Below are 72089 nucleotides of genomic sequence, written 5' to 3'. Positions count from 1 at the left end.
GAAGGTATTTGGTTTTTTCTCCAATAGTTCGACTGTAACATTAAAGGTATTTGGTTTCATCTCCAATGGTTCGACTGTGACATCCGTCAATGGATCTGTTCCAAACAAATTTGTCTTGCACTTTATATCTGAAAGAAAGAAAACATATTATTTATATAATCAAACACACTGACTTTAAATCTACTACAATTTGAAGAACTAAACGTTAATACTATAAACATTTTTTTATTATCGAATGCAGATATATGCAAGTTATTTAATTTACTGAAAGTCCATTCTCAGATTTTGAATTAAAAATTAACTGCAAAGCGTTTCGAAAAAAATAATAGAGTATGTTAGTGGTTCCTGTTACATATAATATACTTGCAACTTAGATGTACCATAAATTAATACCTTTGTGATCTTTTGTGTTTTCTCGTTTGTCAGACGAATCTTCATTCTCTATAAAACTCTCAAGTCCACTATCGGGAGTAATGTGCGTTTCGTTAAAAGAAATCTGAAATGTCTCGTTTTCGTTATCACCACGTGATGAATCCACAGCTAATGTGCATGCTTTATTTCCGGTTTTGCATTTGGCACTTGATACTGATTTTGTTTGTCTCATGGCTTCCCGACATGATGGTAATCTTCGCTTTTTATCACATGAAGAACCCAACAAACTGTCATTCAATTCTTTCTCACTTTTCTCTTGTTTAATTCTTCTTCTTGAATTTGCAAACCAGTTAGAAATTTGAGTCATTGTCATGTTAGTTGAATAAGCCAACATAACTTTGTCTGTCTTTGTCGGGTATGGGTTGTTTCTGTTTTGTTTCAGCCAATCTTTTAAAATTTTTGTATTTCCTTTGGTAGTTGATACTTCAGATATTTGTTTTTCTAGTCCAAATTTTCTGTAATATATCAAAGTAATGTTATTCATGAAATACATTCTTTTCTTTTTTTAAATGAAATTTGAATAAATGATAGAAATAGTGAAATTTAATAAACAAAAGTTGAATCAAATGAGTATAGTTTGTCCACAAATTATAGAAATAAGGGAAAATTATTTCAAATTGAGGCCAACACGGTTTACATGTAAATAATTGAAAGAAAAATATCGTTGACCTTTGCATAACTTTTCTCGTTTTATAATGCCTTTCGTATACCTAACAACTCTTTAAAAAAAATTCTTAAGTATAACTGAAAATCTTAACTTACATGTAATCTTGAACTTGCGTTCGTAATACCGATTCAAGAGAAGGAACATCACGACTTGAATTCGGAGTAATATAGGAGCTTTCTTGTGGTTTTGGCATCGGATAATACTAAAAATGATATGGATAAAATAAATTATTTAACTATTCAAATATACAATGGATAACCAAAATACTATGAATAAGTGTAGCATTAGACAAACTGAAACCATGTTATTATCCCCCTCCCCCTAAAAAAAAATAATAATGAAAATATATGATGGGTGATTGCTTTACGCTGCATCAGCACAAACAGGCTATATCGCGACGAGTAAAAATGTAATGTATAAATATCCTCAAAAAGGTATGTGGGACTTCAACTTCTTTATGTGTTAGATCTTTATATAATTTAAAACATAAAAAAAATCGTGCATTTTTTTTTTAAATGATTCAGAAACATATGATTTATTCTTAGTTAATGTTCTTAACTTAATTTAATGCGACCAATATTAAGTTATTTTTCATTATTAATCACATGTTTAACCACTGCTGTTAGTCACACAAAAACTACCATGATGCAGTTTACAACGAATATGATTTGTCCTTAAAAAAACAACAACAAAAGCTACCGACCATTCCGGCTCCATGTGCTGGATACGTATTATATGGGTAATACGGAGATGCCGTATTATTCTGAATCGGTGCTAGTTGTATTGTCTGTGACGATGGTTGGTAGCAGTCTCTTCTGATATTATAGTTCCGCTGATACATCTGAAATAGATAATGTAAATGTTAACAAAGGTATAAAAATAAAGCAAGGTAGTTTCATGATTTTACCACTGAAATTTGGATTGATTTGAATTGTTGTAACATTTTTTTCGGACTTATTTAAATCAATTCATAGTTGTTATATGAACATACAAAGATATGGGGTATACGTCAATGAACCTCACTGAGGTTGTGAGTTCGAACAACTCACGTGGCAGGTGCATTCGACTTCAATCTTACTTGACTAGGATTGCAAGTTTTCCCCGCCTGCTTCCTCCAACAATTAAGCCTGGACGCCACGACGTAACAGTGCTGAAAGTCAGTGGCATTAAACATAAGCAATGTGGCAATCAATCAATCAATCAACAAGAAACTGTGAATCAATGTTTTCTAAAACGAAATGAATTTTGGCTTGTTGAATGACCACATAACACGTATTGTCTGTATGTATGTAGGTGTGCAGGTTAGCAAACGTTTTTGTGCTTAATGTGATACCAAATATTTTCATTAAAATTAATTTTCAATCTCACCTGAAAATCCGGTGTGCCGTATGGACTGTAAATATTCATGTTGAATATATTTGCGATAACTTTACACTTATAAATATGTATGCATGAAACTCTTGCAAGAAAGGGATGAAAGTTTTGAATACTGACATTACCATAAAACACGTAGTATTTATATTAAATGGCATAACATTGAGTGTTAATTTCTCTAATCACCGAAACGTTGTATACTGATTGGATTTCAAAAGAAAACATAGATGTACAGATAAAAAACATGTAAATTGTAATTAAAACTTGCAGTAAGTATTGTATTTTCATATTTGACCTCAGGCGTCATTGGCAATTCTTGTAGTGGACACGCGATTGGAATTATGGTCAAATTTGACAACTGATTTCCGTGTAAGGACATAGTATACATTGTCTTTAGGGTTATTTTTGAATGAATAATAAAAATGCCAAAAATATTTAAAAATTAAATTCATTTTAATACTCGAGATACAACATGCGATAGCACAAAATATCAATTAATTATATTGGATATGGGCACATAGTTTATCTGCAACATGCCATAAACTGTCATAGATGTACAATTTAGAATTTCATCACAGACTATAATTTTGTTTAAACTGGTTTCTCTGGAGGTTGTTCGTAAGCTCATATGGTGATTTATCAACCTAAGCTGTCAGTTTTCACCGTTAATATTCTACCAGATTATAAAAGATGTAGTGTCGTTTTTACTATATCGGTCTTTTCCAAAATTCCAAATCCACAGAATTGCAGTGGCAGGTGTTCTTTTTGGGTTCTCTGAACAATACATCATAGAACATTACATTATACTTTTGCATATAGTTGATTACAAATGTTGAAAGATTTTGAAATTTACAATTTTGACAGATTTGCGGAAATGATATTCATCTACAAACTAAATAAAGGACAAAGAAAAATGTTAGATAATAAATCTGTTTTGTTTTTTAGTTTGAATATTATTTTGTTAGCAAGAAGAGCAAAGGGGTATACATTGCACTATTTATAATAGCATTAAAGAGAGGACTTAAAATCTTTGATGATGGACATCATTTCCCAATTCAATAAATTAAAAACGACAATTTTTGAGAGTAAGAAATATATTAAAGATAAATATGATATCTAGTTTAGTCTTCTCTGTATGGAAGATAATATATAGAAGTTTGTTTTTTTTTAATGCAAGTGGTACACTGTCCACACTAGGGACTATATTTGTTACGGAGCTTTTTAATACCTGACATTTGCGTTTTTGATAGGACATGTGTGCTTTAATTTTCAGAACATTTGCGCTTTTTAAAAAGGACATTTGCACTTTTCTATAGTCAACATAACATTGGAGTTATCATGGTTGAGGGTTTAAAAATCATTTAATATACAAACACAACGCAATCATATATTTATGTACAACAAAAAGACTAAAAGAATTCGCCTTATTTGTTTTTCGTCTGTTTTTAAGGATAAATTAGGACTTTGGTTTTCTCTCTTCAATTTTCACATTTTGTCATACTGTAGGGTCTTGTTATAACTTACTATATGACTGTAGTTTTGCGCATTGTTGAAGACCGTTCAGTGCCCTATAATTGTTGACATCCTTGTCCTTTGTTGGTTACTAGTACTTGTCTCATTGACAATCGTATCACATCTCCATAGCTTTATATGTGTACTAACTAGAAACCACATGCGTAGACATAAAGAACTATAGGTCATCGTATGGCCTTCAACAATGAGTAGAAGCCATACCGAATAGTTAGGTTAACAACCATTAATATATGGTAAACTACCATAAACCAACCTTTTTAATTGTTATGAATGCACAGATGTCACACTATCACATTTGCATGTTCAGTGAACCGCGAAATCTGGATCAAAAATATATTATTAGAAAGTTCACATCATAATGAAACTAAGTTATCACTTCATTGTAAACATTCAAACAAAGCTCTATCACGAGAATGAACTGATTTGTCCAAAACGTTCAGACCGGAAACCAATAAACCCCTTTGCATACCCAAACTCGAAGGTGGGGCATAAAAAGCAAAACTCAACAATATCAGCGTTTCACACAACCAAAATTGTCGTAAATCAATTGGCTTTGGTTTCATCATAATGATAACGAAAAGTGTGAAATTATTTACATTAGTCATCTTCTTTAGAAATTCTTATTTTGGATTTACCCGTTTATACCTCATTACTTTCAAAGCTTTTCTTTTTACCTTGTGTCTACCCAAGCGCCCACGTCAGCGACTGTGCCATGTGGGAACTACATGAGAAAGATATATTATTTATAGAAACATTAAACAGAATTTGCATAGCGACCTTTCTAATCAGCGCATTATAATTTGAAAAATTTGTGTATGAAATTAGACCACATACACGAAAAGACAGTCACTGTAACCTAAATTAGTACTTTCTATGAAAATGGGATATTTCTCAAATTATCAGCAAAATTGTAAGTTGCAGGATCACGTTAACATGTTTGTTCATTAATGTACTGAAGTAAGTATATTGTTTGATTTTTTGCGGAGATTTAGTTAGTGAGAAGGTCAGTATCAAGTTTTACCTACTTTGATATTCACAGACTTAATAATCCATAGCAAAGCAAAGTGAGACGAAGAACCAACTTAACTTGCATATGCAATTACTCGTGAAAACAGAACCGTGTCTTATAAACTACTGATGGTGATATTCCGTGGTCACAATAATAACTTCCTTGAAGGTTGTGGGAGGTGGGGATCATGTCTATCGTAGGTCAGGCAACATTATAGTCACAAGGAATGTGCTTTCTCTTTATATCCTCTGCAAGAATGTATTTACTTATTCCGTCAACGAGAGGCGTTAAAAAGGTGGTTTTTCGAAAAAGAAAATCTACAAGAAATACAATTTACAAATTGTGTTCGGGTAAAATGCATTCTATTTGCAATATTGTTTATAACTTACATTTTGATTTGATAACTTAACGATCGAGGGTCTAAAACTCAAATAAAACTGCTTTCAAAATGTATGATATACCGGTGTATTTGTTCTTTTGATATAGAACGTATTGTATCTGGAGATTGACGGATATCAACTTTCGATTTGATAGTTTTAAATCTTCACATAGAATACAGTTATGTCCTAAATTGCATGAACTAACATTAAACTAGACCAATTTTACTGCACCGAATGCTCATCTGAGTTAATAATGTATCTTTAGAGATGCCGTCCGATTTAAATAATTAAAAATCTAAATAAAATACAAACGTCAAAGATCTGATATAACCGATAACAGTCAAAAGTATAGTAAAATCGGGACAAGTCTATCTGTGATATTTGCAGGGGGCATTTGTTTATTTTAAATGATTTCCTATTTTAATCAACTATTAGAAAAAAGTACAACGTATAATTAAATTTATGTATATTTTATAACATATTTATACTGTTCTGAAACACATTCTGATTTATTCCGGAAAGTTACTCATGAAATGAGAAAACCAGAAAACATACTGAAAGGTGAACCAGGTTCAGCATGAATGTAATTGTCAATGTTACTTTGTTTAATGCATACTTTGATCTCCTCTCTTCAAGTCAAGTACCATATTTAATGTTTCCACCAAAAATATTATGGGAATAAGCTGCAACAGTCTTCAAGTTGTTCTTCCCGCACAGATTAACACAAATAGTTCTTCTATGAGCAGACATGACTGGGCAGGAGAAATTATATGCGCCATCTCTTGGAGCTGTGTATATACCAAAATATCGATTATAGTTATTCGATCCTATGTTGCTCAAATCTTATATGTCCAAATACAACGAATTTACTTTTAATTATAGAGCAGTGAAACCTTACATACCTGAAAAATAACATGTACACATTGGTCTCAGTATTCCGACAGGCATTTTTCTTATACATTTATTGAACAGTAAATTTTTTTAGATATTTAGAATTATTTTCTTTCTTTAAATGTGTTTTAGCAAGGTAATCCTACACAGGAAGACATTGCCCTACCCCGACACCTTACACCTTGCCTTACCTTGTTTTAAATGAATTTGTCCACTCTGAAAATATTCTTTATTTTACTATAAAAGTATGGATATAAGGTATAAGGACATCATTCGTAAATATAACTCAACATGCAGACATCTTATACGTTCAGGTATTTCACATCCAATCTTTTATGGTAATATTCTTTACAAAGCACAAAAATGTCAGTATTCACCTCAAAAGCTAACAAAACCTTTAACAGACTTATTAAGAAGGGATATAGTTACGATACTGTTGTCAGGTCATTAAAGATTGCATATTTTGGCTTTAATATTGATTCACTTATAGGGTCATTGCATCGGAATTAAACATATTTATTCTAAAACCAGTTGTTGGCATGACACGGGTTATGTTCTTCTCATATATTTTATGATAGTATAATACTAAACCCCTAACAGGAGGGATTGTGCCTGATATTCATATGATGAAGACATAATCGTTCAAACAGTTTAATTGAGGTCTGGAGCTGGCATGTCAGTAACTGCTAGTAGTCTGTTGTTATTTATGTATTATTGTCATTTTGTTTATTTTCTTTTGTTTCCTATTCTGACATCGGACTCGGGCTTCTCTTGAACTGAGTTTTACTGTGCGTTCTGTTGTACGTTTGTTTTTTCTACATTGGTTAGAGGTATAGGGAGGGTTGAGATCTCAAAAAACATGTTTAACCCCGCCGCATTTTTGCGCCTGTCCCAAGTCAGTATCATTTGTTAGTCTTGTATCATTTTTAATTTTAGTTTCTTGTGTATAATTTGGAGTTTAGTATGACGTCCATTATCACTCAACTAGTATACATATTTGTTTAGGGGCCAGCTGAAGGACGCCTCCGGGTGCGGGAGTTTCTCGCTGCATTGAAGACCCATTGGTGGCCTTCGGCTGTTGTCTGCTCTATGGTCGGGTTGTTGTCTCTTTGACACATTCCCCATTTCCATTCTCAATTTTATAGTAAAATAAGGAATATTTTCTGTACCCAAAGCGCCTGTGAGACGGAATATAGTTTTACCCCTGGTATCTATATTTACTTTTTAAAGCGTGTGCACAGAACTAGTTGTGTACATTTTGTACTTTAACACGACCATATTTTTCAATTCCTTCTGATGAACCTTAAATGACAATGTTTGTGCATGCTAAATTTTACGAAATGATAAGAAATGTACATACACCATCTTGACCCCTGCGTCATGTTTTTTTCTCCGCACCAAATCAAATTAGTCGTAAACAATGTATACTTTTCTGTAAGGGAGCTACCATTTGATTTTTATGGGGGGATGGGGGCTAGGATGAAAAATTTTGTCCTGCATTTTTTTTAGTTGTAATCTGTCCTGCCTTTTTATTTTTCACTCTATTCGGTCCTGCCTTTTTTCATTAGTTTATCCTGACTTTTTTTACATAAATGCTCATCCTGCCTTTTTTTTTACTGAAAACTCCTGTCCTACCTTTTTTTCAAATTTCATTCAAAGATCAGCAAAACGGATGTATACTTCGTACGTTATTGGAACATGTTCTGCTTCAAAGGCTTCAATTCTTTACTTAAATAAGGTAAACATTTTATACTTCTGCTGTCCTCTGTTAAGCTTATAAAGTGTTCATACAGGGGCTTTTAACCAAGAATACCTGATAAACATTGTTGATTAGGTAGGCTGCAGTAAGACCGATTTCTTAAACAGATTCGACCCGCAAAAAGTCATTCTGATACAAGTAAAGCTGTTTTTTTAAACAGACCCATATATAATGTTGCACTTGCTTATCTGTCTTTTTACATTTATATCGGAGTGACATGCCCATCGCATATCGTGCAAGGTCGCATTGATGGTTACTAAGATTGAATCCAGAACCACGAAACGTGCAGAATCTTGATGCTTTATAACGATGTCATACATTTTTAATTGTTTTTCTATGGAACTTTTGTAATTCCGATATGGGTTAATATGTAATAAATCAAATTTCGGAGAGTTTGATTTAATTCGGTGGGCAGGAATTTGATAGCCGCTATAAAATACGAAGGAAATATTTCATCGTTGCTCTCAAAAATATAGACTTTCTGTTTACTCTATCAAGATATAAAGATTTTTCTAAATACAATGTTTCAAAATAGATGTCTATTATAATCCGTCGTCAGTGTCCAATGCTGCAATATCTAGTGTAAGTGCCAACATGCTTCCTCATGCCACATGTGTATCATGTTTCTAAGATGATATAAATATATATATTTATCAATGTTGCAAATTGTTTTAAAAGAAAATAACACTTCGTAAATTTTGTGCGTCCGAAGCAATTTTCTGGATTTTCCTTCAACATGAACGGCCAAAGCAAAACATTTGAAAACCAAGAATGTATAGATACGTAGAATCGTTAGGAAGTTTATGACCAAATATTACAATGAGTTTGTCATTCGTTGCAACTATGTTAGGTAATAAACAGATGTATACATTACTGATAAATATCAAGAAACTTTGTACTCGATTAAACCAGAAATAAAACACGGTATGCGTGCTCGAAAACTAAATATGACAGTTGGTTTGGGGAATTTTTGTTGTTTATAATGCATAAAAGGTGTTCCTGTAATATATATAATTAACTTTAAATTTCTTGTAAAACAATCAAGTCAACTTTTGTTCTATAAGCACCATATGCTTAATTTTACGATAATTCGTCTTTGTGGGAAAGTGCAATTTGAATTGAATATGATTGCTAGTTTTCCTGCGAAAGTCGATGGTTCTCTCTGGGTACCATACTTCCTCCGCCAATAAAAGCTGTCCGCCATGAAATAGCCAACAGTGCTGAAGGTGGTGTTAAAACACCAAATTCAATTAATCAATCGATACACAGCAACTTCCCGAATTAACTATACGGCGGTTATATCCCATGGGTTTAATTATGTATATTTAGAAAATGTACCAAGCCTTACACTGTAATGACAAAATAATTACGTGACACATATTGTTACGGATCAGCAATTCAAATCAGGACAAATATCTGAACATTTAAGTAGAGTTATGTCCCTTTGACTGTAATCTGCTGTCGTTTGTCATCTAAATTTTTAGAATTCATTTTTTATATCAAAATTAGTTTTTAAAAAACTAGACCAGTCACGTCATTTCATAGACAAATAACAAAAGATTTAGAAATCTGATATCTTACATTTATGGCACTTGAACAATATATTTTAAATTCAGTTTAATGAAAATCATCATCTAGTCACAACTTACATTTTACTTATCCTCTTCATGGAATAAAGAAACATAAGGCTACCACAAGCTTCTTCCATTCTTCGCTGTCCTTTGCCACATCCTGAGTTTGCTCCGCGATGTAGCCAATTTCGTGTAGCTCTTCCGCAACAGTTGTCTTCTAGGTGGTACTAGGACGGCATTGATTTGGTATATCACAGGGAAAATGTTTGCCTCAAATTTCACATAGTTCATTTAAAACAAATTTTGAAAACAGTTCGCAAGTGAAGGTTTGGAAGACCTGAAATTGTTCTCTATTTTTCGATATCTTCCGCCCCTCAAATTACCTTATTTTCACATTTGTTTGTTTTTTTCAACACCTCAAGATATGTATTTGTAAGATAAAATAATTTCGAACTGACCCTGTTTTGTCGTACGAGCATGCCTTCTAAGTTTTACGTTATAATTTCTAAAATTAAAACAATCAAAACTCTACTAAAGACATAAAATATCAGAAAATAATTACAAGAAAAATATTTGGACAATTTTGAATGCTTCAGTCAGCTGAAATTTTACCAAAAATGGCCTACAACTAATAATACGAGCCAAACTTTGGTGGCTTAAGTACGACTCCAATAATACCTTGAATCCACGTAATTTTGAATTTAGATTAAAATATTTATTTATGATGATGGAACAAGCTGCTCGATTGACTTTGTATACACCGTATAAGCATGGATACCCGGTATGTTCAAACATTATATCACATGTCGATGATGAAAGCATGAATACACCGAGTTATTGCAATGAACGTATAATGACCCTGGATACTATGACTATGTAAACTTGAAGTAGTTATTTTCTTTTATTTCATATAACAGAAAATGCTATCAAGAAAAGTATGTTTTTGGATTCATGGGTGATAAGATATTGTGTGGAACTTTTTGTAAAGAGTCTTACTTTTACTTAGGCTTGGCATTTTTTACATTACTCATGTTTCGCATGCTTATCAACGTTTGAAGCTAGCGTTGAAGATGAAAAGGATGTTTAAAAAGTGAACTTAGAAGAAAAACTAAATCCTGCAAGAAAAATCTTGATCATTAAATATAAATAGTATAATTTTGCCCAAAGTGATTGGTTGTCTGTTTAAGTCACATATCACATTAAGTATAAGTGTATATTTAGTATTCTCTAATTCTTAAGTTAGCTGATTCATACTATACCCGACTGGTTGATTTTTTTTCTATATAATTAACGTTTGTTTCGTTTGATCTCAGGTCTTCATTGGTTAAAATTCAAATTTCTTGCTTTCCTCTTATTTTCTATTGTTACGTCCTAAAAAAAAGGCGACAATGCCTGATGATGTCACGTAAGAAGAACACATCATTTTACAGATCATTGAAAAAGAAAGATAAATTTTGACTGCTTATCATCGTCTAAAATTCATTAGAGAAACAGAGTACATCGCCGAATCTAGTTAAATACGTTATTTCTCAACTCTCGACTGTTAAATGTTAAATGTCCCGAGCGGAGAAATATCGTATCATACGCAATTAATGTGCGACAAAAAAAAACTAGACATCAACAACAATGCAAATGGTATTGTGTATATTTTTTATCAACTTGATCATCCATCAATGTTTGCGAGTTCTCATCCTCGAAAAAGAACTAACATTTCTGACATCGCAACGCTCTCCGTAAACAAAAGGAAATCTACTGTATTCTGGAACTGAGAACTGCAACGCTTGGTAAATTATGGTATATGAATCTGGTGCATATTAAATCAACTCTGCCCGTCGACGTATATGCAGCCATGGTCATCGTCATAATACATTGATGCTTCAACAAATGATCGTTTACCATTTATATGGAATCCGTTTTGTTTGCATCACATCATCACGAAACTATCCGTTTTGAAATGTACAAATAATGTTTAAAAATCCCTGTTACAAATACAAATTCTAATAAATACAATCTTACAGCTACTTTCTCGTATATTGTCCATCACAAGTTTGTGGGTATTGAAAAAATTTAGTTAAAGCAATATCCTTCATCGTGAATCGGCCAAACCTAAGGTATACCTTCCTACTCTATACATTAGTCTGTTTCAGTTATATGTTATGCCTTTATATACCACACATACGACAACTATAATATCAAACTGCAAACACTAGGTCCTGCTTGCAGGATCTAAAAAAAAATGAGTTTATACCTCCTGACCGCACATTTATAAGTTCTCTATTCTTCACATACCTACTTCTTCAGATATACGGCATCAGCATCATATGATTGAATACTACGAACTGTTGCATGCGCAGAGTATGTGATTAAAATATCCAAATAATACTTACACAACCAACAAAAAATGTTTGTATTTGTACATTACTTGATATAGTGATATTTACATGAAAAAAGACAAGAAGTGATTAAAAATATATATATGTACATTCATATCTATTAAGTTTCTTTGAGTTGTAGAGAACAGTTGGTGTCACTAGACTCAAGCTGGCAGCCACTTTTAGCAGCCAATCAAGATAGCAGCCACTTTTTTCCAGCAGCCAATTTTGATGATATGTCTAAAAACCCAAAAACTATAACAGACTCGAACGTTCCAAAAATCTCAAAATCTAAGTTAAACGTAATTTAAGAGCGGAATTCGACAATTTCACGGCTTGTAGTGATTCTTAAAGGATTTTTTCGTTTTAAATACCAATAATGATAGCAGCCACTTTTTTTTCGAAATTCTAGCTACCAATACGATATATGTATTATTTTTTAACGTCTAAATGACCACAGATGTTCAGCCTTAGAAGTGAACGTTGAACAAACCAACACAAATGACGTCAGTAACTGAAAGCACTCACTAGCTTGCTTTCTAAATCCGGCATATTGGTGTCAATGTGTATAGAAATATCTAGTTTCTGCATAACTAATATATGTGCAGTTAGCCGCCGGTTCGATATTATATATCCAACTAGCTGTGAGCAGTCGGTTCAATATTCAAACTTATTTGAAAATCATAAATAATATTGAGAGTTAAAAGGAGTGAAAAAATACGTAGGAAATCGTTTTATGACCCCTTCAAGCTGTCGTAAATTCTCGTTGTCCTCGAATATAATCCCTTATGTAAGTTGCATAACTGTCTTTATGTAAAATATAGTTTTTATCGATAAAACAACATTAAAGATATATTTTATATACAATATTTCTTAAAACAATAGAAATATAACCTTAACACTAGAAACATTTAAAAAATATCAATAGAAATATTTATGGAAAGCCCCCACCTGTCCCAAAAATGTATAGTAAAAACCTACCAACTTTGAACCCCAACAATTTCCGAATGGTCCTAACTCCCAAAAATTCATTTCAGTGTGGCCTTCCCCAAGTTATTACCTTTCATTTGAGCCATGTCCGGTGGCGAACTTTACCGTACAGCGCTGGCGAGGTTAACCGAAAGAATATAGGGTGTATACATTTTTTTTTCTTAACAGCAACTTTGAACCCCAACAATTTCCGAATGGGCCTAACTCCCAAAAATTCATTTCAGTGTGGCCTTTCCCAAGTTATTGCCTTTCATTTGAGCCATGTCCGGTGGTGAACTTTACCGTACAGCGCTGGCGAGGTTAACCGAAAGAATATAGGGTGTATACATTTTTTTTCCCTTAACAGCAACTTTGAACCCCAACAATTTCCGAATGGGCCTAACTCCCAAAAATTCATTTCAGTGTGGTCTTCCCCAAGTTATTACCTTTCATTTGAGCCATGTCCGGTGGCGAATTTTACCGTACAGCGCTGGCGAGGTTAACCGAAAGAATATAGGGTGTACACATATTTTTTTCCTTAACAGCAACTTTGAACCGCAACAATTTCCGAATGGGCCTAACTCCCAAAAATTCATTTCAGTGTGGCCTTTCCCAAGTTATTACCTTTCATTTGAGCCATGTCCGGTGGCAAACTTTACCGTACAGCGCTGGCGAGGTTAACCGAAAGAATATAGGGTGTATACATTTTTTTTCCCTTAACAGCAACTTTGAACCCCAACAATTTCCGAATGGGCCTAACTCCCAAAAATTCATTTCAGTGTGGTCTTCCCCAAGTTATTACCTTTCATTTGAGCCATGTCCGGTGGCGAATTTTACCGTACAGCGCTGGCGAGGTTAACCGAAAGAATATAGGGTGTACACATATTTTTTTCCTTAACAGCAAATTTGAACCGCAACAATTTCCGAATGGGCCTAACTCCCACAAATTCATTTCAGTGTGGCCTTTCCCAAGTTATTACCTTTCATTTGAGCCATGTCCGGTGGCAAACTTTACCGTACAGCGCTGGCGAGGTTAACCGAAAGAATATAGGGTGTATACATTTTGTTTTCCTTAACAGCAACTTTGAACCCCAACAATTTCCGAATGGGCCTAACTCCCAAAAATTCATTTCAGTGTGGCCTTTCCCAAGTTATTGCCTTTCATTTGAGCCATGTCCGGTGGCGAACTTTACCGTACAGCGCTGGCGAGGTTAACCGAAAGAATATAGGGTGTATACATTTTTTTTCCCTTAACAGCAACTTTAAACCCCAACAATTTCCGAATGGGCCTAACTCCCAAAAATTCATTTCAGTGTGGTCTTCCCCAAGTTATTACCTTTCATTTGAGCCATGTCCGGTGGCGAACTTTACCGTACAGCGCTGGCGAGGTTAACCGAAAGAATATAGGGTGTATACATTTTTTTTTCCTTAACAGCAACTTTGAACCCCAACAATTTCCGAATGGGCCTAACTCCCAAAAATTCATTTCAGTGTGGCCTTCCCCAAGTTATTACCTTTCATTTGAGCCATGTCCGGTGGCGAATTTTACCGTACAGCGCTGGCGAGGTTAACCGAAAGAATATAGGGTGTATACATATTTTTTTCCTTAACAGCAAATTTGAACCGCAACAATTTCCGAATGGGCCTAACTCCCAAAAATTCATTTCAGTGTGGCCTTTCCCAAGTTATTACCTTTCATTTGAGCCATGTCCGGTGGCGAACTTTACCGTACAGCGCTGGCGAGGTTAACCGAAAGAATATAGGGTGTATACATTTTGTTTTCCTTAACAGCAACTTTGAACCCCAACAATTTCCGAATGGGCCTAACTCCCAAAAATTCATTTCAGTGTGGCCTTTCCCAAGTTATTGCCTTTCATTTGAGCCATGTCCGGTGGCGAACTTTACCGTACAGCGCTGGCGAGGTTAACCGAAAGAATATAGGGTGTATACATTTTTTTTCCCTTAACAGCAACTTTGAACCCCAACAATTTCCGAATGGGCCTAACTTCCAAAAATTCATTTCAGTGTGGTCTTCCCCAAGTTATTACCTTTCATTTGAGCCATGTCCGGTGGCGAACTTTACCGTACAGCGCTGGCGAGGTTAACCGAAAGAATATAGGGTGTATACATTTTTTTTTCCTTAACAGCAACTTTGAACCCCAACAATTTCCGAATGGGCCTAACTCCCAAAAATTCATTTCAGTGTGGCCTTCCCCAAGTTATTACCTTTCATTTGAGCCATGTCCGGTGGCGAACTTTACCGTACAGCGCTGGCGAGGTTAACCGAAAGAATTTAGGGTGTATACATTTTTTTTCCTTAACAGCAACTTTGAACCCCAACAATTTCCGAATGGCCTAACTCCCAAAAATTCATTTCAGTGTGGCCTTTCCCAAGTTATTGCCTTTCATTTGAGCCATGTCCGGTGGCGAACTTTACCGTACAGCGCTGGCGAGGTTAACCGAAAGAATATAGGGTGTATACATTTTTTTTCCCTTAACAGCAACTTTGAACCCCAACAATTTCCGAATGGGCCTAACTCCCAAAAATTCATTTCAGTGTGGCCTTTCCCAAATTATTACCTTTCATTTGAGCCATGTCCGGTGGCGAATTTTACCGTACAGCGCTGGCGAGGTTAACCGAAAGAATATAGGGTGTATACATATTTTTTTCCTTAACAGCAAATTTGAACCGCAACAATTTCCGAATGGGCCTAACTCCCAAAAATTCATTTCAGTGTGGCCTTCCCCAAGTTATTACCTTTCATTTGAGCCATGTCCGGTGGCGAACTTTACCGTACAGCGCTGGCGAGGTTAACCGAAAGAATATAGGGTGTATACATTTTTTTTTTTTAACAGCAACTTTGAACCCCAACAATTTCCGAATGGGCCTAACTCCCAAAAATTCATTTCAGTGTGGCCTTTCCCAAGTTATTGCCTTTCATTTGAGCCATGTCCGGTGGCGAACTTTACCGTACAGCGCTGGCGAGGTTAACCGAAAGAATATAGGGTGTATACATTTTTTTTCCCTTAACAGCAACTTTGAACCCCAACAATTTCCGAATGGGCCTAACTCCCAAAAAATCATTTCAGTGTGGCCTTTCCCAAGTTATTACCTTTCATTTGAGCCATGTCCGGTGGCTAACTTTACCGTACAGCGCTGGCGAGGTTAACCGAAAGAATATAGGGTGTATACATTTTTTTGCCTTAACAGCAACTTTGAACCCCAACAATTTCCGACTGGGCCTAACTCCCAAAAATTCGTTTCAGTGTGGCCTTTCCCAAGTTATTACCTTTCATTTGAGCCATGTCCGGTGGCGAACTTTACCGTACAGCGCTGGCGAGGTTAACCGAAAGAATATAGGGTGTATACATATTTTTTTCCTTAACAGCAAATTTGAACCGCAACAATTTCCGAATGGGCCTAACTCCCAAATATTCATTTCAGTGTGGCCTACCCCAAGTTATTACCTTTCATTTGAGCCATGTCCGGTGGCGAACTTTACCGTACAGCGCTGGCGAGGTTAACCGAAAGAATATAGGGTGTACACATATTTTTTTCCTTAACAGCAAATTTGAACCGCAACAATTTCCGAATGGGCCTAACTCCCACAAATTCATTTCAGTGTGGCCTTTCCCAAGTTATTACCTTTCATTTGAGCCATGTCCGGTGGCAAACTTTACCGTACAGCGCTGGCGAGGTTAACCGAAAGAATATAGGGTGTATACATTTTTTTTTCTTAACAGCAACTTTGAACCCCAACAATTTCCGAATGGGCCTAACTCCCAAAAATTCATTTCAGTGTGGCCTTTCCCAAGTTATTGCCTTTCATTTGAGCCATGTCCGGTGGCGAACTTTACCGTACAGCGCTGGCGAGGTTAACCGAAAGAATATAGGGTGTATACATTTTTTTTCCCTTAACAGCAACTTTGAACCCCAACAATTTCCGAATGGGCCTAACTTCCAAAAATTCATTTCAGTGTGGTCTTCCCCAAGTTATTACCTTTCATTTGAGCCATGTCCGGTGGCGAACTTTACCGTACAGCGCTGGCGAGGTTAACCGAAAGAATATAGGGTGTATACATTTTTTTTTCCTTAACAGCAACTTTGAACCCCAACAATTTCCGAATGGGCCTAACTCCCAAAAATTCATTTCAGTGTGGCCTTCCCCAAGTTATTACCTTTCATTTGAGCCATGTCCGGTGGCGAACTTTACCGTACAGCGCTGGCGAGGTTAACCGAAAGAATTTAGGGTGTATACATTTTTTTTCCTTAACAGCAACTTTGAACCCCAACAATTTCCGAATGGCCTAACTCCCAAAAATTCATTTCAGTGTGGCCTTTCCCAAGTTATTGCCTTTCATTTGAGCCATGTCCGGTGGCGAACTTTACCGTACAGCGCTGGCGAGGTTAACCGAAAGAATATAGGGTGTATACATTTTTTTTCCCTTAACAGCAACTTTGAACCCCAACAATTTCCGAATGGGCCTAACTCCCAAAAATTCATTTCAGTGTGGCCTTTCCCAAATTATTACCTTTCATTTGAGCCATGTCCGGTGGCGAATTTTACCGTACAGCGCTGGCGAGGTTAACCGAAAGAATATAGGGTGTATACATATTTTTTTCCTTAACAGCAAATTTGAACCGCAACAATTTCCGAATGGGCCTAACTCCCAAAAATTCATTTCAGTGTGGCCTTCCCCAAGTTATTACCTTTCATTTGAGCCATGTCCGGTGGCGAACTTTACCGTACAGCGCTGGCGAGGTTAACCGAAAGAATATAGGGTGTATACATTTTTTTTTTTTAACAGCAACTTTGAACCCCAACAATTTCCGAATGGGCCTAACTCCCAAAAATTCATTTCAGTGTGGCCTTTCCCAAGTTATTGCCTTTCATTTGAGCCATGTCCGGTGGCGAACTTTACCGTACAGCGCTGGCGAGGTTAACCGAAAGAATATAGGGTGTATACATTTTTTTTCCCTTAACAGCAACTTTGAACCCCAACAATTTCCGAATGGGCCTAACTCCCAAAAAATCATTTCAGTGTGGCCTTTCCCAAGTTATTACCTTTCATTTGAGCCATGTCCGGTGGCTAACTTTACCGTACAGCGCTGGCGAGGTTAACCGAAAGAATATAGGGTGTATACATTTTTTTGCCTTAACAGCAACTTTGAACCCCAACAATTTCCGACTGGGCCTAACTCCCAAAAATTCGTTTCAGTGTGGCCTTTCCCAAGTTATTACCTTTCATTTGAGCCATGTCCGGTGGCGAACTTTACCGTACAGCGCTGGCGAGGTTAACCGAAAGAATATAGGGTGTATACATATTTTTTTCCTTAACAGCAAATTTGAACCGCAACAATTTCCGAATGGGCCTAACTCCCAAATATTCATTTCAGTGTGGCCTACCCCAAGTTATTACCTTTCATTTGAGCCATGTCCGGTGGCGAACTTTACCGTACAGCGCTGGCGAGGTTAACCGAAAGAATATAGGGTGTACACATATTTTTTTCCTTAACAGCAAATTTGAACCGCAACAATTTCCGAATGGGCCTAACTCCCACAAATTCATTTCAGTGTGGCCTTTCCCAAGTTATTACCTTTCATTTGAGCCATGTCCGGTGGCAAACTTTACCGTACAGCGCTGGCGAGGTTAACCGAAAGAATATAGGGTGTATACATTTTGTTTTCCTTAACAGCAACTTTGAACCCCAACAATTTCCGAATGGGCCTAACTCCCAAAAATTCATTTCAGTGTGGCCTTTCCCAAGTTATTGCCTTTCATTTGAGCCATGTCCGGTGGCGAACTTTACCGTACAGCGCTGGCGAGGTTAACCGAAAGAATATAGGGTGTATACATTTTTTTTCCCTTAACAGCAACTTTAAACCCCAACAATTTCCGAATGGGCCTAACTCCCAAAAATTCATTTCAGTGTGGTCTTCCCCAAGTTATTACCTTTCATTTGAGCCATGTCCGGTGGCGAACTTTACCGTACAGCGCTGGCGAGGTTAACCGAAAGAATATAGGGTGTATACATTTTTTTTTCCTTAACAGCAACTTTGAACCCCAACAATTTCCGAATGGGCCTAACTCCCAAAAATTCATTTCAGTGTGGCCTTCCCCAAGTTATTACCTTTCATTTGAGCCATGTCCGGTGGCGAATTTTACCGTACAGCGCTGGCGAGGTTAACCGAAAGAATATAGGGTGTATACATATTTTTTTCCTTAACAGCAAATTTGAACCGCAACAATTTCCGAATGGGCCTAACTCCCAAAAATTCATTTCAGTGTGGCCTTTCCCAAGTTATTACCTTTCATTTGAGCCATGTCCGGTGGCAAACTTTACCGTACAGCGCTGGCGAGGTTAACCGAAAGAATATAGGGTGTATACATTTTGTTTTCCTTAACAGCAACTTTGAACCCCAACAATTTCCGAATGGGCCTAACTCCCAAAAATTCATTTCAGTGTGGCCTTTCCCAAGTTATTGCCTTTCATTTGAGCCATGTCCGGTGGCGAACTTTACCGTACAGCGCTGGCGAGGTTAACCGAAAGAATATAGGGTGTATACATTTTTTTTCCCTTAACAGCAACTTTGAACCCCAACAATTTCCGAATGGGCCTGACTTCCAAAAATTCATTTCAGTGTGGTCTTCCCCAAGTTATTACCTTTCATTTGAGCCATGTCCGGTGGCGAACTTTACCGTACAGCGCTGGCGAGGTTAACCGAAAGAATATAGGGTGTATACATTTTTTTTCCCTTAACAGCAACTTTGAACCCCAACAATTTCCGAATGGGCCTGACTTCCAAAAATTCATTTCAGTGTGGTCTTCCCCAAGTTATTACCTTTCATTTGAGCCATGTCCGGTGGCGAACTTTACCGTACAGCGCTGGCGAGGTTAACCGAAAGAATATAGGGTGTATACATTTTTTTTTCCTTAACAGCAACTTTGAACCCCAACAATTTCCGAATGGGCCTAACTCCCAAAAATTCATTTCAGTGTGGCCTTCCCCAAGTTATTACCTTTCATTTGAGCCATGTCCGGTGGCGAACTTTACCGTACAGCGCTGGCGAGGTTAACCGAAAGAATTTAGGGTGTATACATTTTTTTTCCTTAACAGCAACTTTGAACCCCAACAATTTCCGAATGGCCTAACTCCCAAAAATTCATTTCAGTGTGGCCTTTCCCAAGTTATTGCCTTTCATTTGAGCCATGTCCGGTGGCGAACTTTACCGTACAGCGCTGGCGAGGTTAACCGAAAGAATATAGGGTGTATACATTTTTTTTCCCTTAACAGCAACTTTGAACCCCAACAATTTCCGAATGGGCCTAACTCCCAAATATTCATTTCAGTGTGGCCTTCACCAAGTTATTACCTTTCATTTGAGCCATGTCCGGTGGCGAACTTTACCGTACAGCGCTGGCGAGGTTAACCGAAAGAATATAGGGTGTATACATATTTTTTTCCTTAACAGCAAATTTGAACCCCAACAATTTCCGAATTGGCCTAACTCCCAAAAATTCATTTCAGTGTGGCCTTTCCCAAGGTATTACCTTTCATTTGAGCCATGTCCGGTGGCGAACTTTACCGTACAGCGCTGGCGAGGCTTACCCAAAAAATAATTTCAGTGTGGACTTACAATAGTATACGCGAAAGTACGGGAACAATTAAATGCCATATTGTTCTTAAGTCTTTTTGCCAGTATTGCCGACATCTGGGGGCTTCAAAATTCAAAACACATTAGCTTATTTTAAAGTGATACATTATTAAAACTATTAAAGTTCTATAAAAAAGATAACAATGGATTTTTTTTTTGTAAAATTTAATAGTACGTTAACTTTCTTCACAAAATTCATTTAACAGTTAGTTTAAACAAATTTCATTGTCTAAATATACAATAGGATCGGATACAAGTTATAAAAACTTAAAATAATATAATAATATACAAAATTTCAAGATGATAGCAATTGTATAATTCAGTACAATATGAAAAATACAATACAATAAACATATTATGTTCAAACAGTAACAGGTGGGTACGAGTACACTTTAAAATACAGCAATATTAATCAAAGAATCTTTTTTGTATGGCATACTAGTATATAACTATCTACATTTCTGAAAAGGATTGTGTTTTGTTCAACCCTAACAGTTACTAGTACTTTAGCTCTATTGGATATCACTCCACAATTGTGTGCATGTGGTAACTAGTGATCTAGAAGTCTTTACTTTTGCCGCACGAATAAGTCCATCTCCTCCTTTAATGAAATCTTCAATTGTTCCATTAAAGTTGTGGTGGTTCATTTTCTAGTTGAACTACATCACCGATGTTAACTTAACCATTAAGTTTTCCGGAGGCTCAAAGGTATTCACGTAATTCGGAAGGATATTCGTTAGACCAACGTTTTCCAAAATTGTCCAATACTCAGTAAAAGTCTTTTTCTTTCAAATACATTGTAGTTTGTTTTCTGTGATCGTGTCAAGATCTTGAATATTCGCGTTGTGAATGTCGATGTGCATCTCTGTTTTCGAAATTATACTTTCATGTAAAAGATGAGATGAGGTCAATGGGGATATCTTTTGTCTGAAGATATATATACTATTATATACTATTAGTCAAATGCATTTTGTTAAAATATACTTTTTCACTTTTTTTGTCTTTTGGAAAATGTTGTCTGTGCTGTATTTAGACCCTTCTACAACGAAATTTGTTTTACATGCACACGTATAAAAACTGCGGTTTTTATCCAACGCAATCATAGATTTGAACGTAGTTTTTAATTAAGACTTGCATATATATATATATATATCAGCGCTGGACATGAGGCTAAGCGATTGGTGCTGTAGTGTATCAAAGGTGTGAGTTCGAATCCCGCTGAGGGACGGACAAAAAATTGTCAGTAGAAAGTCTAACTCTAACACTGTTTGGTGTAATTTTCAGACTTATATAAATATTTGTATTAACCATGTATCTCTATCACTCTGAGATCCAGTGGGCATATATGTTGTATGGTTTGTCACTTGTTTAGACTTGTTTGTATGATATATACTTATTTCTAGTGACTGTATAATGAATGAATCATGATTCCATATGATATAATAATGTGCAAAACAGTGTAGCCGAGACCATTGATTGGCGCGCTAAAATATCCCATTGACTGGGTCAGATTAGGTGAACGTTCGTCTGTAACGCCCACAACTCACGACGTATTTATTATAGACATTTAAACTGTGGGGTCACCAAAGGGTCTCAAAGCCTGAATAAAATAATTCGAAAAACTAATCAGGAATAACCTTTGTGTTTTGATTTATATTGAATACTTAAACGTTCTTTACCTGTGTTTTTGTTATGTTTTGATAATGAATTTTTATGATATCGGACGTTCTTTCAGCAAAAAAGGATTTAACTGGCTTTAAAAGTTACAATGGATGTGTTGATTATTATCTTTTTTTCGGACGTCAAAGCGATTTAACAATTGCGGTTGTCCAATTATGTCATCTTTTAACTTTTATCTGGTCAAAATTTTATTTTAGAACGAATGCATGATCAACTTTAAAAAGTGTGCAAACACAAAATATATAGACAAAATATACTTCTTTCCTGTCTTTTTCGTACTTGCAAGTTATTAGACAGTAAGAAGGCTATTTGGATAAAGCCTTGTGAAATTTGCATTTACGTTTTTGAATAGGTAAAATGTATAGTTTGGTGATCTTTTCTGCTAACTACTATATTTGTGAAAAACCCTTGGCAACAGAAACATATTCAGCTTTTTTTTTAATCGACCCAATTTACATAGTAATGGACGACTTCGTACATTTTATGATCGCAAATAAAATATGTATATAATATACTGTGCACTGTAGTTCGTATATATATTGAGACCCTCTGGCAACCCCACAGTTTAAATGTTTATAATAAAAACGTCGTGAGTTGTGGGCATTACAGACGAACGTTCACCTAATCTGACCCAGTCAATGGGATATTTTAGCGCGCCAATCAATGGTCTCGGCTACACTGTTTTGCACATGATTCTATACAAAAATTGTTGAGCTAGATTGCTGACAAATGAAAAATACATTGTGTATAAAAATAACAATATAACATCTACACACGCTTAAAAAACACGTGTCTCATGTCTATCACTAGATTAGCCTTCCGTGACAAGGTTACACTACGACTATTGAAGTTATATTTAGATACAGCGGATGTGGTCGAGTGGTCTAGAGCGCTGGACATGAGGCTAACCGATTAGTGCTGTAGTGTATCAAAGGTGTGAGTTCGAATCCCGCTGAGGGACGGACAAAACATTGTAAGTAGAAAATCTAACTCTAACAGTGTTTGGTGTAATTTTCAGACTTATATATATCCCGACGAGGGAAGAACAAAAAATTTTCGAAAGCAAATTTACAGATCTAACATTGTTGGGTTGATGTTTAGACGAGTTGTATATACAGAATGTACACAGCCATGTATCACCATCACTGCTGGTGATCCGATGAAAATCTGTTGTAGAGTTGTCACTTCAGACGTACTTATAAATATAATTATTTCTATGACTGTACCTTGCATTAATTTGTAGGATCCTTTACTATAGTTAATTTAGCTGATCTGTAACAATAACATCTTCATGCCTTATATATCATGTACTGTATTACGACGCTAGATAAAAACTGACGAGGAAAGGAAACACCCTGCAACCGAAAGCTGTATTATTGTGAAGCCAAGGTGGTCGTGTGGTCTAGCGCGCCGGATACAGTGAAGGCGATTTGGTGTCACGATATCTCAGTAGCATGGGTTCGAATCCCAGCGAGGGAAGAACAAAAAATTTGCGAAAGCAAATTTACAGATCTAACATTGTTGGGTTGATGTTTAGACGAATTGTATACATAAGTAAGTTGAATATTGTGAATTATAGTTTCAATCTCCGTGAGTATTATTGTCAAAGAATGTTCGCTGACGAGTGCCTTACCAAAAGCTTTCTTTAATGTCATTTTCGTTAAACCAATAAGGGTTTCTCACCTTCTGCAATACCACGGGGCCCCTTCCGACATGAATTTCCAGTTGATGAACAAATTCAGCCGACTTTGCAGTTCATTTGATACGGCTACAAATGTAGGTGCGTTATCGGAATAAATAGTTTGTGCCAATCTAAATGCTTAGATAAAACAGTTAAAATGGCAAATCAGGTACAATTTCCAAATGTATAAATCGTATAAATGCACATATGAATAAACATATGTATACCTTCCGCGGTTGTTTTGATGAATCCTTGTTGTGAAGAGGCTTTGCTAAATCTATCCCAGTTGCACAAACTGGTAAGGTGTCTTTTACTCGATTATTTGGTAGCGATGGTGGTTCCGGTCTGTTCTACGGCTAACCTTTTTTTTATTAATTGTACGCATTTGCGTAAAACCCTGTTCACACATTGTCGAATTGGTGGTATCCAGTATGATTTTCTTACATGTGTTGTTGTCTGTCCGACTGCTTTATCAAGATATAAACGTTACTGTTGCACAAGCGATAGTGATTTAATTTTCGGAACCAATGAAATATATCCGAACTTTTTCTTATATCCATACGATCATAGCTATTTTGAAATTTCCTCTTTATTCAAATTCGTTTTAGCTTCTGTCACCTTGTGAATTGTTAATATGGTCGTTTTTTTCTGACAGTTATTTGCGTATTTCAAGACGTATCCAGTCACAGTTAAAACTTTATGCAAATTGCAATACCATGACATATCTTTGATCTGTGAAATTCGCTTCGTATAGTTTTTGTCGTGTGTGTCTCTCTGTTCCTGTGAAATTGGATAGATGAGTGCTTATATCCACATGTCTCGTCAAAGTAGGCCATTCACGATCGTCCGTAATCCACTGGTGTCCATTTATCCATAATATCGAATCTTTATATTGCGATACAGTTATTCCGCCTTTTTTTTTTGTTCAGCCTGGTTCATTTGTGTGGGTTCATATTTCCATTCGTAATTTTCAGTTATATCTTTAATTTCACTTACACGATTTTAAGAAACTTCTTTTACGGTTTTGATGAGATAAGCCAATGTAGAACTCTTTTACTATCGCTCTTAAATACTGGTCTTGTTATTCCTATGTTTTCGATTACATCTTTTGAGGGTCGTGTTTTGATCACTGCAGCCATTAGTTCCAATTCGGTAACGTTATTAATTTCAAAGGCGAGGCGCAGCACGGTCCTTTGCGATAACAATTGTCGACACTGTCCCTTTACTCAAGTAAACAGAAGTTCCATATGCTTTCTAATTTGCATCAACAAAAATGTGAAGAATAATTTCGCTAGTTTCCTCGTCATGGTTTCCAAAATAGTATCTCTGTCATTTAGGGTTCAAAGTAATCTATAAGATGTCATTCTTCACATCATCTATGCGTTTTCAATTTCTTTCGGTAGTGTCTCGTCCCATGCTTATCATTTCCCCCAATTTTTGGAATAAGTTAAAGCCTCCCTTTTTATGTAATTCTCTCGATTCATTGAAGTAGAATCAGTGTGGACAACTGCAATACTTATGTTGGTAATAAAACTGAATCATTTACTTTAAACTTGTAGCATTGGCTATCAATAACAGTGATACTACGCTTACTCAGTCCGTCAGAGGCCTTACAGTGGGGATGTAAACAGAATAAAAGAATAAAGTACATGCAGGTGCACGAGAGGAAAAAAAGAAGTTTAACATTCAAATCCGCACACACGATTTAGTCCTCTAGTTATTTGTTATATTTGATTAGGCGTATAGAATTTCTGGCGACCCCATAGTTTAAATGTGTATACTAGTAACATGTACGGTATGACAACTGGGCGTTACAGTCGAACGTTCACCTAATCTGACCCAGTCAATTGATAACCTGAGCGCGCCAAGAAATAGTCATGTCCACGCTGTCATGAAAATGGTTCTATTTAACTGCTGCTTATTCGGAGTCCATGCTAGTAAGTCCATTATCAACATATAAGTCTTCTTGTAGAGTTGTGTAGTGGCGATATGAGATACATAGAAATACAGCCGTTCTAGTCAACAATTTAATAACATATAGTTTCGACTTCCGCCCATACCGACGTCATTGACGTTCCCAAGAAGACAAACAAAAGTACATTAACATAGGAAAGTAATTCGCGCTATATTCACGTTATTCTTTGGGCGCGCAAAAGAAAATAAATCTAATAATTAAAAAATCAATTTTCCAGTTACCACTTAATTGCTTTTAAAAATGAAATAATTTTTAACATTGTCCATGTGTAGTTGCGGTTAAAAGTGACAATAACTTTAAACTCCTCAATACTATATCACTGAAATTTTACGTAACTTTCACAAGTTATATTGCCCATTTATCCTCTTGTGAATTTTTTCATTCGCCCGTACTGATGCTTCTTTTTCTGATAAAGTACGACATGTGCTTTTTTTCAAAATTATCGTGATCGATAGAATCGTTAGTTAGTACAAAGTCAGTTTTTCCATCCACTTCAATTGGATAGAGTTGAACAATGGGTCGCTTTGTATGTCCTGTTCTAGTTCGCACTACGGCAGATCTGACGTGTCCATCGTTTTCCGTCACCAGTTCCTCGACAATTGCTAGTTTCCATCTGTTTCTTAAAACTTGTCATTATGAATATGCACGACATCACCAGTCTTGATTGGTCTCTCGTTTTTTCCTGTAGTCCGATGAAATTCTTGTAATGACTAGAGATATTCCTTTTCCAAGGGTTCTAAAATTGTCAAGTACTAGTATGTTTCTCTGAAATAAACTTATGTCATTGGTCGGTCATTGATAATCACTTCAATTTGTGTGTTGATAGGTTTGAAGTGTCTCCATAGTGACGTATGACCTACCAAGTGTCCTTCTCAAACACGTTTTGTCAAACAAATACTGTAAACCAACATATTTTCGTGAGCGATTTATTTTTCGCGACTTTCGCGAGTAGAAAAATAACGCGAATATAAATTGTCGCGAAAATAGGTTGGTTTACAGTATAGCGCTCTTAAAATGCTCCATACCAATGTGCGCGTCGTGGTTTGAACTTCAATGAGGTTCCGTTTTTTTCAAGCCTGTCCTTCAAAAATGATGAATTTGTAAGTTTCTCTATTGTGTCGGATGCTGCTAGGTATGTTGACGCATTATCGGGAATCACTGTACGAGGAAGAGATTTAAGGCTTGTAAATGTTCTAAATGACTGTACAAATAATTCTTCTGTAAGGTCAGGTACTACATCAAGATGAAAGGCACGTTTTAAAGCACACGTAAACAGGAAAATCCATACTTATTTCTCATTTTAATGTCTTTTTGTAGTGTGCATTGGTCCTGGAAAGTCGATTCCATTGTCTGTAAAAGGCGGAGCTTCTGTCAATCTGATTTTCGGTAATGGCGTTCGATTAGGTGCTATGTATGGTTAGCTGACTTTTTGACAAGTTATACATTTGTGTAGAACCTTCTCCGCGTACTGGCGAATGCACGATATACTGTATGTTTGTCGTTGTTGGGTCGTCGTTGTTTTCGTGTTCTACGAATGATGATAACACGGTACTATCTGTGAGCGTTTAAATTCATGTCGGCCCTTTTCCTTATCGGTTAGCCATTCGGATCCGTTAAACCAGAGTGAGTTCTGAAAAACTGTTCCGCAGTCAGTCCTCGAGTGAGTTAAACTGCTGGATTCCGCTGTTGGTCCGTCACCTCGAATAATTTCATCTCATACGAAAGACCAGTAATCTGCTCCAATGAGTAGTGATATTGTTGGAAATCACGCACAGAAGAAAACGTGAACGTAACGCGGCATTATTGTATATCCAACGTCGTTAACTTATGACGTTATCTTGTTCTTTAGTCATCAATACAAATTCATACAGTTTAGACGTCTTTCTTATTACAAATGCAGTTTTAGTAAAACCACTTTACGATATTGGTACCGTGACCAGAAGAAGATGAGTACAAAGCTTAAATCTATTCGAGCGGGACACAGAAGCGCAGTTTCTATCATTTTAAGAAGATTTGACGAGAAGAGTGAATCAGAAGAAAAACCGGAAAAGGACGAGTTGGGAACAATTCTTGATACATTAAAGGAAAAGCAAGATATATTGTACTTTTTTTTCGCTTTTGACTGGGTGGTAAAATTGTAATCCTCGTAAATAGGTCAAGTTGTTGATATTTACACGTTTCTTCAAATGTATTGGTAGGGCAGTTTTTGGAACAATTATTACTTCCATTGGAATTCTTTCTTTTCTTTCGATCTCAACTGATATTGTCGCTTTCTCCAGGTTGCATACCTAATTTTCTTTCCTGAAGAAATGCAGAAATTGGATTACTTACTATACAATTTCACCACTTATTGTGAAATAAATGAGTTTTGTGTGCCTTCATTCAAGTATGATATGTTAGTCAAACCACTTTCGTCATGGTATCACTCCGGCGCTACGGCAAATTTTGATAGACTTTGGTAGGTGCTGTTAGAGCAGAATGAATAGCGATGCTCTTTGTTTCTGTACTTAGAAAATCTCCATTCGCTGGTTATGTTAGGTTTGATTAGGTTTTATCTTCATTCGAAGTGGAATTTCTATTTTGTAAATTATTACGGCAAATGCTGGTACTTTCTTTAGACCCTGTTGACCTTCATCTTGTGTTTGATTTCCTGTTACCAACAATGCTGTTGAGATAATGTCGGTTTCAACAGGATTGGCATTAGTGGCATCTCGTATACAAATTTCTTTCTTTACTGCTTTGTGTAATCTTGAGATATCATCATCACCGTGACTTGAGTAATGTTTTTTTCTGACCAAACATGGAATTTTTTTCAGTATTATTGGTATCAATTGGCATCCGTACTATTCTTGATATCGGCAATTCCTCATAGTTCACGTTTATAACTTTCTATCGTGTCACTGAACAATTTTAGTCCTTTAATTATGTGCTATGGTGCCGGCAAATTTAGCAAGTTTTGCATGTATATGCGTGTACAATTTTGTGTTGTTGGCCAATTCTCTCGTGTAGAATATGTATTGCTTGGTTATAATTTGTACTTGTAATTTGCATTCCCGATATACAGTGGATAGTTTCTCCGTAAAGTTGCAATTTCCGATAGCGCAATATTTGTACGCCACTCAATGAAGGATTTTCATGTACGACAGAATAATATGTATCCCATAAGGTTGACAATTCTAGTACAAAGTGGGTAGGTTGGGTTTAGGCAATTTGTTGTCATGATTTGACATGTCTGATTGGCTTACGCTCGTTTGTTTTGAGTTGAAATTTATCGGATTTGTATGTTCTTCTACGCTGGGGTTAGTGTATATATGAAATATGGTGCTTGACTGTTTAATGCGGATTGATTTTTGACAGACGTACTTCTTTGAGAGTATTTCTCAATTTTCGTGATAGCAATCTGTATCTCTAACTCGTATCTGTCAACTTCTTTAATGTCTTCGTCGATTTCTTCTTGTTGTTCAATAATTTCGATTGTCTTTTCATTAGGATCAGATAATGTCTTTTGATTTGTTTTGATAAGCTCCGTTAAAGATTTCAGTTCAGCAACATCTTGTTACAGTTCTTCTGTCGGTCGCCTTTTTACAGTAGTTTCAGGTTCAAACCCACGAAAAATAAATCATTAGATCTGTACTGATTTCGTATCATTTATTTCCTTTTGAGGATTTCCTAAATAATGAACGGTAGACACGTAAACAAATAATTTAACAGTAACTTTGAACCTCAATCCCCAGAAGGTTCTAACCCCCAAACGTATATTTCCTTGCACCTTGCTCTGATGTATGACCTTTCAATTGTGCCATGTCCTGTTGCGACTTTTGCCGTACATAACTGTTCAATTGTGTCTTGGGGTTCAAAGTTGCTTTTAAGATGAAGAAAATTCGTATACACCCTACATTCTTTCGGTCAGCCTCGACAGCGCTGTATGGTAAAGTTCGCCACCGGACATGGCTCAAATGAAAGGTAATAACTTGGGGAAGGCCACACTGAAATGAATTTTTGGGAGTTAGGCCCATTCGGAAATTGTTGGGGTTCAAAGTTGCTGTTAAGGAAAAAAATATGTATACACTCTATATTCTTTCGGTAAGCCTCGCCAGCGCTGTACGGTAAAGTTCGCCACCGGACATGGCTCAAATGAAAGGTAATAACTTGGGGAAGGCCACACTGAAATGAATTTTTGGGAGTTAGGCCCATTCGGAAATTGTTGGGGTTCAAAGTTGCTGTTAAGGAAAAAAATATGTATACACTCTATATTCTTTCGGTAAGCCTCGCCAGCGCTGTACGGTAAAGTTCGCCACCGGACATGGCTCAAATGAAAGGTAATAACTTGGGGAAGGCCACACTGAAATGAATTTTTGGGAGTTAGGCCCATTCGGAAATTGTTGGGGTTCAAAGTTGCTGTTAAGGAAAAAAATATGTATACACTCTATATTCTTTCGGTAAGCCTCGCCAGCGCTGTACGGTAAAGTTCGCCACCGGACATGGCTCAAATGAAAGGTAATAACTTGGGGAAGGCCACACTGAAATGAATTTTTGGGAGTTAGGCCCATTCGGAAATTGTTGGGGTTCAAAGTTGCTGTTAAGGAAAAAAATATGTATACACTCTATATTCTTTCGGTAAGCCTCGCCAGCGCTGTACGGTAAAGTTCGCCACCGGACATGGCTCAAATGAAAGGTAATAACTTGGGGAAGGCCACACTGAAATGAATTTTTGGGAGTTAGGCCCATTCGGAAATTGTTGGGGTTCAAAGTTGCTGTTAAGGAAAAAAATATGTATACACTCTATATTCTTTCGGTAAGCCTCGCCAGCGCTGTACGGTAAAGTTCGCCACCGGACATGGCTCAAATGAAAGGTAATAAATTGGGGAAGGCCACACTGAAATGAATTTTTGGGAGTTAGGCCCATTCGGAAATTGTTGGGGTTCAAAGTTGCTGTTAAGGAAAAAAATATGTATACACTCTATATTCTTTCGGTAAGCCTCGCCAGCGCTGTACGGTAAAGTTCGCCACCGGACATGGCTCAAATGAAAGGTAATAACTTGGGGAAGGCCACACTGAAATGAATTTTTGGGAGTTAGGCCCATTCGGAAATTGTTGGGGTTCAAAGTTGCTGTTAAGGAAAAAAATATGTATACACTCTATATTCTTTCGGTAAGCCTCGCCAGCGCTGTACGGTAAAGTTCGCCACCGGACATGGCTCAAATGAAAGGTAATAAATTGGGGAAGGCCACACTGAAATGAATTTTTGGGAGTTAGGCCCATTCGGAAATTGTTGGGGTTCAAAGTTGCTGTTAAGGAAAAAAATATGTATACACTCTATATTCTTTCGGTAAGCCTCGCCAGCGCTGTACGGTAAAGTTCGCCACCGGACATGGCTCAAATGAAAGGTAATAACTTGGGGAAGGCCACACTGAAATGAATTTTTGGGAGTTAGGCCCATTCGGAAATTGTTGGGGTTCAAAGTTGCTGTTAAGGAAAAAAATATGTATACACTCTATATTCTTTCGGTAAGCCTCGCCAGCGCTGTACGGTAAAGTTCGCCACCGGACATGGCTCAAATGAAAGGTAATAACTTGGGGAAGGCCACACTGAAATGAATTTTTGGGAGTTAGGCCCATTCGGAAATTGTTGGGGTTCAAAGTTGCTGTTAAGGAAAAAAATATGTATACACTCTATATTCTTTCGGTAAGCCTCGCCAGCGCTGTACGGTAAAGTTCGCCACCGGACATGGCTCAAATGAAAGGTAATAACTTGGGGAAGGCCACACTGAAATGAATTTTTGGGAGTTAGGCCCATTCGGAAATTGTTGGGGTTCAAAGTTGCTGTTAAGGAAAAAAATATGTATACACTCTATATTCTTTCGGTAAGCCTCGCCAGCGCTGTACGGTAAAGTTCGCCACCGGACATGGCTCAAATGAAAGGTAATAAATTGGGGAAGGCCACACTGAAATGAATTTTTGGGAGTTAGGCCCATTCGGAAATTGTTGGGGTTCAAAGTTGCTGTTAAGGAAAAAAATATGTATACACTCTATATTCTTTCGGTAAGCCTCGCCAGCGCTGTACGGTAAAGTTCGCCACCGGACATGGCTCAAATGAAAGGTAATAACTTGGGGAAGGCCACACTGAAATGAATTTTTGGGAGTTAGGCCCATTCGGAAATTGTTGGGGTTCAAAGTTGCTGTTAAGGAAAAAAATATGTATACACTCTATATTCTTTCGGTAAGCCTCGCCAGCGCTGTACGGTAAAGTTCGCCACCGGACATGGCTCAAATGAAAGGTAATAACTTGGGGAAGGCCACACTGAAATGAATTTTTGGGAGTTAGGCCCATTCGGAAATTGTTGGGGTTCAAAGTTGCTGTTAAGGAAAAAAATATGTATACACTCTATATTCTTTCGGTAAGCCTCGCCAGCGCTGTACGGTAAAGTTCGCCACCGGACATGGCTCAAATGAAAGGTAATAACTTGGGGAAGGCCACACTGAAATGAATTTTTGGGAGTTAGGCCCATTCGGAAATTGTTGGGGTTCAAAGTTGCTGTTAAGGAAAAAAATATGTATACACTCTATATTCTTTCGGTAAGCCTCGCCAGCGCTGTACGGTAAAGTTCGCCACCGGACATGGCTCAAATGAAAGGTAATAAATTGGGGAAGGCCACACTGAAATGAATTTTTGGGAGTTAGGCCCATTCGGAAATTGTTGGGGTTCAAATTTTGTAGGTTTTTACCATACATTTTTTGGGACAGGTGGGGGCTTTCCATAAATATTTGTATTGATATTTTTAAATGTTTCTAGCGTTTAGGTTATATTTCTATTGTTTTAAGAAATATTGTATATAAAATACATCTTTAATGTTGTTTAATTGATAAAAACTATATTTTACATAAAGACAATTATGCAACTTACATAAGGGATTATATGGACAACGAGAATTTACGACAGCTTGAAGGGGTCATAAAACGATTTCCTACGTACTTTTTCACTCCTTTTAACTCTCAATATTTATGATTTTCAAATAAGTTTGAATATTGAACCGACTGCTCACAGCTAGTTGGATATAGAATATCGAACCGGCGGCTAACTGCACATATATTATTTATGTAGAAACTAGATATTTCTATACACATTGACACCAATATGCCGGATTTAGAAAGCAAGCTAGTGAGTGCTTTCAGTTACTGACGTCATTTGTGTTGGTTTGTTCAACGTTCACTTCTAAGGCTGAACATCTGTGGTCATTTAGACGTTAAAAAATAATACATTTATCGTATTGGTAGCTAGAATTTCGAAAAAGAAGTGGCTGCTATCATTATTGGTATTTAAAACGAAAAAATCCTTTGAGAATCACTACAAGTCGTGAAATTGTCGAATTCCGCTCTTAAATTACATTTAACTTAGATTTTGAGATTTTTGGAACGTTCGAGTCTGTTGTAGTTTTGAGGTTTTTAGACATATCATCAAAATTGGCTGCTGGAAAAAAGTGGCTGCTATCTTGATTGGCTGCTAAAAGTGGCTGCCAGCTTGAGTCTAGTACAAAGTGTTGGTGTCAACTGTTCTCTAAAGGTTTCAATTGTTTGACATGCTTCTACAACTTCCATTATTTCATTGTATTATTGTCTGTGGAAAAAAAATGACCATTTGTAACTTTCTTTTAAGGTGGATATTTGCCGAAATGATTGGTTATGTGCTTTTCGTGTTCTAGAATCTGTTGGTACTAGGACTAGCGATGGAATTGCAATAAGTCCATGGATGACGTTATAGAACATAGTCAGTCTGGTTTTGAGGCGGCGCTCAGCATGTGAGGGCCATTGAAGATCGTTTATCATGGATGTTACACTACTGGTGCTATGGTATTTGTTACATAAATAACAGACAGCGCGCCTATGTATCATTTCTAGTATTGTTTTTGTATGTTGTTGTGTGTGGATCCCATAAACTACAGGCGTATTCAAGTTTTGGTCTCACTATGGGTTGGTATGCACGGGATTTGATGCTGGTGTTTGATACTTTAAGATTTCTTTTTAGGAAGCCAAGAGATTTGTTTGTATTGGATATGATGTTTTCGTAGTGATTGTTCCATTTAAAATTTTACTGTGAGGTTACACCAAGATATTTTGCTGATGTTACTGGTTCTTAAGTATGGTTATGCAGGATGTGATCGTGTTTGAATGGTTTCTTTTTCTGTGTGATGGTTAGAGCAGTGCATTTGACGGGATGAAAGGCCATGAGCCAATCAGCCTCCCATTTAACAGCCGCATTAAGATCCGCTTGTAGGTTTGTTACATGTTATTTCACGGTATATAATGCTATAATCGGCAAAGAGTCGTAATTTGCTGTGATTGAGGTTTTCTGAAAAATCATTTACGTATATCAAAAAGAATATAGGCCCTAGCACAGTTCCTTGGGGCACACCTGATGTAACTGGTACTGTGTTTGATGTTATTCCATCTATAACCACTGTTTGAGTACGTTCTAATAAAAAAGAAGCCTGAATCTATTTTAGAGTGTTATCTAGAATGCCATAGTATTTAAGTTTGTAGAGTAGACGTTTGTGAGGTACTTTATCGAAGGCTTTGGCAAAATCCATAATAATGAGGTCTGTTTGTATATTTTTGTTATTGTTGTTATGAAGTTCTTGTATAAATTGAATGAGTAGTGATTCGCACGATCTTACGGAAAACATGTTGGAGGTCGTAAAGGATGTTATCTGCCTCCAGATAGTCCATGATGATACTTGTCACAATGTGCTCCATCAATTTACAACAAATACAAGTTATTGAAATTGGCCTATAATTTTCAGCCTTGTAGCGTTCACCCTTTTTAAATGCTGGTGCGTCGTTTGCATGTTTCCAGTCTTTGGTGTTTTGCCTGTTTCTAGAGATTTAGTAAAAATGATGGTTAATATTGATGTGTTTTTAGTTCTTTTAATATACGTCCTCTGATGTTATCTGGACCACTAGCTTTGTGGGGATTTAGCTTGTGCAATATTTTTTCGACACCTGGTGATGTGATTTTTATTTCGGGCATTTTTGTGTATGGGGTTGGACCTTTATCAGGAAATTTGGTCGGTGGTTCATTAGTGAATACTGACGACTGAAATTGTTGGTTAAGTATGTCTGCTTTTTCAGTAGTGTCTGTTACTATGCCGTCTTATTTCAGATGCGCAATTCCTGTATTATCATTTCTAGTGCGTTTGATGTACTGACATAACTCTTTTGGTTTTGTGTTTGTTGACTGATGTTGGTCTGGTTCATTGATTGGTTCCGTTACCATTGATTAAAAAAAATGGAAACATCTTTACAATACTAATGAATTGTATCGAGGATTCACTAGTATTCTAGACAACGAACAAAAGAGAAAAGATAAACACTAATTCTGGAATTGGTCAATCTATAAGGTAGTTTATACAAGCCAAAATTTGTGGAAAAAAACAACAACAAAAACTATAAAGGTCTGTAACATTATCTAATATCTATCTTCAAAGACCCAAATAATGCTAAACACTTGTCTTGCCTTCATAACAAATATAAAAATATAGGTTTGTGTAAATCCCATTATATAAACTATTTGATGAAGGTATTGACAATTCATTCCGAAACCCAACATAAAAATGTATACTCCAACGAGACTGAAGAGAAAATCCTGAACAATCATTAGTCTTAGTCATTTTCCAATGGTGATGAACTGTATCTTCCTTCATTTTACAGGAATCCCAAATTACATAATTGTCCTTTCAAACAACATTATATTGCTAGGTCGGCCAAGCCTTCGCGAAACCTAGTTTTTTTCAAATTACTTATATCTGTTTTATCAGCTATCAAAACAAGGGTTAAGAGTTACTGTTAAAATAACTACTCCAGGAGCGGTGTGAATCAGACACGATAAAAGTACATACAATCTATATCCCAATATAACATTTGACTTAATGTTTTCTTTACACAGGTATTTCTCATCCTAACGTTATAGACAAATTGCAAGAATTAGTCCATTTTTTATATATAAAAAAAGAATGAGCAACGTCGATTCAGTTTATTAGAAAGGACAATAAACTTTGTAAAAAAACTCTGATTCAAACAAAACGTTCCGTATAACTGACATTATTAAGATATGTGATTGACATAATATTTAATACTATTTTGTGAAGTAATTTTTCGACGGACGGATGGCATTCCTATGGGAACCAAAAGTTCCCCTCTAAACGTCGACTTGCTCTTTTATTCATTTAGGAAGACTTCGTACACGAGATTCTCGAGAAGGGTAATAAAAATGCAAAAAAACTGTATTTATGTATCTGAGGAACGCATAATGTATTTGGGACTGGGAGATAAAACGCTTTATTTCTACAAACAAAAGTAATTTGCGCAAGTCGTGGCATTTTAGATAGCACAATACTATTTTCACCTCTAATCAGACAACTTTAAACTGGCGTTATTACTTACACACAGCTCCAAAATTTATAAATTACGAGTAACCGATATAAGGAAGAAAGATTAATCTCTCAAATGGTTATAATAATTATTTTTATTTATGTATTTATTATATATAGTTGCTTAAAATTAATTAGTTTATATAATGTGATGTACACATTAGAACAAATGTGTCTGCTTTGCTTTTCTTATCTCTATAACCGAGTCTAAGATTTTCCTATTGTATTTCATTCTCTCATAAAACTTCAATTAAGTTTCCAAATTTAATTCATAAGAAATCACTAAAATTTCTCCTGAATTTGTTTCATAGTAGGGCCATTTTCAAAATTTCGCTGTGATTTAGATTCATATTAGTTTTTAAAGATTTAACACATATTGGTGTATTTTCGAACAGCTAGGTGACAAAATTACAAATGCCTAAAGATGCTTCAAAATGGCAATATTGATAGAATTTGGCAAAATTTGCGTAATTATTCAAACAATAAATAGAAAGAACATTGTTGAGAAATAAAAATATTGTTGGAAGTAGTTCTATATATTATCTTTCAGGTAAAAATTAATTCGTTTTGGTTAAAGATGTTATTCGTCGCAAAATTTGTCAAAAACATGAAAAATTTGCAATATTGTCTTCAAAACCAATATTAAGCACTATAAATAAAATATGTTAATAGTATGGAAATACGTACAATTGTTGCATCTTTTTTTAAGAATATAAAACATACCCACGATACTAAAATTCCAGTAGGTTTTAACAACTTTTTGATGTTCACTCTGTGAGTGAAACAAATACAGGGAAAATTGGCCCTTCTTATTTAGATATAGGTATAAAAAAATATTTCATAATGATTGATGTTATTTGAAATCTGAGACACGGTTTTAAAGACAACACTGTAACGTATACCAAAATCAATATAACGAATTTATAATATTCTTTTTCCGGTATAAGGAAACTTAAACTCTAGTTTGAAAAATATAAATAATACATTACAAGTGCATTATATGTACACGTTTATATGTAAGTACTCTATTACGTAACTTCTTTCTCTAATGCGTGAAAAATGTATTTCATTATTTAACAATTTTTAGGAGTAGAAAAAAGGGAGAGTTCCTTTTGCGCCACTAATCATTTGCGCCAATTTTGCGTTTGCGCTACTTTTTTTTCAAAATCCCTAGTATCATTTGCACCAAAAATAAAGTGTACAATTCCGCCATTTTTTTAGAAGAAAAATAATGACTCCCCGCTTCCCTGGTCCTACTTTTTGTTCGTTAATAGTGCGTCTCGTAGTTGATGAAGTTTCAGTCCATGCGAATGGTGGAAACAAAGAATTGTCATCAACACAATTGGAAAACACATAATCCACAAAAGCTTCTACTTTCTAGTCACTTGGCATATCTTGTACCAAATCCACAATAAAAACAGTTGAGATAGGCTAATCCAAAACAATTCAGAAATCTTTTTCTTACATCACTGCCACTTTTCCAGTACTGTTTTAAATTTCATAGATTTTGCATTTTACGCAACCACGCCCGACTAAGGTAAAAATGACATGCCTTGGTGATAAAAGTTTTGGGAAAATTATTTCACGGCGACATGCATTCTTTCTTCAAAATCACCTTAAATCTTTCTAAAATTTATTCTGAGATGCAATCATGTTCTATGCGACTCTGTAAAGCGTTTATTTTATGTTTCATGAAACATTAGCCTCCTTTAGTCCATAAATTAATCTTTTCCTGATGAAAGAAAATTCAGAAAATCGCTTCGAACGCATGCATTTTATAAAGTGTTGTTTTCTTTTTTTACAGCACCGGGTCGATACTTTTGCTGATTGACTATCATTCCCCAATTGTATCATCATCTCAGTAGTCAGTAATTCGGTACTGGCATGATTTATAACAAACCTTTCTTAAATTGTCCGTTTATAAATTTTGAAATTATAAAGAAACCAAGGTTTCAACTTCCTCAGGCAAAGTTGAACTTAGTTGGATTTGGCTATTTTTTCGGGGAACTTTTTGGTCATATAGCTATTCAACTGTTTAGGTTCTTGTACATCCTTGGCTTTCAAGTATAAGTTTTTGAGCCGAAGGTAATTCTAGAAAAGCGCTTCGGACGCATGCAATTTTTAATGTGTTGTTTTTATTTTTTACGGCTTAACTAAGAAATCGATTTTGTATGGTAATTTGGAACAAACGAATTCCATATTTTGCCGCAAACAAATTTCGTATTTTGGCCCAATTTACAACTTTGAAAATTAATGTTTGGCTCAAATGGTCATCTTTGAAAATAGCAATGGGCGAAAAAAGAGCTGAAACCACAGAAAATTGATATTTTTTCCACTATGTAAATATGCCCAAACAGTCCTGGGACAAAACGAAATAATTTATCATTGTATTTCCAGTTTTCCAAATTCTCCGAATTGTTTTTTAAGTTCCAAAAACAATATTTTCTACTTTTTTTCTTGTTCCTCGTTGTCGGTACATATTTAATGTTCTTGTTCTTATGTTCACAACCAGTTTACATATTTTCTTTAAAATAAAAATTCAAAATATTATTTTATCTATTACATATCATTTACATACTTAAAGCATAGTTTTTTCCATGATTGCCGTAAGGATTTTTATTGTGTTAATCATTTAATCCTCAAATAAACCAGAAAACAAAAGTTATTAACACCTTCAGGAGTTTTTATTATTTTATCTTAATTCCTTTTAAGCACTGATAAAACTGATACCACTATTTTGAATGATACTGAGCGGGAGAAAAATTAACAAATAGTGAAAATAGTTTTAAAACAAGTCTCTTCTGAAATTTAAGTCCAATCAAAATTAGTTCTGCATTTCAACGGTACCATCGAAACGTACAAGTTTTTACTAAATGATAATACTAGAAAGAAAAAAAATGTACTACATGGTTTCAAGACCTGCCTTTGATAGATCATTTCTTCTGACCATTTACAGATTAATTTTTTCCTTTTTACTCGTCGTCATTTAATATATGCACGAATGACAATTTTGCTTTTATAGAATAATATTCATATTTAAAGGACATAAAAAAAAACGTTAGACTATGTAGGAATGAAATGCATGACAAGTATGGTAATCGTCTATTGAAAAAACAAAACAAATGAAGAATATAACATAATAAAGTTAGTTTGCTGCTTATGCCATACTTTCATTTTTAAAAACTTTTCCATGTACAAAACCTCTAAACAAAAAACCCACTCATTGTCCTTTTTTTTGTTGTTTATTTGGGAACATGTATATTGAATAATATCAATCATTTTCCAACACATTTACTGTTAAAAATGTCGTTATTAATTTTTTTCCGAACCATATTCGCGTTAAGTAACTTTTAAAATAAAATGCGTGAAATATAGCATAGCGCTGACGCAATGATTCTACTTACTGATAAACAATATTTTATTTCCATTTTTACTTACACAAGTTTATTTCTATATCCTTTTTTTTTACCGAAACGAAATGTCTTTGCTTAAATAACGCGGAATTCACTCAGTAATAGGATAATTCGAAATATTTTAACAAATTTTGGAATATTGAGTATAATCCATCTGAAATATGAACGTTGATTGTTTATTAAAAGTTGTGACTCAATATGGCAATGTTTGACAACAATTTATCATGCATTTTATGACATTTATATAATTTATAGTCTAGGATTTGTAGCTGTCAAAATGGTGTTTTATCTCGTCCGTCATTCTGTCAGACCTAACGGTCTGAATTTCAGAAAATACTACTATATCACAGGGCTATATATATTCAATTTAAAAAAAAATGTTTTGTCGAAAGAAATTTTATTCGGGCAGTTTCAGTCTCCTTTATCCAATGAAATGCATTGACTATTTGAGAATAAAAATATTAATTTGCCCGTGCATGCAAGTCCATTAAAATAAAAGATGAGAGAAAAATAAGATTTTATCATGCATATTTCACAGTTTAAATTAAATCTGCATCGTTCAGCTTTATAACTTTTTTTATTGTGTCGTCGGGTTGCTGTCTCGTTGGGCTAAAACCCACAACTGCTTTCACTCATATTCAGGATGCATATTATGTTCTTAAACGCATGCTTGGAGAAGCAGAGTAACTAGGACAAGACCATGCAAGCAATTGTAACATAATGATGTATATTTACAATAAACATGTAAAAATAAACAAAATCGTGTATTATTATCAGGTTTTATGAATAGGAATGAGTCTGATTTTATGTGGATTCCCTTTTTTGTTTTATTTCTACAAAATTTTCCAATTCTACATTGTTGATTTTTTTTTACTCAATTTTTTGTCCATTTAAATTATTAACAAAAACATGGAATTTTCAAATCTGTCACCATCATGCAGATTGTATCACCTGCTAATCCTAACTCCTTGAGAAAAGAAACTAAAAACACAAAAAATCCTGGGTTAAGCATATCATATGCCTTATGTTTTTTTATGTCAATCATCTGGGACTAATAGATAAATTCAATGTATGAGTCCCAGCAATTAGGGGGATTTTAACCCTTGACAAGAATTTATTCAGTGTTTCGGTCTTTTTTTAGACCTAAACGCCAAAATGAATGTCATATAAACTTATGATACACACGCCAATACAAGTCCATAAACTGTTTTTTTTCTCTCTCACAAAAACCAAGCCTATTCAATCTAATTAACTTATTTGTTGAAATGAAAATAAACTTTCCCCAGTACTTAACAAGATTATACATATTTACAACCAGTTTCCTCTTTCAATTATACCAGATAGTAATTATGATATTGCAAAATTAGAGTAATTATAAATACAAAAACATAATACATTTTATCTGATATCAAATATTCTATGTTTTAAGAGATTAAAGGCTGAAAATGTCAAAATATTTTTTTTCATTATAACAATATTTTGAACATATTTACAACAATACCAGTATATGCCAAAGGATATTTTATTGTCGACATCATATTTTACTATGTTCAAAGTCATTAAATCTCTGTTAGGCAACGGCATATCATTCCTTTATCTGATACTTGCATATTTAATGCCAAAGGCAGAAAAAGGGTTGAAATACTTGTTTTTCATATAATTTTCATAATTTTTGTATCAGTTCATCTTAATTTTATCCAATCAGAAGCGTTGATCTTGTTTTGTGAATTTGAATTTATAGCACGTGTTGGTTAATTAACCGTTATGAATATTCTGATATAAAACACGATATCTTTATTAAGACTTCATTAGCTTTTTCTGTTTTGGATATTGATGATCATCTGGGAATAAATAGTCATATAGAAATATAATTTAGACATTTATTTTGGTATTTGGATATATTGTGAAATGTCTTTCAATAAGGAAAGTCCGAACCATGCATCATCAAATATTTTATCACATCACTTGGTAAGTAAATAAGCTGTTGTGAAAGAAAACATGAACAATATTTGTTATTTGTTAAAATTGTTTAAAAAAAACGTTTTTCCTCTAATTTTCATTCTTAATTGTTACTTAGAGGAACAAGGAAAATACAAAATTTTCAATTACAAAACAAGAATATATATTTGATTTTGATTAATTTTCTTATATGGGTTTAAAATCAAGTTATTCTTTCAAGTCTACACAACATTTCTCATATGTAGATTTATCAAAATGAACAGTTTATCAATTTATTTATTTTTTGACTAGGATTTTGGAGAACAATATATTGTCCACGAGTATAAATATTAAATTCTATGTATGTTTATTTTTTTTTTAACTTCTCTGTTACCTTTGTACTTGGATGTTTTTTTTATGAGAATAATGTATCTTTATCTATTTATTTTTCTAGGTATGTGGAGAACCGTATTGTCCACGGGTTGCCGATCCTCTGACAAACAGAGTTGTCTGCCGTTGTTACCAGACCAGTACAACACAAAGTCACACAGCGATGCCACCAAACTTTACTGCTGCTCTTTTCCACACACCACTCCATGGAGATATTCCTTCTCCAGTATCAAGTCCAATGGTAAGTTTTATCATTGCTATTATTTTATCATCAATATCATTATTGTTAAATTTTGTTATTTTGTATCATTTATGTATGTTTGAAACACATTTTCAACACATTAAGTGAATTTGAAAATGAAAAAAAAGTATCTAACAATTAAGAAAGATGTTACAAACAGCTTAACAATATCATTCAAAGTGAATATATTGTTATTTCGGTATTGAAAAGACGTTTGATCATCAAATTTCTATCCGTTACATTGTTTGAGATATTCTGTTATAAATATTCAATTGAAAAAAAAAAGTTTTTGGAAAACAAAAAGAAATGTAAATTAATCTTGTTATTACTTTGTTTACAGCACCCGAATCCTGCACTCAGGTGGGATAATCCTGGATTAACATCAATAGGATTTGGATCTCCATTTCCTACACTGTCACCAGCACACCATAACATCGACAATATACTTAGATCACAAATGTATAGTTACATGTAAGTACATAGTCAATTACAATTTTTATTTACTTTCACTTTTTTTTTAATTCATTTCTACAGAAGTTCTTTGCCTTTGTATCTATTTGGTTTTTTTTTAAATTTTATATTCATTTTTGAAGTTTCTTAATTTTCTGGGATTTTTTTTTTGCTATTGATACACACGTTATGTTTTCTGCTACAAGAACATGCTATCTTAGTTCAAGATTACGTATAAACTTAATCATTTAATATCATAAATATTCGTCCTCCAATCGAATTTACGTGCCTTATGAAATAAAAAATAATTATTCTTTATTATATCATGTAGACAAACAACAACATCGAAACAAAACAATGACAAAAACCAAAACTTCAACAAAATTCGGCCTCTTGTATATAATTAAATCTTATAAATAGTAGTTGAAGAAATTTTCTGGATTAGTCTTCACATGGAACACTGAAAATAAATTGTTGAAAGTCGAAGAACAGTACAAAACCATTTGGAACAACAAAATAAAAAAAAAAATCTTTACAGAGGGCATTGGCTGATCATTAAAAAACCTGCTTTGTTCAACTTTGCCTGATCATTGGAGTTGAAACCTTAATTCTAATCGAATTTTTAAAATAAATAATTTGATGATCATTTCTGAAAAACATTTCGTGGTATATATATTTATATAATAATTTTCAAACCATATTCTAGGCATTCTGGCATTGACCCAAATAACGGAAGAAGAAAAAATGCCACAAGGGAAACAACTGCTGCTCTTAAGGCGTGGTTGAAGGAACATAAGAAAAACCCTTACCCAACCAAGGCAGAAAAGATTATGTTAGCAATTATCACAAGAATGACTCTTACACAAGTTTCAACATGGTTTGCAAATGCAAGGAGGAGACTCAAGAAAGAACACAAAGGGGAATTTTCGTCAGATATCAGTTTTGATAACATCAGTATGTCAAGTGATGACGAGGAAGGCACAAAACCTGAGACAATGGGTACAGGAGAAAGGAATTTTATTGATAATGGTAAATACCCACAAATTTATCCCCACGTCGTATTCAAAAATTCAAAATTCAAATTTAAAACTTTATTTGAATATAAATCTGACAACTAATATGATTTGTGACAAAATAAATAATCATATACAAATGATAAGAAGAAACCATACAATATACAATTAAACAAATTTATTAGTTACATAATAATATAGTTTAACATAAGGAACAGCCATCAAGAATAGTCATAATTTTGTTAATTTACTTTAATAAAACAAATTATATATATAGTTCGCGGCTTCGACGTTTTGTCAATTATATCATTTGTTGTTCCAATACATTTGTATTCTCTTATAACAAAAATGTTTATGTCATTTTTAACAGTTCATCTTACAAATACATAATTATAGTTCTTTATTTTTTTTCTCAGGAAATGCAACGTTAGAACATGAACTTCCTGGATATAGTGGCATGACGAAAGACGATATCTACAGCTATGCCTCGTTTTCATTTCATACTAGTCGGCCGCTTACGTCAACCCCAATTGATCACAATATGAACAATTTACCAGAATATCCAAAAGGAGACAAAAAGACTGAATTTATGAACAATAATGACACCAATTCTGACGAAAGTGAGGACAACGATAGTATTCAAGATAAGGAATTGAAAACATGCGATACATCAAATGATGATACATGTAGTACATCGGCTTCAAATAGTTTTGACAGTGAAACTAAAAGTGTGCCTGACAGACCAAAATTCTTACCTCCACTTATAAGCAAACCTAAAATCTGGTCTATATCTAATATCATTGGATGAACAAAGAACAATAATGAACGCAAGGAAAATTAGAGGAACTCGAGTTTCAATCTATTAAGTGCTATATGTGTATTTGTCAGTGACTGTCTCGATTATGAATAAATGTATACTATGATAGCGTACTAATGCTTTAAAATATAAATTTGGTCATTATTAAATTTAGTGTTTATAATAAAACTTGTTTTTCGTCTTACACGTCTAGATGGTGCCTGTTTCAGGTTTTAATTAAATCTTTGTCAAAGGTTTAATATCTGCAACATCACTGATGATTAATTTGTTGGTACTTATTTTCCTTAGAGGTGTAAAAGTATTGGAAATCAACACTATCGTACCTACATTTTTCATCGGAGTTTGATGAAATTTATGTCAGTTTTTTGCATCAGATATATATTGAACAAATACGGAACTCATCGCCGATCAAATATTTATTTGGAGTAAGCCCTTGAAAATGCCAAAAAAAATGGATTATCGATAATATGAGGGCGCTATCGCGCCAATATTTCCCATTGAAGCTCAAAGAAATTTATGACATAACTATACATCAGCAATATCTTGGATTAATTCGAAAATCGACGATGATCGAATGTTGTTTGGAGAGTAATGCCCTGTGAAATATAGATTATAATGCATTCGAAATTGCAGGTGCTTTCGCGTATGTATTTCTCATTAGACTAATGAGAATGAGCAACGGTTTACATCAGCATTATCTCGAAAGAATTGGAAAATCATGGGGGATCGGTTATTTTTACGGGAGTTATACCCCTTGGAAAAGTGATATGGAAAATATCAGTAAATAGGACATTGGCTACCTTGTTACTTTGTGACTGTTGACCCACCGGTGTCATAATCTTTTCGAAAAACAATTTCTTCCCTCTAATAACATAGCAGCGGTTACTTAAAATAGGATTTTATCAGTTTTAAAAGAACATCTAGCTGTTTTATAAGTAATTACAGGTGACATGCAAGATTCGTTTCAGTTGATATCTGGCCACTGTATTCATTTCATTACAACTACAATTTTTTACTCCTTTGTCAGCTCTCTATCAAATATTGAGCTTATATTTCTTATTAAATTGTAAATAAAATGAGATCACATAAGATTTTTGGAGAGTTATTTTCAGGATACATTTTAGACATAATTAAAGCCAATTGGCCGTATCATAATTATATAAACACCATCTTTTTACTCCGATTTAAGTCTTTCTTTGAAAAATTGTGCCAATGTTTGGTGTTGAATTTTGCAATGTTTGATTACAGACCTGATATAGGATGAATTGACTGTTTATTGCTTAACATCCAGTTGCAAATGTTTTAGATCTTATATGAGTTTGGTTCTAGTTTGGATATTTTTTTTATCTTCACTACATATCTTGGACTTATATAATTTTAGGAACATATCGGTGTTATTCTCCGTTAACGATCTGCGTCTATTTTCACAAAAAATCTTACGATCAATTTTCAATCGTAACTTATACTGAATTGTCATTTTACTCGTAAGTTTTTTTTTGTGAAAAGAGTCGCTGATGTGAAATTTCTGTTTGCGAATTAACGTGCAGAGGCAGATTTTTTACACATATTGATGTGATTGTGTAATGAGAAGTAAAAACCAAATACCATTTGAAATATACAAATTTATTTTCGTCCTAGTCGAGTTCCAGGTGAACCGTTGAGACAGACATACATACAATCTCCAGTGATTTTACATGTAAAAGCAAATATATTTTAAATAGAAATTGTACGGAAGCCGGTTAGTGTCAGGGTAGAGTTTAATTTTTAAGTCGTTATAACGACTTAGCTAACTTGTTATAACGAGATAGATAAGTTGTTTAAACGAGTTAGCTAAGTTGTTATAACGAGATAGATTAGCTAAGTTGTTATAATAAGTTAGCTAAGTTGTTTAATCAAGTTAGCTAAATCGTTTAAACGAGTTAGCTAAGTCGTTAAAACAAGTTAGCTAAATTGTTATAACGAGATAGATATGCTAAGTCGTTATAACAACTTAGCTAAGTTGTTATAACAAGTTAGCTAAGTCGTTATAACGACTTAAAAATAAAACTCTACCCTGACACTAACCGGCTTCCGTACAATTGAAGTGACTACGTATATATATACCTTATCACGAAAACTTAGCTTTGATCTCTGAAACATGAAAATATGATAATGGTCAGGTGTCCCCGGTCATACAGATATGAATACGCCTTGCATTGCATATATGGATTACATATAGTCGAGAAAGTACTCACAATTACTGAAACTTTCACAAAAATACCAAATGTATTCAGTCTTTTGAACTATGAAAATGAGGTCAATATAAGTACCGGTAATGAAAAACAATGTTCTACCATGGAATACCTCTCAATGGATTGTAATATTTGCACTGAGTTCTAATTAAAAAAAGATGCTAGAGGGGCAATTAAAAACCGCAAATCTAAAGAAAAAAAACCCAAACAACACCATGGTTAAATGAAAAAAAACACAAAACAAAGACAAAGACAAATTACAGTCAACAAAACACAACACATAAATCTACTTCAACACGAATTACATCAAAACCCGGGAATGAACTCATGTGCTCAGGAACAGTTCGTGCTCCGCTAGCAGCACCGTCGTGCTGCTCATGTCATGCATAAGTCTAATGACAAGTTGCATTCGATAAATAAAGATAGATAAAAGGTATAACCAAACATTTAAGCACAGTGCAACAGACCACAACCAAACAACACCTGACACCTGACTTCTATGACATACAAGCAACATCGAACAATATATGATCCAGAGAGACTGACTTAAGTGTATTATCCCATACTATCCTTAATTTTTGTGCCGCAGTTGCAGTGAGTTAATTATTTAATTATAAATCAACCACCTCTATTTGACAATCTTTGAAAAACTAGTAGTCCAAATCATATATTTAAAGTCTTATGAAACGAGTTTCTGGTAATTATAATGTATGGGAAATTGTTTAACAAATGCATACTGGCACTTTCCGATTTGTGATATGTCAAAGTAAAGTGGTAACTGCCTTGTGAGCATAACATAATTTATGTTGCAATTAATTTGAGGTTAGACCAATTTTTAGCTAGAATGACTGGTTTTGATCATATGTTTTTATTCAGTCTGATTAAAATACAAATCATGTGTCCATGCTTCGCTTACAAGGATCTGAAAACGCTCCATTCTACTTTCTGTTTTAACGACCTTTCGGGATATCGACTTTTGTCGTAATGATACACACCTTCAAAAGTTTTTTAGGCAACCATTTCATTGGTTCATATAGAAATAAACAGAACAGAATGTAGGACAGAGTGTTGTCAGATCCTTGTAAGCGAAGATCAGTATTTTAATCAGATTGGTATTTATTTTGCTTTTTTCAATATGAAAATTACATTTTTAGGAAAATACTTACCATTATATATTTACAAGATGAACATATCACTTACTGTTTTCATTATCGAATCCAGTTAAAAAATGCGTATAATTAGACTCTATATGTAAGGGAAAGAGTTTCATTGTCATTGAGCAGAAGGGGAATATAGGCTAAAACAATGGTATACAGACATAACAAGAATTATGATAAATATATAAACACAAAGTTGCAAGTTTATATTTGATGTTACAATACAAAGAAAACAATAATTAAAAGATGAAGAATGATATACAATACAAATTACAAATAACAGTATATATTAAAAGTTAGCAGTAAAGGAAAGGCGAAAGATAACAAAGGAATATTCAAACTAGTCGAAAACAAACTGGCAAAGCAATGGCAAAAAGAGAAAAACGACTAAAAGACAAACAATAGTTAATAAAACACAACATAGAAAACTAAAGACTAAGCAATACGAACTCCACCAAATACCGGGATGATCTCAGGTGATCCGGAAGGGTAAAATCCTGCTCCACTCGTGGCACCTGACGTGTTGCTTAAGTAAGTACATACCCGGTGATAAGTCGAATTCGGTAAGTCACATTCGAGGAAAAGAGGACGGGATTGTGGTTACGACGATTGGAACATATCCGTCGTCATCTGTGAAACAGAGATTCCATAACGGTCAACCAATTCGTGATGGCGTCTATAAAATTTTCGAAAGGACAATTTCAACTTCACCACTCGGAACTCTTGGTGTAATAGATTCCTTGTAAACAGCAACCCTCTATCAAGGAAATCATGATAAGAAATGCAAGCTCTGGAATATCGTATCAACTGGGAGATATATATTTCTTATGCATGCGCTGCTGTAATGTTGCTAAATAGGAATGGAAAGTTCACAATTTGGGAGCTTAAATCATCTCTTGTGTTTTGTTGTCAACTGACCTTCATTGTCAATTTCTAGATGCAAGTCAATATATGAGGCAGACATAACTGTATCTGTTGTATCCTTTTTTCAAGTTCGATGGATAGATATGTTCAATATAGTCACCAAACTTTGAATTATTTAGTGAGAGGAAATCATCTGTTTAGCTGAACGTGAAGTTAAAGACTAATGATAGTTTCTTTTCATTTTTCCTGAGAAGCACTTGTATGAAGTCAGCCTCATACGAATAAAGAAACATGTCGACAAGAAGAGGAGCACAGTTGGTTCCCATGAGGATGACGACTGTTTGTTGAAAAAACGTCATCCAAACGTAACAAATATGTTGTCGATCAAGAAATCAAGAATCATGATAATGTCAGTTTCAGGGAAAGAGTTAGAATCAGAGTGATTTTTTACAAAGTACGATTTATCCTTCCATAAGACTTGTATCTACGTTGGTCATTCTTTTTTAAGAAGCAAATCCGGACTAATTAATTCTTTCGATTTGTCTTTTAGTTTGAAATGGGAAATACTTGTGTAAATGGTAGACATACTCTAACAAATCTTTGGAATTTGAAAGTATCCACTTATGATTCACGCCGACCCTAGAGTAAGTAGTTTAACAATAACTTTGAAGCCCGGCTTTGATTGCTGATAAAATTGATATTGATAATTTTAAAAGAGGTTTCATAGTCTAGAGCATTTGGAAGACACAGCTATATAACGTTGTTTGTAAGAACACTTATGTAATTTCGGTATCTAATACAGTGAAGGAAGATCTAGTTCTATATTTTTGGTTGAAATTCCAAAAGTTCATATAATAGACATACACTTATTCAGGATTTCCTCCTTGGTAAGTGTCGTGGGAGTGTATGTTGAGTGTCCAAGTGAATTGTCAATACCTAAATCCTGTATCAATCATTTTATGTAATGTACTTCACGCATAAACGCTGGTGTAAGGGACGTTATCTGCGGGGACAACAACATATTTGTCATGGAGGAAGGACAGATGTTTAGCAACATTTGGGTCTTAAAATATCGATGTAGCATGTGTATTCATCTACCCATTCAGTTTCTTTTTAAATTCTAATTTGTATCAACAACCTCTCAGCCTTAACCCATTTGGAAAGAGTATAAACGTCTTCTTTTTTCGCGTTTATCCCATTACATAGAATAATCCTCGCCTGATTTCATCAGTATTTTGAAGTTTTGTTTCCAATTAATGAATTAGGCTCACAATATTTTGGACCTTTGCATAACACTTTTTGCACGAAAATTTTATTGACAATATTTAGGTTACCAGTTATAACGTGTACAGCCGGATTATATATATGCATGAACGGGGAGGTGTAATCAGGAGGTTTAGACTTCAAGTCGTCAATATAAAGATCCTGAAACAGGTGTTTGTAATTGAAAATTTAAGTTGCAACTGATTTGGTATAGGTATAAGAGATGATAGGTACAGACTGGTCTTGGAAGTAAGAAGGCAATTTCGAGTAAACTGATTTATGATGAGGGATATTGCCCAAGTTGATGGCATCGAGAGCTTTGTTGGCAAAGGAAGGTTATAGAAAGGGAATTTTCTGCGTTTCAACTTTTCAAATGCGAACAGGTCTGAATAGTCTGTGACTGGCAATATCCGAGATGATAGCTGGGAGTTTGAATTGGTTTGAATGGGGGGGGGGGGGGGGGGGGTTGTAACAGTGGTTTCCAAATATAAGTTGTACAGAAAATGAAGTTTTGAAAATAGGTAGTGAATAAGGCTTCCTGTGAATGTGATGAATATTCAACGACTTTTGTATAATTGTCAGAAGGTTATTAATAGAAACATAATGAAGAGTAGATGATGTTTAATGACGATGACCATGACTGAGTCTACGTCGAGGAGTAGAATTGAAAAGATTCATCACATTCACCCGAGCTACAGGAAAGCATCAATTTTGTCATTGCAACATTATGGTGTCGCAGTTCCCATTTCCCGAATCCAGTAATCTTTTTTGTCTCCGGAGAGGTGTTGCAAGATGAGGATTGTTAGTAATGTGGTATATTTTTTTGATGATGCGAACTCGCATAAAAAAAGATTGAATGATCCGATTGATTTAAATGCTGGTAAACAATCTCATTTGCGTTGTTGTTAATATATGATCTATGGCCGCATATACGTTTGTTAAGCCTTCCTTTTCCTTTCACCGACATATACCATTTCACAACAGCTACACTCTAACTGTGGAAGAGATTTGTTGATTTACAATTCAGATCATCGTAGCTTCTGGTATAGTAATATGTTTTACTTAAATTTCTAGTAAATTGAGTATCTGTTATGAAATTTTTACAGGTTTTGCAGTTTTTGGATTTACATTTAGAAATGAGACAGTGTTGTTCAGAGTCATTAAAGTCCAAAATGTCTTGTAGTAGAATTACACGGCCGGTGGCCGAGTGGTCTAAGTAGTCGAATACCGCACGAGGCAGGTGCGCTCGACTCCAATCTTAATTGACTAGGATTATTAGTTTTCCTATCGAAGGTTTGTGGTTCTCTCCGGCTTCCTCCACCGATAAAAACTAACCGCCACGAAATAGCACAATAGTGCTGAAAGCAGCGTTAAACACCAATCAATCAATCAATCAAAATCAATTCTATTGCCATTAGTATGATGATCTAAATGTGTCGTATTCGAGGTATTAGTCATATCTGGTGATAAAGGAACACCTGACATTTTAGACGACACCGTGTCCGTAGTAACACCTCTGTCGGACCTTATTATACTGGGCGACATCTGAGCCAGCATTCTGTTATAAGATGTTTGTAATTTCACGCATTATATGATACTGGGCGGATGATATCCTCGGGAACAAAAATGTCCGCCAACAGACATCGACCCAGTGGTTTTAAAAGAGAGGCGAAAGATTCCAAAAGAATATTCCAACTCATAAGTCGAAAACAAACTGACTATGCCATGGCAAAAAAAAAAGAAAAAACCAACAGTTCACAAAACACATCATAGAACACTAAAAGACTAAGTAACATGAACCTCACCAAAAACCGGGTAAATGTTAGATTCATAGTGTTAACCCAGAGAACCCATCCTTTTGTTTATATGTATTATAAATTTACAAAGTTTTCCTTCTTATTTTTGACTTTTTTTTTATAAAGTCACAAGATCATAAAATTTAAAAACATTACAATGGTTGATATATTTCCTATGAATATAAGCTGTCCTATCAATATGCAAAAAGGTAGTGAAATTCGTCCAAAATAATATCAGAATTGGATTGTTGAAAAGTCTTTTTTCACTTGGAATGTTCGACCATATTCCACTTTCAATTGGTAGCTTATGGTTGATCATTCTAAACTTACAGAGGTGGACATATCTGTCTTCAAGAATATTGACTGCCTCGGTGGTTTTGTTGTAGCGAGCTCTCCTCGAGTGCAGCAGGTCATGGGTTCGAACCCCAGCTGGGTAAAAACAGACGTATAAATTGGTAGTGGATTTGTCTGCCTGGTATACATCAGATTCACGGGTATTAAGTACCTTGAAATAATTGGTAATTGATTTACATATCTACAAATCCTTATCAAACGCAATACTTGTCCGTTTTACGTATGTATGGGAATGTTTGGTTTTTACTAACATCTTTTATGTCATGGACTTTGAATATTTTCCCTTTCGTTGGCTTTTATATAAAAACATGGAGATGTGAAATTATTGCCAATGAAACAATTCTCAACATCTTCTTTTTATAGTATGTTTTAAAACATATGGAACTGCAGATTGATTTGTTGTTTTTTTTTCGGATTTGCTCGTTCCTAAAATTTCTTGATAAAAAATTTTAAAAAGTGGAATGTTTCATCTCTACATTTTCTGAATTTTAGTTTCTTTTTAAACCAAGTCTTGAATGTTTTTAGGAAACAAAATCAGCCTACCCATACCACAAAAAAAATGATCTAAAAAATAGTAAATGAATATGTGTGAACTCAGAAAACAAATATCGTGAGCAACACGACGGGTGCCACATGTGGACTAGGAACTACTTACCCTTCAGGAGAACCCCCGGTTTATGGTGGAGTTAGTGTTGTCAAATGTTAAGTTTTCTATATATTTATTTTCGTCGATTTTTTGGTTTGGTTTTGCTATGGCGTTGTAAGTTTTTCTTCGACTTATTAGTTTTGAATGTCACCTTGGTATTTTTCGCCTATTTTTATATTAAATGCCTCACGAGTTTAGCATTACACGCTTCCTAAGTTTGATATGATCTGTACTTGCCTCTTAAATTATATAATTTTTGTTAGAAAAAGCATGATCTTAGATCGGATGTTGTCTTCAAGCCCACCTGCATGTATTGCAATACCAGCTGTTAACAAATTAGGTATTTCTATCCTACGCATTGTGAAAACCAAATATCATCTTTTGTTTTAAAATGACATAAACCTTAAGGAAAGACCGTTATGTTGATGTACAAACTGATTAAATTTTTACTCCACGTCTTAATCAGGTGATATCAGTGTGCGGTTCATAGATTACCCTTAAAATTAGATCTCTATCTTGGACGTTTCTTTGTTTTACTGCAGTGTTCATTTAAGGCGGTACTAGACAACAAAACAGATTGTATGTTAATATAGAGGTAAATGTAAACATGCAATAAAATGTAAAGAACATTTCAACTAATTACCATTTGTAAACCCTTAAGATACAAAGAGAGAAAAAATAAATATTATAATGTTGCTTTGTTCCTTTCATCTTACGTACTTATATAATATTAAAAATGCGAATCGCCTATAGGTTTTTTTCTGGTATTTTTCTCTTATTAAACACTCGAGCTGAGACGTATTAAGTTATCTAGAAATTCAGACAACAGAATACAAACACGCCTTGAGTAACAGTCAACGCTTAAAAAAACCAACACGCATATAGAGAATAATAATAATAATAATATGAGTAAAGAATGATTGGTTCAGTGACAAATATTACATGCATATCAGGACGAGAACATGTAAATGTGGCATGCATGTTAAACATGTTTTGTACGAGACCGTCACTCTCAGTTCAGAAGGCAAGAGTCAACAGGGAGACATGCCACCCTACCCAAACACATTATTCTGATTACGAGCTGACCAGTCTTTGTTATAACTTTTAATAGCAATGCGCTTAGTGAAGAGGCAATACATACCAGTTTCTTGTCTTTGGATCGATGATGATGATGATGGGGAGGAGGAGGTGGATACACTATTACTACAGGTTTAATAGCTTCTCTGTTAGCAGGAAGGGGCAGTCCCGATATTCCGACACCCCTATTAGTCCGACACTCCATTGGTCCGACGCCTCATTAGTCTGACATCGGAATATTTAAAAATAAGTTTTCATTTTTATAATAGACGTGTTAGAAAAGTCAATACGATTCTGGCGCTGATGTTAAATACCAATACTACTACAGTTTATAGTTGGGACCATCTCAAAAAGCCCAGATAATCATTCATTATAGTTACCTGTATGGATGTGTTTGATAATGCTGAGATGATTTTTAAACAATAAAATAATGACAATTTATTCCACAATACACAGACGAGGATCATGCAAAAAAAAAACACGAGCATTGTTCATATATATCAATATCATTATCATAAAATTGCTTTGTTTCATAGTAGTGATCGATTAATTTTAAGATCGTTATTCCCCTTTTCCTACTATTTTGTTGAACGACTACAAGGAAAATCCACAAAATAATCAAAATAAATGAATAAAAAAAAAACACTGCAATCAAATCACATCCAAATCCAATATTTTACTCTACATCAATCTTTGTTTAAAATGTTCGTTTATTTGAAATTTATTTAAAATGTGCTTTGTTCATATACCTGTCCCATGTCAGGAGTCTGTAGTTCAGTGGTTGTCGTTGGTTCATGTCTGTCATATTTGTTTTTCGTAAATAGTGTTTGCTATAAATTAGGCCGTTAGTTTTCTCAATTGAATTGTTTCATATGTTTCATGTCGGGGCCTTTCATAGCCAACTATACAGTATGGGTTTTTCTCATTGTTGAAGGCCGTACGGTTGCCTGTAATTGCTTACATACATTTCATTTGAACTTTGGTGAATACATTGTAGTTGTCTCATTGGCAATCATACCACATCTCCTTATTTTTATTTTGTGTTTGTTTATTCCATATTGGCTAGAGGTATAGGGTTAGGGTTAAGATCTCACAAAACATTTTTAGCCACGCCGCATTGTGTGCCTGTCCCAAGTCAAGAACCTCTAGACTTTGTCAAAATTTTGGTTCATTTGTATGTTTCGGACATAAGTGTAGTGTCCATTTTGCTGAACTAGTATACATTATTGTTAAGAGGCCAACTAAAGCCAGCCTTCGGGTGAGGGATTTTCCTGCTGCGTTGAAGACCCATTTGTGGCTTGGGCTGTTGGTTTGCTACCTAATCAGGTTGTTTTCTCTTTGACACATTCCCATAGAGTTGCCAACATTTCTCTCTGCGTTCTGATGACTACTTCCATCATAATTGTTCATTAGAGATACATGTTTAACCATGTTTTCTTGTATGTATAATGCAAGAAACTTCGTCATCGATCAATTCGGGTTGGCTGTGGAGTCGTGTATAATAAATCTGATAGCGGAATTATAGAAGTATTATTTCGAGGGGACATGTTGTTTTGTCCTATTCAATTCTATTTAAGGTAGATAGGGTGTCTTCCTTCATCTTGGATTTTGAAATACCAGAAAACAATTGGTCTAGATCTTTAATAAAATGTGCAAATTTTGAGAGTAGTCGGTAATTCATGTGTAAGAATTTTCATTTCAATACAGAAAATGACATGTTTTATCATATTTATGGTTGTATTTTACAAAAAACAGAACACTTTTGTTTGATTCAATTTTTTCCAACTTTGTCACATAAGGGGAGGCAACTCAAATGTAAGGGCAAATAATTCAGATAAAGTCACTTTTACAATAGAATGTGTTAGGAATTTACCTATTTTATTATGTAGCAAGAAAACGGGTGCTGTGACCCCATTTTTTCTTTTTCTTATCTAAAAGCATAATATTAGAGCTATCTTCTCATATTTTATCTCAAAATTCTATGGTGTAGTTTTCGTTTTATGGCAGAAAATTGGGTTTTGCATGCATAATCTATACAAAAATCTGTCAATTTTGCACAGCCTGTAGTGTGAAAATAAACCCCGTGACCCATTCTTTTTATTATTTTTTTTTTAAAAAGCATGAAATAAACTACATTTTGGCAAATTATTAAAAAATTCTATGGATTATAATTTAGACACCCATCTACTTAATCTTTATTTTCATTTTATCTAAAAATGCCACACTGGCAATTTAATGTATTTCTGAAAGGGGACAAACACCTGCAAAAACCCCTTTAAATGTGTACATTAAATATTCTAATTCACACTTTTCCTGACTTTTTCTTTCTATCAACTTTCGTCAGTTAGTTTTTTGGACAGAAGATGTTATCGAATTGAAAGATAACCACATTCGGGCACTATTCAAACAAATTGGTAAATTAACGTTTCTATGACCGTCTGTAATTTTTTTTGTTTTTGGTACATGTATTACGTTTTCCTTCACCAACAAAACAGAATACCACTATTTTTCTGAGATATTGTTGAAAGTGGCGTTAAGCTTTCATAAGTAGAAGTTACTTTTATTATCTTTGTGTCAGGAGGATATTTTGAAAACCTTTTCACCTGTTGCAAGGCTTGCTTACTCATTTGCTGCACTTGGTAATTCTTTTTTACGATTTCAGTAATTTTGTTTTGCCGAATATTGATTTAATTTCTGCTTTCTAAAAATTAAGGTATATAGTAATAAGTGGAGGGGTCCACATATTCGTCCGTTCTTTCGTTCGTTCGTCCGTCTGTCCATTTTGGTATAAGATGTATGAACTGCTCGACAGAATTTTGTGAAACTTTCACATGATGTAATTGTCATGGAATTTCGTTAAGTATACACTTATATCTATACGGAGCCCTGTTAGATTCATACAGATAAAAAGTTGTGTTTTTAAAGCCAAGTGCTGGAGATATAAAATCAAGCGCTGAAGATCTAAATTCTAGCACTGTAGATCTAAAGTCAAGCGCTGGAGATGTAAAGTCTAGCGCTGTAGATGTAAAGTTCAGCGCCAAAGATATAAATTTCAGTGTGTCGAGTTTTTGTCGAACACGTCATCGCACGTTTAAACCCATTTAAGGCTATCGGAACACTGTGGAGACATACAAGACACGAATTAAATCAAATTATGTAAGTGTGTGCTTGACTTGTGGAGTGCTAAACTGAGTTATTTGACTATTAAACATATTCTACTCGTATCAGTCAATGTATTTAAGGCTTGTAGTCGTAAAATCCATCTTTTCCATTCTTTACCATTTTATATATATGTTTTTAAAGTTTTGTTTGCAATTCTAAATTAATCAAATGCAAATATATATATTAATAGTTTTTAATACAATGTATCTATGTTATTATGAAATGCCCATTTAATTTGAGTCTTAAAATTTTGAGTCGACGTTAACTGTTCGCTATAATGTATCAAACACACCACAAAGGTAAGCATACTTTTCAATGCAATTGCATTTTGAGAAAGTCCACACTTAAATTTTGTATTGGTATTGTTATTAAAACATCAGCGCAGTATTTTAAAAATCCCTTTCCTAACACGTCTATATTAGAAAGCCAAATAAAAGGTTAGTCCAATATTAAGTTGAGGAACCTGTCCTTCTTGGGAACAGGCGATGCACGATTATCAAGATAGGTTGGTGTATTAGTACTAAAGTAGCAGAACTTCATCACCAGCGTAACTTAAAGCACAAAAAACTTTGTAAAGTGCAGGACAGAATACTTGTCTTTGAGTAATTTCGCTCTTTTTCTAACAGTGGGTAAACTGGTTCAATGATTATCTCCCTTCCTTTCGTCAGTGTTTGGATTGTTTTACGTAAGGAGTCTGCTGGCTATATGAGTTTACAAAATATGTCTCGTAAATAGAGATAGGAGAAAATAACACTACAGTAGAGTTTTTATATAAATAATATAATTTTCCTCGTCGTGACAAACGATGAGTGTATATTGGGCAGGGAAAGCAATTTAGCCTTTCAACAGGTCACATACTGGCCCTTCAAAGAGTTGTTGTAGCAGTTCTTGAAGTGAAAGGAGTGTGGCACTCTCTTTTTACGAGGCATCGGATTTTACGTCCTGATTTTAATCGGACGTGGCTGCAAATTTAAACATCCCGCACAGCCAAACAGACACTTTGTCAAGGGTTATACTGTTGGTCGGAAGAATACCAAGATATGACCTTATTTCACAAATTATGTTTGCTTATGCTTTTCAAATGATTAACTGAATGGTCACCTTAAGTCGACTATTAATTTGTTTAACTGGAAAGAACTGGACACCGATAAAGTATTATTTCGTTTTTAAGAGTTTGAATTTTAATGAATATGCAATAGAATGTCTAATTACTGCTTTCAGAGTACACTCCCAGCCATTATTACACGATCGTTAATTTGAGTTTGCTTAGCGCTCAGTTGCAAATGTATAGTTAGTATTCACTGCAAGTACATTCTGTCGGCAAATACTATCATTTTTAGTTGACTTTTAACAGCCTTAAAAAAGTATTCAATAAAAAAACCAAATATTATCAATTGTACAACTTTACTATCGATATTTTTACTTCCATTTGTTTTGGTTTTTTTTAGTTTTTGATTTTTAAATTCAAGTTTAGTGTATATAAATGGAAACGATTATGCTTGGATATTAGAAGTTTCTTTTCATTGTAAATGATTTTTTTCAGTTTTGGCCGTTTCGGAGAGTATATTGCGGTCTGGAAATAATCCTTTACGACGAGAAACAGTTCTTCAAATTATCTTCACCCTAAGTGTGACTAGGGTATAGAAATATGTTTACTTTTGATCTTTTTCCAACCTCTGTAAAACCCTTCCTAAAGCCGGCGTCCGTTTGACTGTGCGGAATGTATAAATACACAGCCACGTCCGGTCAGAATAAGGATGTTACATCTCGTCCTGGTCATGCATGAAATATTTGTCACTGAACGTTAAGCAAACAGCAACCAATCAATCAGATTCTCTTAACCAGACTATTGGGGTGTCGGAATAGCGGGGCGACCCCAGCAGCAACAGGTGGAGTCATTTCTTCGAAGGCTTTACATACTGTGACATAGATGACAACGGATCTGTTACACTTATCGTAGCCACAATCCCGTTCGTTTATTTTCAACTGTGAAATCCCTGAATGGGACTCTTTCAAAGAATTTTGACTTGCCATGAGCTACACGACGGATGTCCCTATTGAAGCAGGTACTGCTAAACCTTATGAAGCATCTAAGTTTACCCACCCCCTACATAAATCAGGCAATTTTTTTTCTTTTGAATTGATTTACATTTGTCATTTCGGGGCCTTTTATAGCTTACTCTAGTACATGTGTTCTGTTCATTGTTGGACCTAATGATGTTAACTTCTGCGTCATTTGGTCTCTGGTAGGGAGCTGTCTCATTGGCAATCATATCACATCTTCTTATTTTTATTTTAAATTAATATGTTTGCTGTTTACGAAAACGGCAGACAACAATACTTCCTTAGCCTGGTAAATCTATGTGCAGATGTTCAAGATAAAATGTGCTGAATTAAAATCTCGTTTAAACTTTCTTAATTATATTTGATTGAATTGTATTTTTAATTGAAGAGTATTTCTTTAATTCCATATTAATTATTTAAAAACTTTACAATTTCGTGATGTATTTTACCGCACATGGCGTTTAATGTAACTTCAGTGTGATAAATACGTGTATGGTTTCTTTAATAAATATGCGATATATATTTCTGCATGTTCTATTTGTGCATGTTTTGATTTAAAAGTAATAAAGATGTCGTACTGGGAAATTGTAGTTAATCCTGTATTCTCAATTCATCCATCATTTCAACTCAATAACACAAATGTAAAATAAATTCGATGTACCGCTGTTTTTAATTTGATCAACTCGCCATTTACAGCAATTCATAACAGCACGACTTTTCTAAATTTGGTATTAACCACATTTTTCTGCGTTTTAGTTGATGTAACAAACAGAACAATGATTTGAGTAAAAGTAACGATATGACATGTTGAGGTTAGAGGTGTGCTCCTTTGGGTGGCGCAATCATCCCGTACAATTACAATTCGCGCCATTATGGTAATGGATCCGTGTTAGGAAAGGGCTCGTGAGTGTTCTGCGTTTCCTCAATACAATGTAAAACGAGACATAGAAATCTCAGAGCTCTAATTAACATCAGTAACGACATGACTTAAGTCTAATAATCTATCAAGTTATATCCGCCAAAATTGATTGAAAAAAGACACCAGCAATATAATTAATGGCAGTTTATGAATAGCTGCAATTCTCTGATTTAGCAAACATTTCAATTAATATTTTTTAAGGAAACAGGTTAGTTGAGATTAGTAACCGACCCGTCCCATCATCCGCTAGTTATCTTTGTGTCTGTCCGTGTGTCCATGCGCATTTTGTTTCTTTAACTTCTTCTGAACCCACGAATCATATTTCTTGAAACCGTAAGAAAAAATCCAGTACCAAACGGCACTGTTTACATTCTTGATTTGTTTTGTTTTTTGGGGGATCTGATTAATTTTTTAGAGTTTCCAATAGCATAATCGGGACTAAACAATGTCTGCATAGAAGAAACTGGATCGTGTGTTCGTGCGCATTTAAGTCGAACTTTTAAGATTATAAATGTCACAATTTTGACATGGAAAAAAGTGCAATGAGAAATTTATTTTCGATAAGTACCTAATTTGCTTCCGTAAAATTTTGGGTGTTGCTCAAAGTCTTCTGAGTAAGATATGCATATAGTCGAACCATCACAACGTGTGTAATTCTCTAAATTACTATAAATATAGGCGTTTTAGCAAAAAGTGCAGAATCAAACATAGCTGCATTTAGTACTCAGAAATAAGAATACGAAGATATTTTGAGTTTTAACGAAGAAACAACACATGAAGCTAACATAAATGTTATAACGGGGATGATGCAAACTTAAAAAAAAACATCAACACGTACATTGAGTGCACGTAAAATCTAATACACATGTGCATTTGAGTGTTTTCTCATATTTGATAAAGTAGTTATTGTATATTTTAATCAGTTATATTTCATTTTTTTCATTCTGTGTGAACCAATTTAATATTCAATTTTATAATTTAACAAAGCTGCATTTATTAATATCTCAGACTAAAAAAAAATATGAAGAGATTTTGAGTTTTAACGAAGAAACAACATCTGAAGAAAGCATATATGGTACATGTATAACGCGGACGATCCTAACATTTTTAAAAACATTAACTTAAAATCTACTTAACATGTGCATTTAAGTATTTGTTCAATTTTGATAAAGTGTTCTTTAAACTATATTTTTTAATCTGTAATATATTTTTTTTTCATTCTGTGTGAACCAATTTATTCAATTTCATAATTTGACTAAATAATTACCATATAATTTGTATGGGATACATCATGTAAAACAAAAATTACTGATCAAATTAAAAGCTTTACATGATATCATTTTTCTTCTGAAAAAGAAAATATTTTTAAAAAAATGCATCTTTAAATTCTTAAGATTTTATCTTCAATATTTTATATTTTTCATGACACGCAATTAAATTGAAATAGATTAATGCTGACATCTATATGAAAAACTATGTGACAAAATTTGAATAAAAATTAAATCGCACAAGATTTTTATCTAGTTTTATCAAATTTTAAGTGAGATTTAAACCATAAAATTTTTGACATTTACAAGGGTCTCACTTCCCTTTATTCCTAAGGGCTGTAACATGATATTGTTTTTAAAAAATATCATTGTTTAATTTTTTGAAAATTATAAATCGAACATGGTTGTTTTTCATGCCTAAAGCTTAAATTTAGTTTCTACATATCGAAATGCAGTTGTGAAATGATGATTGCAATTAACGCCATGTAAATAATAAGTGATTTATGTTCTTTTCAGATTTTATCAGTTTTACATAATTGTTGCCATTTTTCGTTTTATTGCAATTGCAACTTTAGTATTTGGTATAAATAATTTTCCGTTTTGATTTCAAGCATCATTTCAACTTGTCAACGAAACTGCTAACATCTAGTATTAATATATAAATATGTCTTACCAAGAAAGTTTTGATTCTCCGATGGTAAGTTTAATTCATTTTTTTTTATTTATGTTTCTTGAGGATTTAGTTATATTAAAATTGAACTAAATAACTTTTTTTTTTATTACAAAAATAATATTACATCGAACTGTGACATCTTTGAAATAAACTTTAAACTTTAACATACGCACACAATTCCTAATATATAAAAAAAGAGGTTCGAATTATTTGAAATATTAGAGAGATGATGCAAACATTCTCTAATTGATTTTAAAATTGATATGTTAAAGTGATGATTTTATTAAGTATATCATTACGCATTACACAGTGTTAAGCATTTCTCAGTTGATTAATATTTATTTTTTGTAATTTGAAATGGTTTATAGTTAAGAAGTTCTATAAGTAAAACTTTGTTCTTTGAAGGTTTGCCTAGACAGATATTGTCCCAAAGTATTTGATCCACATCAAAATGCCGTCATGTGCAGGTGTTACCAAGCACAAACAACAAGTCCTTCTTCAAGGATGTCTGCATCTTTGCCAGTCGTCTCATCACAGGGGTCGCCACCTTCATACCTTGGTTCCATGCACTACGGAGAAAACCAGACTGTACCACAATCCTCGCTGCATTACCCATCATACCCAGGGTATGCACCCAGTTATGACGTATATGGAATGATGCAAAGTATTTACCCACAAATTTCACCGGTATGTGCTTAAAACTGTTTATAGAAGATCTATTTTGATTGAATTATGTTGTTAGGATGCTGTCTTTTGACATTTATCCAACATTTCTGGTTATCTTTTTGCTATCATTATTAAGATCTTATTGGTTTTTCATAGGAAACTGAATTTTCAGTTTATAGATTAAGCACCATTAAGAAGTTCAAGCATCTTTCTAGCAAAAAATATTGAAGGACATAAATTCGTCTTATTTTATTAATTCATCTAATTCTGCTATATTCATGTGTATAAACTATGACCTAACATATTTTATTGGTTTTTTTTTCATAATTTCAGAGTATTGCAACTACAGATGTGTCTATGTACAGTGGTCATCAAGGAATTCCATATGCCCAAACGGCTCAGATGGACCAGTTGTTGAGAACTCAAGTGAATGATTTCTGGTAACTACCATATCACGCTTAGTACAACGACTATGCGTTTATCTTTTGAGGGGTCGTGGTTTTTCTTTCTCGTGATAATCATTTTTTTAAATTTTAATTAAAAACTATTGTTTTCAATAACATACAGGAACAGGACATTACTGTTTTTCATATAGAATCAAACATTTTATTTTTAAAAACATTTATAAATGTCAAAATCCAGTTTTCTTGACTTCTATTAGCAATGCAATGCAATTATGATGACAGAATAAGAAAGATTTCAACATATTTAATTTACATTTTAGGAACTTTCAACAATTGAGTAATCAAGTGAACGGTAACGATATACCGGCAACGAAACAAAGTAGCAGACTATTGAAAACATGGCTGAGAGAACACAGGAAGAACCCATACCCAACCAAAACGGAAAAGGTCATGTTAGCCTTCTCAACGCGCATGACTATGACACAGATCTCTAATTGGTTCGCAAATGCAAGGCGCAGAATGAAACAACAAAAAGATAAAGGAAACACATCAGATGGTGCCATCAGCGATATATCCGATGACGACGACAAAGACAGCTTGAGTAAATCTTCAACACCAGACGATAACCTACAATCGAGGACAGGTTGGTATTAAATCTTCGATTAATCCTGATAATTATTTATATCCGGTTTTGAGCTTTTACGTGTAGTAATAATGTAAAAATATAATCATTACGGGACATTGTAAATGAAAGCTGAAAAATCGTAAATACTGTTAAGAAATATATGTTATTTGAAGTTTTTGTAGTTTTTGTTTGTGTATTGTTTGGTCGCTGTCCCAATGATGCATTCCACAAATCTTTGTGTCCCCATGTAAAATCCAAGAAAAAGCTCTAGAGGGAAATACGTAATAAAACTATTCAAAATACAATGTCTGAACGGTTTTTATTTAATGAGCTGCGTTAATTTAGTTATTTGTTTCTGTTTTGATTGTATGATTACACCATTGTATTCCCTTTTCAGGTACAACATGTCTACCAACACCACAGCTTAATTTATCAAGCTACCTTCAAGAAAGAGATGAGTTAATGAAAATACATCAACCTCTGATAAAAAACGAATCAGTCATAGCTACAGATTCAAAGGGAGATAATTCAAAAACTAAACCTGATACTGTAACGCAAGATAAATGTATGGAGCCATCGAAAAAGTCAACGATATGGTCGGTGTCCAGTATATTGAGCTAGACTGTCAAAGATTTGTTGGTTATTCAATTATAGTGCAATAAGACTATATGAGTGTTCATAATTTTGAAACTTGATATTTGATTTGTCTTTCAAGATAGGTTTATAGTGCTAAATAAATAAAAGTTGAACCGCATGTTCTTGTATTCAATTTATAAATTGTTCGTCGACACATTATTTTAGCTTCATTTCAAATGGTTTATCTTTCAAACTGCATCCCTGTGTTTCCAAGAAAAATATTTATTTGAATTTAACATTTAACAGCAACTATTCATTCATACTATAAAGTATCCATTCGTCTGCATTGTACAACAATATGGCCAAAGGGAACAAACGTAAAGACAAACAAAATGTTAATATGCCCAATATAAAAGAAAAAATAATACGAAAAAGGGAGATGTGGAATGATTGCCCATGAGACAATTATCCACTAGAGTTGAAGTGAAGTGGATATAAGCAATTATAGATAAACTCATCATAGATACCAGTATTGGAATTTTGTATTTGCGCCAGACGCGCGTTTCGTCTACAAAAGACTTATCAGTGACGTTTAAATAAAAAAAAGTTAATAAGGCTAAATAAAGTACGAAGTTGAAGAGCATTGAGGACCAAAAAATCCTAAAAGTTTTGCTAAATATAGCTAAGGTAATCTATTCCTGAGGTAGATAAGCCTTAGTATTTCAAAAATTCAAAGTTTTGTAAACTTAATTTATTATTATGACCATATCAATAATAATTTATGTCAACACAGAAGTGCTGACTACTGGGCGGCTGGTGATACCCCGAGGAATAAAAACTCCACCAGCAGTGGCATCGACCCAGTGGTTGTAAATAAACTCATCATAGATACCAGGATTAAAATTTTGTATCTGCGCCAGACGCGCGTTTCGTCTACACAACCGTACGGCTTTCAACAATGAGAAAAACACATACCGTATACTAGTCGGCTATAAAAGGCCCCGACATGAAAAATATGAAACCTAGGACATGGTCGCTATATTACTATTGCAAATTTGTCAATAATGGCGTAGTTGTAACGTAATAAATTATCCTTATTTGCATATTTTACCATAAAAATAATTTACACAAAGTGCTGTGTAAACTCAAAAACAAATTGGGGAGCATTCCATTGGTAAATCTATGTTTTGCAACAAGCAGTGTGTCGTTTAAGTTCTGACCATATTTAAAATCAATGGAATTATCTAAGAAGAATATTATTTTTGTCAATATTTCTAGAGTGTTTGGAAATTATTTTATCTATTCGGTTCATATTTTATATTTAGGCATACGACAAATTTCAGAGAAATAACAAACTACTTAAAATTGAATTCTTATTGATTAATAAATCGCACATAAAACAACAATGAAAACTAAAACAAAAGACTTTCTCAGGAAATTTCTTTCACATTTCCATTTCCACAAAAAAAAAACCGCTACTCTCTTAAGTCTTACTAAAGTCTTTAAATTAATCGCCTAGCTTTTAGCATCAATTACTACAAGAGTGACATCGACATCAACTGTTTTAAAGTTTGAAATGATTGGTTGTTGTTTCCTTAACCGTGGAGCCATTGAACGATACAATACAATACTTTTATTTCCAAATTAAAGGGCCCATTAAGAGCATAACATTAATATCAACATGACATAAACATTACAGAGTGATTGAAGAAACATAAAATAATAGTTCAAATGCACGAGGAAAGGGTCAGTGGTCAAGGGGAGATAATTTTGCTATCTATTAGAGTATTAACTAATTTTCTGATTTTCTAAGTTGCAGGCCTTCATCAAGGTATGCACATAAAATATATAAAAAAAACTGCTATCTTCATTACTCATGATCCATGTAAAAAGATCATTTCTGTTTAAATTAACTAAACTGGGGTATTTTTTTGATATAATCAGTCATATCTCTTCTGAGGTTATTGTAAAGAGGGCATTCCAGAAGAAAGTGCATTTCATTTTCAATAGAATTTGAATTACAATATAAACATATCCTCTCATGTCGAGGTAATATTTTATATTTACCACATACATTGATAAATCGTTCATGTCTGCCAGTTTCTATTCTTAAATAGTGATTGCTGAGTCTGTATTTTGTTAACAAATGTTTTTGGGGGTGCTTTAAATCTAAATAATTTTCATAGTCAAATGACCTCTTGAATGAAAATTAAGTGTCCAATTTGCCTTGATTCTGTATATAAAAATCTCGCATTTTCTCCCAATCATTTTGAAAATTTAATTTGAGCTGTTTTTTTAGTAAATTTTTTAATTTATTTTTGCCTTAATTTTTACATATATTTAGGTCAATACCCAATTTTTCGCTGTAGAAAATGATATTAGAGAGCCATGAGTTATTGGAGCTAGTTTGAGCTTTACTCTCAATCATTTTTAACTCAGCATATATATAAGCACTTTTCAATAAATCAGATGGGGAATTTTCTAGTCTATGCCAATACATAAACATATGTGTTAGCAAAATTATATAAAGAGGATATCTACCAAGTTCAGACAGGACTGCTACATTTACGATAGGCAAACAAATATCAACCAATCAAAACTGTAAAAAAAAATTAAAGATGACCAATGACCAAACTATCCATCAGAGACAAAGAACGAGTTTCTATAGACTATAACTATAGGGTAATATATCTAAATATTAATGTATACTGTTAAAATAAAGTTTATCAAGATGAAAGGGAGACAACCGGTATTCATTTTCCCTTAATCTGCTACTCAACACCATTGTTTAAACATTTAATCCGGAGACATCATTTTACTTTTCAATGTAAACAATAGAGGGGGTCTAATAGATGGTGTGAGGGACGTGTGCCCTTTGAAACTGCCAAAGCATGTGATGTGATAACCAAAAGTGAGAGAGAGAACATGTTATTTTCATCAACAAAAATTTTGGAAAACTATATAAAACATCATACATTGTAGTTCGAAGTTCAATTTAATTCAAGACGCTGAGTATCAGTAAAAACAGTAACAATAGTATGATTTTTTTTAACAGCTATAGGTTTGAAGCGGTAGTTTTTTTTGGTGATGAACTTTAATTCTCCAGTCAAATCGAAATCTCAGGACTTTTTTCTTTTTTGTTTCTTCTCAGCATGTCAAGAGGTGCGAATGGTAACCTCAGAGACAGATACTTTAATCAAATCTATATTTTGAAAATTAGTAGTATATCAAGAAAACAACTATATAATACTAGACTTATATAAAACGATTGATTGTCCTTGCAAAGTCTATAGAAATACTACAGGATTCGAATATTAACAAACATAGTACAAACACCTGGAATAGGTCTTAGCAAACAAATAAATTAACCAATTAAACTAAAAATCACTTTGTAAATTTCTAATTGAGTTATTCCTCTTACTACACATATATACATGTATCTACGTTTAAACTTATGACTTCTAAATTTGACTTTTTTATAATTCATGAATTATTTACGCTGTTGTCATGTTAAATTTCGTCATTTGGAAGTACAAATTCTTCTTCTTATACAATAGTACAGATCTAGAAGAAGCTGTAAACATAATTCTCGTTCTTATTGGGGTTTTAAATTTGAAGGACTTTCCCAAACTAAACCAAATTGAATTAAAGTTAAGATTTTTTGTCTTACATCAATTCGATTAGTTCAAAGACTAACCGCGGGGGAGCGATATAATCCACAGTAAGATAGCCCTATACTGCTTGGGCTATATCAAACTGTGTAAATACCTCTTGATATCGTGTAATCATAACATTTCAATGTAAATTCTCAATTGGTAAATTTCATACTTTTTATTTTCATTTAGCAGGCAAAGAATACTTGAAGCTTGAGAGCTTGACAAAAAATATGGACTATTAGGTCTTAAGTCCGATGCCTAGTGTTACAGAGAGTGCATGCCACCCTCTTCGTACGTTAAGAACCCTTGCAAAAAATCGTTGAGGGTCCGTAGGTAGCATGCTGATAGACAAAATTTCTGTCCCTATCCAATATACCCTAATTTTCCCGGACGGCCTCTATTTCAGGACCTACCTACTGTATTTATTGTTAATTTGTTCTCGTCCTGAAAATACATGAACTATTTTCCACTGGAAGTTAATCAACCAACAATCAAATAATCAATAGAATATAGTAACTGACCTTGATTTTTTTTTTTTTATCAATAAATTAAATACTCACTAAATACTGAATTGCTATACAGTTATTAACACTTACTGTCAATACTTATATTTCGAATTACACACGGTCATATTAAAATAAGATGTGCTATGATTGCCAGCGAGACAGCTCTCGACCAGAGACCAAATGACGTAGAAGTTAACAACTATAGGTCATGTAGGTCTTCAACAATGAGCAAAACCCATACCGCACTGTAAGCTAAAAAATGCCATGAAAGGACAAATGTATTTACAATTCAAACGAGAAAACTACAGACCTGATTTATGAACAAAACAATTAACAAAACAAATGCGAGATACAGCAACAAACGGCAACCACTGAATTACAGGCAGGCACATTCAGAATGTGGCGGGGTTAAACTGCTGACGCCAAACCTTCACCCATAGCCAGGCATTAGTAGTACTTTTGCTAATCAATATTCATTATATGTAAATGAGAATTGTACCACGTGATAATAGTTTGAACTGGACTGGCTTGATATCATTAAAATCTTTAAAACACGGATATTATAAGTTGCCCGTCACAGAGTTCTTGTTTATAATCACTCTGATATTTCCGTAAAGTTGTCAGGCGGTCAAAATCATAACAATGAACGCGAATTTAGTGAATTTTTCGAGTTTTCGTGAGTTTATTGTTCTTGAAATAGGGGCATTTTAACTTTACGTGGGAACCTAGAGTTCAACGACTACACATACAAGGTTAGGACTTGCAAATTCTTTGGACATTCAAGTTTCAAGTTTCATCCCCGCAACCGGCTGTTTTTGTAATGACCTTGTTAGCCAATTTTCAACACGAAGTTTGCAAATTTGACGTTTCAGCCATTTCAGCCTGTATTTTATACTGCAATGTTAAAAGCCGCTAGCTTCGATTTTTAAAATAGCTCAGGAACCTTGATTTTTGCAACGACAGTCATTATGTTTCGTATTAAAAATGGTGTATATTGTTGTTTCTCTAATTCTATGGAAATATATCCCTTTCCGAACCCATTGTATAAAAAAATTTAATCAACTTGTGGTTGCCGGTGATCTCAGAAGATGATTGGCTGAGTTAAAGGGTCATAACCGTTCTCAGCTCCCTGAAATGATCAAAATGTTCTAACAGATGTTAATGAAATTGACAACTTTTTGGAAAGTGGAAGGCACTCAAAGGGGATTTTAGTTTAGAAAAAAAGGAAAACTCATCTTTTAATCATTAGAGAAACAGATTATTACATAGTAACGCGTGGATTATCGGATTTATCCAATCTCGATAGTTAAATTATAAATTTTAAAGTCCTCGCCGACGCTCGGACTTTAAAATTGATAGTTTAACTATCGAGATTGGATAAATCCGATAATCCACTTGTATCAATGTAATAATCTATATGTATATTTATTTTCTGTCCCCGCAACCTGTCTATCACTTAAATTATTAAAAGTTAAAACAGACATTTTTTTTCAAAATTCCCTATCATTTCAATATAGTTTCCGTGACCCGTATCCGATTTCTTTAGTATAATATTCAAATAAGCAAAGTGGCGTTGATTTCTGGATATGCCTAACCTGGGACAGTGGTGTAACAGTATACCATAAGAATAATTAACCAGGTTGTTCTTACGAAGCTGCAGCGTGATAAATAAGTATGATACGAACATTGCGATGTATATGCAATTATAGAGTATACCACTGATACGATATTTTTCCACTCGAGAGAGCTAAATTTTCAAATTTTAAATATTTCAAATTTAACTGTCGAGAGTGGAAAAATATCGTATTGCATGATATTTGGTGATCTTTGGTGGTAGAACCTGTTTCTCTAATGATTTTTAGATACTATGCAGACAAATTTAATCCTTCTTTCCCAATGATCTGCAAAAAGTGCTATTTCTATGTAAATCATCAGGGATGGTCGCCCTTTTTTATGACGTCACTATAGAAAATTCAGTGGAAAGCATGTTTGACGTCATAATAGAATTATCTAACGAACCACGCATTGATTAAGGTCAGGAAAAGAATAAATCGGCTAAGAATTAGAGAAAGTATCTAAATAACGAAAGTTCAGAACCACGGAAAGTATCAGAAAGAGATAAGACAGGTAAGTACGTGTATATTATCATTACTGTTTACGTTGCATTCTTGACGTCCGGAAATAAAAGTAATTACAGTATAGATGAACAAGTTACGTTTATGGTACACAGTAGTGCATGTGTATTATTTATTTCATTTGAAACGTGTTGACCAATAATGACCTGTCAAAGAATGGTACAGTTCCGAAAAGGGGGAACAGCGAAAATGCCGAAACGTTTTCATTATATTCAACCTTTTTCCTAACAGAATTTTTTATATTTTTAGAAAACAGGACTACTTTTACTTCTTTCAGATAAGACAAGAGTCTCGTAGCAAGATCTTGTACACCCTAGCATTGGAAGCAGCCAAGTCGCCTTATAATGGCAAACCCGAAATGGATCAGTTGTCGAACGTCTTTGAAAGTTTAAATGATACCGAGAAATATTTGGTACCAAGGAAATAGAAAATGTTCCAACAATCATTGGCGATTGTGTGAATATGAAGATTTAGAGACTGAAAGACACCTATCATCAAATGTCACCGTGGAAGACACCATAATGGCGTCCCAGCTCCTTACGATTGTGTCTTCAACAGTTTTTCAGATTTCTTTATCTTAATACATCAACATAACACCATTACAATCAATTTGTGTGTTTCCACCAAAACTATTATCCTAACCTGCATCAGAGGAATACGTTCCTACTGATATAATGCTACATGCAGTCACCAACTCTTTCATTTCCTCTACAAGCATCATCAATACCTTTTGTAGCGATACTGTCGTTATCACAGTCTTCTGCAACGATGCTTCATTCACAGACTCTTGCCATGATGCAGCCATCGCCATCATGATCATCACAGAATTTTGCCGTAATGCTATCATCGCCATAATCACAGACTACTGCTGTAGTACTGACATCGCCATTGTTATGGACAACTGCCATGATTCTGTTTTCGCCATTGTTACAAACTTCTGTCGTGGTGCGGTCATCGCCATTGTTACAGACTTCTGCCATGATGCTGTCATCGCCATTGTCACAGATTTTTGCCGTGATCCTGTCATCTTCATTGTCACAGACTACTGGTATAGTGCGGTCATCGTCGTAATAACGAGTTAGCTTAGTTGTTATAAAGACTTAAAATAAAAACTACACACCGACACTATCCGGCTTCCGTTGACCACTTACTTTGTCATGCAACACAGCAATTAGTTTCTCAAATCAGCATCAGCAATATCAGTATTTACCATACTGACAATGGAAATGTCAAAGTACATGGCAAAGAGACAAAGGCAGAAGAGGTGTTGCAAGGCAATTTACACTGTACGCTAATTCTATAAAGAAAGTTGCTATCAACATTTACAACGACAAACATAGTAACGAATACTATATTTTACAATAAGCAGGAATCATCCAAGTCCTTACTAACACAAATGTGACACCCAAA

General features: G+C 34.4%; 2 protein-coding genes and 1 pseudogene across 2 annotated transcripts; all 3 read left to right on the top strand.

The window, feature by feature from the left end:
• The window catches only part of LOC127702777 (uncharacterized), a 7895-nt pseudogene extending 4472 nt beyond the window's left edge, over positions 1 to 3423 (top strand).
• Positions 3424 to 41696: 38273 nt separating this feature from the next.
• Positions 41697 to 44740, top strand: LOC127702776 (iroquois-class homeodomain protein IRX-3-like). The gene is made up of 5 exons (XM_052207079.1): positions 41697 to 41756; positions 42181 to 42357; positions 42698 to 42828; positions 43514 to 43836; positions 44237 to 44740. The coding sequence occupies exons 1-5, from the start codon at positions 41697 to 41699 to the stop codon at positions 44626 to 44628; spliced, it is 1083 nt and encodes a 360-aa protein (XP_052063039.1). The 3' UTR covers positions 44629 to 44740.
• A 17328-nt stretch (positions 44741 to 62068) lies between these two features.
• Positions 62069 to 64554, top strand: LOC127703139 (homeobox protein araucan-like). The gene is made up of 5 exons (XM_052207627.1): positions 62069 to 62135; positions 62517 to 62798; positions 63111 to 63217; positions 63502 to 63824; positions 64204 to 64554. Exons 1-5 carry the CDS (start codon positions 62103 to 62105, stop codon positions 64425 to 64427), a joined length of 969 nt encoding a protein of 322 aa, XP_052063587.1. The 5' UTR covers positions 62069 to 62102; the 3' UTR covers positions 64428 to 64554.
• Positions 64555 to 72089: the final 7535 nt, after the last annotated feature.

Source organism: Mytilus californianus, unplaced genomic scaffold (genome assembly GCF_021869535.1).
Source record: "Mytilus californianus isolate M0D057914Y unplaced genomic scaffold, xbMytCali1.0.p SCAF_5, whole genome shotgun sequence".
NCBI lineage: Eukaryota > Metazoa > Mollusca > Bivalvia > Mytilida > Mytilidae > Mytilus > Mytilus californianus.
Note: the sequence above shows the minus strand (reverse complement) of the source record. Positions and strands in the feature narration are given on the sequence as shown.

What these genes read in the sequence shown, in the direction of transcription:
- LOC127703139 (XM_052207627.1), top strand. Translation starts at nt 62,103, where the DNA reads ATGTCTTACCAAGAAAGTTTTGATTCTCCGATG. An exon ending in AAAGTTTTGATTCTCCGATG is followed by an intron (nt 62,136 to 62,516) that starts GTAAGTTTAATT and finishes TGTTCTTTGAAG; the next exon opens with GTTTGCCTAGACAGATATTG. An exon ending in TAACCTACAATCGAGGACAG is followed by an intron (nt 63,825 to 64,203) that starts GTTGGTATTAAA and finishes TTCCCTTTTCAG; the next exon opens with GTACAACATGTCTACCAACA.
- LOC127702776 (XM_052207079.1), top strand. Translation starts at nt 41,697, where the DNA reads ATGTCTTTCAATAAGGAAAGTCCGAACCATGCATCATCAAATATTTTA. An exon ending in ATATTTTATCACATCACTTG is followed by an intron (nt 41,757 to 42,180) that starts GTAAGTAAATAA and finishes TTATTTTTCTAG; the next exon opens with GTATGTGGAGAACCGTATTG. An exon ending in AAGGAATTTTATTGATAATG is followed by an intron (nt 43,837 to 44,236) that starts GTAAATACCCAC and finishes TTTTTTTCTCAG; the next exon opens with GAAATGCAACGTTAGAACAT.